The 72,089-nt window shown below is 45.6% G+C and overlaps 1 long non-coding RNA gene across 1 annotated transcript; it reads right to left on the bottom strand.

The window, feature by feature from the left end:
- Nucleotides 1-18,262: 18,262 nt before the first annotated feature.
- LOC141258099 (uncharacterized) lies at nt 18,263-32,182 on the bottom strand. The gene is made up of 3 exons (XR_012318199.1): nt 32,000-32,182; nt 29,956-30,069; nt 18,263-18,494 (listed from the first exon to the last, which is right to left on the bottom strand). It is a non-coding gene; the product is annotated as an uncharacterized lncRNA (long non-coding RNA).
- Between the last annotated feature and the right edge of the window lie 39,907 nt (nt 32,183-72,089).

Raw genomic sequence — 72,089 nt, 5'->3', positions numbered from 1 at the left:
TTCATGGGAAAAGAGATAGACCTCCCAAAAAAGACACTGTATTTGAGTTTATCTTACGCTACTATCATTCGGTGGTGCTGAGAAGCCTGGCCCATTCCAGCCCTTGTTCATTTTTATAAGAGTCAGCATGTCAGCATTTTCAGTTGACAGATGAATGAGCTTATCAGTTATAATTCCAGCAGCAGCACTAAAAACCCGCTCTGATAAAATGCTAACAGCAGGGCAGGCCAGGACCTCCAAGGTGTAGAGAGCCAGCTCATACCACGTGTCTAGCTTGTATACCCAATAATTATAAGGCACAGAGGAATCATGGAGGACGTTGGTATGGTCGGCAAGGTACTCCCTCAATATCTTCTCAAACTTTGCACTCCTTGTGAAAGTACCTGCGCCTCAGGGCCTGTAAGATGGGAGGGTCTGAGAAAACTGTCCCAGAACTTTGACACTGTTCCCCTGCCTCTGCTGGATTGAAGTTGTGTCTCTCTCGCCTGCACTCATTGGTTGTCCAACGAACTGTGACCTCTGCCGCCAGCGTTTTCAGATGGGAATTTTTTTAATAATTTTACAACAAGGGCCTTCTGGAACTGGCCCATTTTAGTAGACCTGTCCGCCTCAGGAATAAGAGATCGAAAGTTCTCCTTGTAATGTAGTCTAGAAGCGTCACCAACCAGTAATGACTGTCACACAAAATTTGGAGAAGGCGAGGGTCATGGGAAAGGCAGCATAACATAAACTCAGCCATGCGTTCCAGACTGTTAAAAGGCAAGACTTCCGTGTCCTCACCAAGAGGACGACTGACCATGCTCTCCTTCTCCTCCTCCCTGTCCTCAGGCCATCCATGCTGAACAGACAGTATGACAGTTGTGCAGGTATAGCGCATGAAACTAACTCCTCCTCCTCCTTCTCTTCCTCATTGTCACCCAATCCACATTTGGACGAGATGAGGCTGGGCTGTGTGTAATCACCCTGTTTGGTTTCTTGCTCCATCTCATTGTGCTCCACCTGCAATGCATCCTCTTTGATTGTGAGCAGAGAGCATTTCAGAAGACAGAGAAGTGGGATGGTGATGCTAATTATGGCATCATCTCCGCTCACCATCTTGGTGGAGTCCTCAAAGTTTTGGAGGATGGTACATATGTCTGACATCCATGTCCACTCCTGAGGTCTTATGTGTGGAATCTGAACTGAATACCGACAGTCTTGTTGATGCAGGTAGTCAATAACTGCCCTCTTCTACTCACAAATCCTTCCCAACATCTGTAGTTCCAACGTGTGGGGACATCAAACACCAGTCGGTGAGCTGGAAGCTGCAAACGCTGCTGAAACACAGCAAGGGCGGCAGAAGCTGTAGGTGACTTTCTAAAATGGGCACACAGGCAGCGTAATTTGACAAGCAGATCTGGCAGTTAAGGGTAGATTTTGAAAAACCACTGAACCACGAGGTTAAGCACATGGGCCAAGCATGGTACGTGTGTGAGCTCACCTCGCCTCAGAGCCGCCACCAGTTTCCGGCCATTGTCACACCCGACCATGCCAGGCTGTAGGTTCAGCGGTGTCAGACACAGATCTCCCTGCTCTTTCAGAGCTGTCCACAACTCTTCAGCGTTGTGTGGTTTGTCACCTAAGCATATTAGCTTCAACAAAGCCTGATGCTGCTTGGCCGAGGCAGTGCTGCAGTGCTTCCAGATTGCGACTGATGTGGTCATTTTGGAGATGGATGCTGAAGAGGAGGAGGAGTTTCAGGAACTGTAGAATGTGGTGGCAACCCTGACTGACCCAGGGCCCATAATCCTTGGCATCGGGAGGACGTGTTCCGTCCCAAGGTTCGACTAGATCCCGGCTTCCACTATGTTAACCAAGTGTGCCATCAGCGAGATGTACCGTCCCTGCCCACAAGCACTTGTCCATGTGTCCATGGTTAGGTGGACTTTCCCGGTAACTGCATTGTTGAGGGCACGGCTAATGTTGTGGGACACATGCTCGTGTAATGCGGGGAGGCACACCGGGAGAAGTAGTGGCGGCTGCGGACCGAGTACCAAGGGATGGCTGCCGCCATCAGGTTGTGAAAAGCTTCCGCCTCTACGAGCCTAAAAAGCAACATTTCAAGAGCGCAAGCAGTCGCGAAATGTGTAAATTTAGTAGTGTGGCATTGGCTGCCTATTTGCGCTTGCGTTCCAAGCCTGGGAAAGGGACAACTGAACCCTGCGCTGGGATAAGGACATGGACGTGCTCGCTGATGGTGCTAGTTGAGAGTGTGAAAAGACAGGTGCAGGACAGAAGGCATCTTCGCATGCACCATGGACAGAGGATTGGCTTGCATGCACAGCAGCAGAACAAGCAGTGGGGTCACCCGCAGACACTGTTGCTGGACTCTGGGGTTCGGCCCACTTAGTCGTGTGCTTTGCTGCCATGTGCCTGATCATGCTCATAGTGGTCAGGCTGGTAGTTTTGTTACCCCTTCTGATGCTGGCCTGGCAGGTGGTGCAAATGACCTTTTTGGGGTTATCGGCAGAGTCTTTAATAAAAACAACCAGACTCAAGAAGACCTAACAATTGTACTGGCAACTTCCGCTGTGTTGATTTTACGGGGAACGGTTGTCAACCTTCTGTCTGCTGCCACCGCACTGCTTCTTCCTGCCTGTTGTGGTGCTACGCCTTCCTCCCCCTGTGTGCTGCTGTCCTCCCTTGCTCTGTATGGCCCCCTGCCAGGTTGGGTCAGTTACTATATCAACCGCTACCTCGTCTTCCACTTCCGCACCCTGGTTCTCCTCCTGACTATCTGACAATTATGTCTCATCATCGCCCACCTCTTGTGACAGTTTCCCACCATCGCCTTTGTGTGACCGTGGCTGCTGAAATATTTGGGCATCGCTACATGCGATCTCCTCTTCCCCGCTTCAAGTGGATCGGGCTAGATACCTGAATCTATAAATTGAAAAGTGAACAGCTCTTCGGAGTGTCCAAGTGTGTGATCAGTTGTCTCTGGGCACTCGGCACTCGGCATGGTGGGAGGAAGGAGGATCAGGTTGAGGAATATGCAGTCCAGACTCACGGCTACTGAGACTTCACCGTGTGGAAGACAGTGTAGTGGTAGTGGTGGCTAAGTGACTGGAAGCATTATCTGCTATCCAACCAATAACTTTCACACTGCTCTGTGCTCAATAGTGGTGTTCTGCCGTCCCCTAATAATTGGGACAGGAAGGTTGAGCAAGAAGATATGGGTTTTTGTTGTGGCATAGTTTCAGCTAGCCCACGGCCTTGGTCTCGTCCTCTGCATGTGTGGCGCCCCAGCGGGTTCAGTCGCCACAGAGGTACTGCATCTCACCCAGAGGTGTGGTACCCCACTCTCAGGTAAGGACAGAGTACTGCCCGGGACCCACCCACCGGCATCCAACACTACACCATTCCAGACCAGCAGGCGGGGCAAGATGCACTTGCTTATGCTGAGCCCTGTCCCTGGTTGGAAGTGGGGGGAACCGAGAGAGGGGGAACCATGTAGTTGGTGTGGGTGGAGGAAGTAGTTCAGGGGAGCACTTGAGAAGGAGTATAAAAAGGGGAACCATATTGGGAGAGAGAGATGAGTCAGAGAGTCCAGTCAGACAGAGTAGTTCAGTCTGAGAGGAGCAGGAGCTCTGTAGGAGCTCTGCTCAGAGGAGAGGGCCTAGATTGAGAGGCCCAGGAGGACAGGCTGGAAGAGGACGGGAGCAGAGGGAAGTCTCAAGGAACAGAGGGGATCCCAGGGGCACGGCGAGTGAGGAAGCCACCCGTGCGCCTGAATCTACAAAGGATCAGGCCGCAAAGTGGACTGGCCCCTAACTAGTGGAGAACTACAAGGCTCAGCTAGAAACCGGAGGCTACTGTAGTTTCAGGGTGCAGCTGCTCACAACCGCAACTAAATCGCTAAAAAGGTAGCCGCATAGGATTCAGGGGACTGCACGTTGCCCGCCAAATTCCATGGTTACCAGCTTGGGACACTGGTTGTGAGGCGCAGGGCAGGAGGGTGAGAGCCATCGCAGGAAGACGACCGAGGAAGGCACACAGAATGGGGTCCTGTTATGTACTCCTGAAACACCTGGGAGATTGCTGAACCCCTGCCTTGGTAAGCACAGGACGGCGTGGGAGGTTACCCTGGTACTGGGAACCTGGAATCTGACAACTGTGAGTAAATCTGAAGACTGCACCCCACTGTGTCCTAGAATTATTGCTGCGCCATCACCAGCCCTGCACTACAGAGCACCAGCAACATCTACTTTGTAAAGTCATTGCTACACTGCCCTGGAGCTAAGCTCTGCCTGTGGAGAGCTGAATCAACTCTGCTGTGTCACGACCAGCTACAGAGGATCTGCACGGCAGCGGCAGTCCCCTATAGCCGCATACCACAGGTGGCGTCACAAACATTAAATATAAAAACTTTATTTCTTTTACTTTTTCCCCTTTTTATTGACCGCCCTGGGTCACGGACTGGGTCACCGCCACTGTGACATCTCCCAGCATCGACCGGCCCGGCTACCGAGTACCCCACGGCCCAGGGAGCGCTTTCCATGCACCATCATCACCATCACGTCCACTTCCCCGTCCCTTGCCACACGCCTTGCCCATTTTAAATGGAGGACAATATTTTCCACGCTCACTACAAATGGCTGGACTTGAACCACAGTGATATGTGATACGTGTGACGTAAAACCACAGTTTTAAATAGCTGGCCTGTAGGTAACTATTATTAACAGCGACCTTGTGTCAATAACTTCACTGACACACTGCAACAAAATTTCAATGCAGGTCAGAAATGGCAGAATTTTCAGTGCACTTATATGTGATCCGTGTGACGGACAAACCACAGTTTTAAATAGCTGGCCTGTAGGTAACTATTTTTAACGGCGAACTGGTGTCAATCAGTTCACTGACACACTGCAACAAAATGTCAATGGAGGCCAGAAATGGCAGAATTTTGAGCGCAATTATATGTGATCTGTGTGACGGACAAACCACAGTTTTAAATAGATGGATTTTTAGCGCTGTAATATGGAAAGGATCTGGCTGCATTCTGCAGTGCCAACAAGCAAATGGAGCAGAGAAACGGTGTTCTCTTGATTGCTTTTAAAGCAAATAATCTGGATTAAGATCCAATAAAAAAAATATTCCTGGCCCCTGAAACCTGGTTTGGGGTGAGCTGGACCGCAGAGTGAAGGCAAAAGGGCCAACAAGTGCTAAACATCTCTGGGAACTCCTTCAAGATTGTTGGAAGACCATTTCCGGTGACTACCTCTTGAAGCTCATCAAGAGAATGCCAAGAGTGTGCAAAGCAGTCATCAGAGCAAAAGGTGGCTACTTTGAAGAACCTAGAATATAAGACATATTTTCAGTTGTTTCACACTTTTTGTTAAGTATATAATTCCACATGTGTTAATTCATAGTTTTGATGCCTTCAGTGTGAATGTACAATTTTCATAGTCATAAAAATACAGAAAAATCTTTAACTGAGAAGGTGTGTCCAAACTTTTGGTCTGTACTGTATGTGTATTTCTGTAGCTGGTCAAGAAGGACACACAATTATGTGTATAAAACTGAATGTTGAATTCTCTTCGTTTGGAAACAATGATGTTGGTAATATGCTAATGACATATTATACTAAGCTAGCTAGATGTTTAATTACAAGAGCCTCCTACTATACTAACTATGTAAATAGATTAGCTCAAACAATGATACCTGAGCCCTATGAGTAATGCCCTCCCTAACCCCTTACCTGTGAATTTGTACTTGAATGGACTACTGTAACTATTTTAAAGGACATGTGCTTCTGTAGAGGTCAGACTTTAAATAGAGATTAGAGAATGACTTTGCAAGAAGAATGAGAGAAATCCTTAAGGACACTAGATGGATAACAAGGCGGATCCATCCAACGAGACACAGATTTGGATTCTATATGATTCTGGCCTAAGGGTATATGGCCCTGACTGGAAAGATACGGATCTACTCCATTGACCATCAGAGAGCCATGGATACATTTGGGGAGACCAGGTTGGGATGATGAAGTCACCTGGCCCCATGGATATGTAGTTTGGGGTTGCCAGGTGGGACCCTCCAGTCACTTGGAACCCATGGAGACATTCGGAGAAGCCAGATTGGGACCAGCCAGTCATCTGACCCCATAAAACTCTCAGAGGGTGGGACCCTCGGGTCTCCTGGCTCTGTAGTTTGATGGACTGCTAGCTTCCTAAGCTTGCCGCTATCTCCTCTCTGTGGAGGCCCGCGGGGGGACCACTTGTTGAGGTAGTTGGCCCTGCAAGTCCCAAAGTCGCAGCGGTTCTATCCTAGGCGGGTGAAGCGGATATGTGAGACTGTGTAATGTGGTACCATCTTGGGTATTTGCTGGGACTCTTCTATCTGTCTATTGCCTGTTTTGTGGTTCAATAAAGTATTGTCACACTGTTTTACCCTCATCCTGTGTTGTCTGAGTAGTATTACGCACATGGAAGACCCCGTGTCTTCATATCAGCCCACACTCAGGCCTGTCATCTATTACTGGAAATATAGGGATTCTAACGTTACTGGTAGAACAAAGACTTGAAAAGCGGCATGGCCTCCACCCACTCAAATAAATTCCAGTGAAATCTGCTCTCCAAATCCAAATGCATTCTTCCTTCTGAGCCCCCAATGTGCCTAAACCACAGTAAGCAGCCACATGTTTGTCATTATTGTAGCGGGGAGAGCACTTAACAATTTATATGTCTCCAGAAGCACAAGCTGGGCACAATGTATGGGGGCTCTACACTGTATGGGGGCACAATGCATGGGCACTAAACTGTATAAGGGGGCACAATGGATGGGAACTAAACTAGCAGATTTACAATTCTTCAGAAAACCAACACAACATGGATGTTATAAAATAATTACTGCAGCCATAGATTAATTCATTGAGAGGTGCAATTTCTACAATGGGGTCACTTTTGGGCATTTTCTGCAGTTCTGGCACCTTAGAAGCTCCTCAAATGTTGCCCAAAAACTATTCTAGCAAAATCTGTGCTCCAAAAGCCAAATAGCGCTCCTTTCTTCTTATCCCTGATGTGTGGCCTAACAGTAGTTTCAGACAACATAAAGGGCATCAACGCGTTTGGGAGAAATTATGCAATAAATTGTGGGGTCCAATTTCACCTATTAAACTTTGTGTAACTGACATATTTACAGCAAATAAAAAAATTACATTTTTACCAGTAAAATGTTATATTTCCATGTCCAAACCTCTGGGTTCAAAATACTCAATACACTCTTAGATGAATTCCTTAAGCAGTGAAGTTTACAATATGGGGTCACCTGGGGGGGTTTCTACTATTCTGACACCTCAGGGGTTCGATTTATGGTGGCTAAAATCTATTCGAACGCAATCTACGTTCCGAAAGCCAAGTAACACTCCTTCCCATCCAATTCCTGCCGTGTGCTCTAACAGTAGTGTACAACCATATATGGGGTGCTGACACATTCGGTAAAAATTGCATAAAAAATTATGGGGTTCATTTTCTCCTATTACCCCTTGTGTTAATTATAAAATTGCTGTTAAAAAGGGATTTTAGTGGAAAAAAAAATGTTTTTTCACATCTAAATGTTATAAAGTTTTGTGAATCATCTGGGGATTAAAAATGTTCAGTACACCAATAGATAAATTCTTTGACGCTTCTAGCTTCCAAAATGGGGTTTCTGATCTTTTCATATGTCAGGGGCTCTGCAAATGCAACATGGCATTCACAATCTATTTCAGAGAAATTGGCTCTCCAAAAATCAAATAGTGCTCTTGCCTTTCTGAGCCCTGCTATGTGTTCTAAAGAAAAACAGTTTTTGGCCCCATATGGGGTATCATCACATTCAGGAGAAATTGCGTAACAAATTTTCCTCTATTATCCATTCTAAAAATTAAAAATTTGGGGCTAAAACAACATTTTACAGCAGAATACAGACAGATGAAGTCAGCTCACTCATTAATGAGTCCGAAGCCCTGAATCAGCTGTGTGGCAGATTTCCAAGTAGAAAAATACTAGTATTCCAGCAACTAAAAACTCTAAATTTGATCTCTTTGACTTATCATTAGGAGGCATCACCACCTCCACCTCATGAACAAATGTCTTGCTGTAATATCTCTAAAAAGTTGTGCCTCTTGTCTTATGAATTAATTTGTAATATTGCCTGAAGAAGTAGCCTCTGTGCTCTAAAAGCTTGCATATATATATTTTTTTTAGTTAGCTAATAAAGGTATCACTCAGAGAATACTTTTGTCATTTTTGGGCATAAAAGTATTTACATCTATTTTTCTGACTAACAGTACCACAATATAACAATATATACAATATAATATGTATTGTACATCATGATTGATATATTCAGTGTTACTGGCCCTCTTGCCGCACATGCAATATGTCCACTCCTAATGTCGAGTATATGAACAATTTTTATATAACATTGGGAAGGTCTGTGTGTCAACATAAATCACAGTTACTATGAGTAGTGTTGATCGAATTTGTTCAGCATTTCAAATTCGAGTTCGGGGTTACGGCTTGTTCGCACCAAAAAAAAAATCGGCTCTGCCCATGAACATCCCTGATTTGCCACGCAGATGTTCTTGGCGCGAACAAGCCGGAACCCCGAACACGAATCCGAATTTGAAATGCCGAAGAAATTCGCTCCACACTAACTATGAGTCCCAAAATTAATGTCTAAATTTGAAGATCTCATGATCCTGTTACATCTGGATGATCCTGGTTCCTACAGAAGTATCACAAGTGGTGGTCTATTATGCAAGGGGACAATTTTCATTCAATTAAGGGCAAAACATGTAAAAGTAATATATGAATTTACAAAGGAGGAAGTAAAGTGTGGATCCATATTGTCATTTCGTTCAGTACATTATGTCTCAGGCAGCATGGGTCCATGAGATCATTTAAATTGTATGAATTGCTCTATTACACTATGTGTGTGTATATACTACATGGTTAAATGCTAAACATTTTCTTTGGAGTGCTTCTTTAAGAAAAAAAGTAGCTCTATTCCAAATTTATTGGGGTTTTATTTTGTGTTACATGGTTTTAGTGCTTTGTATCATTTTCCATACAGTGGGTAGACCATGCTTTATCCAAAAGCCACGTACTGGCCACTGATGTACTAGAATGAGTAAACTTTTACCCACGTGTAAGCAATTTACTGGTCCATTTTCCTGTGTCGCCTCACTGTCACTATTATACTGAAATGACGGTGCTCCCTATTAATGCATTTCAACGTCATAGTTATGCACTGATTTACTTAGCTGGTCTTAGAAATGCTGATGATCACTAGGTGTTTATGAGAGATTCATTGACCTGACATACATACAGCTTTGGGGAAGTTTACACAATTACAGTGGAAGACAGTGGAAGACAGATGAACAAAGCAGCGTGAAAAGGAATTCAGGAACACGGCCCAGAGAGAGAAATATGCTGCTCTGTTCTGAGCTGTCTGTGCTTATTGCAGGCAGCAGCTGACACCGTATGATAGCCTTATGTTGATTATATTGCCATGCCTTCACTTCTCTACTTAGTCATTCTGTGTCTAATGACTGTGGAAATGTATTCTGTGGCTGTCTAGAGACTCCAGGGATTAAGTATTCCTGTCTAATAGTAACAGATAGGCTTCCCAATGGGATGCCTGGGTACTTATAGGAATAAGTACAAGTTAAAGCGGATCAAATACGTCACAGTGTGATTACTGAAAAGATAAAAAATGCGAAGTTTGCTCCATTCATCAGCATGCATGGAAAGGCTAGCTAATGATAGCTGAATATTTATGCAAGTGTTCACACTATAACAGTAATATTTCTGTCAATTAACTAATAGCTCTCTTTTCAGACAGTCAATGTATGTTAGAGGAAATTCAATGCTTCTTACATGCCAAATCAATGTTTTATGGGTTAACAAATGCTGCGATCGTCAGATACCATGTATGAAATTCAAAATCTGGGCTATATATGAATGTATATAGATATAGCAGACATTTGTAAAATAACATTGCCAACCTATAATGATGTTCTGAAAACATATACAGTACATAGATATGTACATAGAAAACATGCATAAGCTACAAGTCTTACTAATGTCCAGCAGATTGATTGACCAACGGGATCATAAATATATTCAGTTATATGGGATAAGACAACATATCACTGTTCAACGTCTATAGCGAGGTGCATCAAAAAAAGGAAAAAAACGTATAACGAACACTATCTGAAAAAACTCAAACTTTAATAATATAAATTCATTAAAACCATACAAACATAGAGAATGGCATAAGTATGTTAATGGCGAGCAAGAAATGAGGCGCCATAGATAAACAGACACATGGAGAGGAGGTTTGGTAAAGTGAGTTATGGTACTAGCAATAGGGAGGGAAATACCCAGATACCCTCTCCTAGAGTTAGAGCACATATGTAACTCTAAACATTGATCAAAAGCTAAAGTGCAAAGTGCAAAAATTAATTTACCATTGCTGTAAATCCATCTCACAACAAAGTACAAAATAGGAATCCCATCACTACTTACATGTGTCTAAGTTAGTGAAGGTGCCGTTGCCTCTACGCGCGTTTCAGCGCTGTGCCTTCTTCCGGGGGTGTGTCATAATTAAAATCGGTATCCCTTAAATACAGCATACTGCCCAATAGAAAAAATCCAGACAAAATCCATCACATGATTCTTTTCAACCGCTCCCACTGATAGGTGCCGAGCATGTGCCTCTGTATCCTGACACTCCCATCCGTGCCACAGCCTAATACAACTTTTATAATTTAATTAGGTTTATATATTTCTCACATTTCTTCAATGTAATATTGGTGGTCTTTGATAGATATTAAACCATACTGGCAGGAGCAGGAATTCAAGGCCGGCAGCTGGTGTTATTGCATTACAGAAGATGTTACTATACAGAAACAAAACAAAAGAAATGGGCCAGCACACCTGTTGGTATAAGAGCAATGTGTAGGTGCACTGTGACACTGTGTCACTACTCACAGGCAAGCCTTGAGACAGGGTAGTCAGGAGGTCCAAGGTTAAATACCAGGAGGTCTCATAGTACAGAGAGGTAAGACAATGGCGTGGTCAGGAAACAGTCCGCGGTCAAATGCCAGGATGGTACGTTGAGACCAGGGAGTACAACAAATGGATAGTCAGGGGCAAAGTCCAGGGTCAGATACCTGAAGTCAGAGAGTGTCAAAAGCAGAAGGGATAATCCACACGAAAAGTCACAACAAATCCAATGTCAGCCAAAAGATCAAGATGTCAGACACAGAGCAAGCACAGCTACAACTGAAACTGGACTTCAGACAGCAATCCAACTAAATAGTTTGCAAATAAAATGGAAGGCACCTGGAGAAAGCCCACAGGGTAGGCCAGATTTAGCAGCAGGGCTGTTTTGAAACACTACTGGTGCATTGGTTATCCCAAAAGGCATGACAAGATTTTCGAATAGACCCTCCTACGTTAAAACCGCCATTTTCCACTCATCACCCTTACGGATGTGTATGAAATTGTAAACCTCTCTAAGGTCAAGTTTAGAAAACCATTTAGCCCCAGTAAGCTGATTATAAAGGTCGGGGATGAGTGAAAGTGGGTATGCATTCTTAACCCTACTTAACAATTTCCTTCTGACACCAATCAATAACAGGATTGTGAATGAACAACCATGGAAGCCCCAATACCACTCCAGCAGGTAACTTATCCAAGACAGAACAGAAAATAGATTCCAAGTGAAGTGTTTCTATTTGAAGTGTGAATTCCACCATTACAAATTTGAAGTAGCAGTGTTCTGTCAATCGCAAAAATTTGAATGGGTTGTCAGACTGTCCCTAATTTTAATTTCCCAACCAGTTCAGAATCAATAAAGTTAGCTGCAGAGCCACAGTGAATATGCAGGTTCTTGAGAGACAAAACCGTTTTGAGCAGCAGTTTATTTGAGGAGAAAAAGGTTACCTGCAAGTCTGGGTTACCTCCTCGACTGTCACGCAGACTTAGACGTTTTCTCAACGGCTTACTTGCCTGAGGGGGAGTTGAACAGTCCTCAAAAACTGCCACGAAAACTGGCAGCTCCAACCTCCATTAGCTTTACCGCTGGTAAACGGGCATGCTCCAGTTAAGTATGCAATGCATTCTGCAGCCCACCATGCCTCTAACAAATTCTGTGGATTATCTGTATGGCCTGGGTTATGGCTTCCATCAAAGAAAAAGGAGGCTCATGCAGAACCAGAGTGTCCTTCAGGCATTCAGACAGACCTATATGAAATTGACACCAAATAAGGGTCGCATCTTTCCACTGAACCTCAGTGGACCACTGAAAGAATTCAGTACAGTAGTCCTCAGTGGTGTGGCTCTCATGTGTCCGGTTCATGATCCTAGCCTCAGTGACAAGGATTCTGTCTGGTTCATCATAGAGAACCTCTAAGGCATCAAAAAAGTGTCATCTGAAGACCATTCTGGGGCTTATGGGGACAAGGAAAATGCCCAACTCTGAGGGTCCCTCACAATAGGGACATAATTATTCCCACCTGCTGGGACTCATCCCCACAGGCTAGACCAGATTGAGCAGCGGGCTGTCAATCAAAATTCTGACAGCACTGCATGCCTCAGATCCCATAGGGTGACTGAGCTATCACTTAAGGCGTCTCTAGGCCTCAATCAGATACGAAACCATGACATAGACATTCACACTGTGGCCATTTAACAGACAGAATCTGGCATGAAAAACTATATAGCAAATACCCTGCAGCTAGCAAATAGTAACAGTACATGTAAATTACATAGGGCACTAGGTTGACACTATTTTGATTAAAAAAAGTGTAAAGCCATCCCACTGTGACAAGGTGTATTTAATCAGGATGGTCTTATCTCTAGTATTTCATCTCTCTATGTGCCAGCAGACTTTTTGGGCTGTGCATTTGTCTATATAGCTTTCCATGGTCAGGTGCAAAACAGTCAGGCCTGGGTCCTGTTTTGCCCCCGTCTATTGAGGCCTGCTGGCACATAGACAGGTGAAATACTAGATATAAGACCATCCTGATTGGGTACACCTTCTCCCTATGGGATGGCTTTTTATTATGGACATCTGACAGTGACGATCTATCAAGTTTAAGTTGGATAAATGTGTAAAGGGGGCTTCCCTGGACAGCTCAAACATTGCTTTCAAACAAAAGTCTTTATTTAAACAGTGGCCATGACCTTTCTAAGTGGTCTTTAGATCAAGATCAGGACCTCAACCTCTGCTTCCAACAAGCTGCCTAAAAGCCTCTCTTGTCAACTAAGAGCCCAACTTATTGTCCCTTTATTGGTCTCTGAGAGGGTACTCTTTGCCACAGCATGCCCTTGTCTAACTCGCAATGTTATGTCAGTAACTTATTATGAGAATTGCCATTTGTTTGTTTCTGTGGATCCTCATGAGTGCACATGCATGTCACACAACACTCTGTACAACATAAATTTAGTCGCCCCTCAAGCTCAGGTCAGCAAATACTGATCTAGTTCAAATTGTTTTGAAAGGCGAGTCATCTCTTTAAAGGACAGCACAATATAAACTGCAGCAACTACAGTAACTTCTGAAACAGGATGCTTGATACTTGCAGAACACAGGATAAAAGGAATGTATCAACAGAAAGTGATCTAAGGTTTAAGTCAGGCTTTTGTATTAGGCTAAGTGCCCACGATGCAGAAATGCTCCGGATTTTTCCTGAGCGTTTCTGCATCTCCCTGGCAAAAAAAACGCATGCGGATTTTACATGCATTTTTTCCTGCCAGGGACATGCGGAAGTGAAGTGTTTTTGCACATGTGATTTCGCATGCGGGTTGTCAAGCGCTTTCCAAGCGATTTTAGCATCACTTGGAAGGTGCTTGACAACTTGGTCACACTATATAAATCCATGCAACCGGCATGGATTTATATAGTGTGACCAAGTTAATAGTTGAAAAAAAGATTAAAAATGGTAAAAAATAAAAAAAGACCATTATACTTACCTTCTAATGGCCCCCGGTCTTTTCTCCGCTGCGTTTGGTCTCTTCTACGGGTCGCGGTGGTCTGAAAGGACCTGCCATGACGTCATTTAGTCATGTGACAGGTCACGTGACCGCGAGCCATAGAAGGGACCGGACGCAGCGGAGAAAAGACCGGGGGCCATGAGAAGGTGAGTATAATGTATTTTTTTATTTTAATTCTTTTTTTTTACAGTTACCATGGTACCCGGGTCTGGATGAGAGTCTCCTCTTCTCCTGAGCCGGGTACCATCCGCACATTGAATCGCTTAATATCCGCATGTGCACATGTAGTCATGCGGATATTAAGCGATTCAATGCAAGTCAATGGCGGCAAAAACGCCACGTTTACGCAAAATAATTGGTAGTGCTGCGGATTTTTCCACAATGATAATCCGCAGCGGAAATTTCCGCAGCATGTGCACAGCACATGTGGATTACCATTGGGGAACATTGCAGACCTTCTACCAAGCATTTTTTTAAGCGTTTCTGCAGCAGAATTGCCACTGCAGAAATGCTTAAAAAACGCATAGTGGCCACACAGCCTTAAATAAATTTAAAAAAATGTCAAGATATAGTCTATATTAATAAAAAATAGTAATTAGCAATTTTCCTACTGGCTACTGGGGATATTTTAGACCTGTATTTTTTTCCCAGAAGATTTTTCAGCAGCCTTATTATCATTGGTGGGTTTATAATGACAGGCAATACCTATTTATTGATGATACAGGGTCTAATATTCACAATATTGCTCCCTCTTTCTTTACAATGACCTTTGCAAATCAATTACTCCTTAAAGAGAACCTGTCATGTTGAAAATGTTTACTGATCTGCGCGCTGGATGTTATAGAGCAAGAGGAGCTGATCAGCATGATATATATATATATTGTAGGGATTTGTACTCACCGAGCCGTGTTAGAGGTAGGCACAGGTTCACACAGTGATGCAGTCCACGGGTTCAAACAAACTGGTGGTTTATTTAGTGTCCATACACCAGTGAGGAAACAAAAGTAACAGCCTTTTCCTGGCTCAAAAAAGGAATAACAGAACAAATCTCAAAATAACAAGTCAATGCAGCACGGCCTCAGCCATTTAAACATAGTGCCTTCCTCTGCCTCCTGCAGAGTCTGAGCAGCACATGCAAGGTCTGCTCACCTAGCCCAACACACACAGATAGGCTGAGACAGGCGCAGCTGTCTTAAATCAGCCTACCAAGACCTGGACTGCTCGTAAAACCCGGCCCTGTAATCCGCGCCCATTAAATTCCTCTCAGCACTATGTGTGCTGGAGCCTGCTTTTCTGGGTCCTACATCACCAAAGCTTGGTACTTCGGGGACAAATACCTCCCATCCACGACCTGTCCGGCAGCCACCTTACAATATATATATATATACAGTACAGACCAAAAGTTTGGACACACCTTCTCATTTAAAGATTTTTCTGTATTTTCATAACTATGAAAATTGTACATTCACACTGAAGGCATCAAAACTATGAATTAACACATGTGGAATTATATACTTTACAACAAAGTGTGAAACAACTGAAAATATGTCTTATATTTTAGGTTCTTCAAAGTAGCCACCTTTTGCTTTGATGACTGCTTTGCACACTCTTGGCATTCTCTTGATGAACTTCAAGAGGTAGTCACCGGAAATGGTTTGTTGAGCGGAGGCATGATGCTACAACTCAGCAAGCCATCTAGAACACACTGAGACAGGAGGGTGATTACGCTCCTGCAGTGTGTAGCGCTGATGTGAGAAAGGTCACCGGAGTTCATAGCCGATGAACCTCGGTCACCTCATTTACGGCACCGCTCGTTGTGTCCGAATTTTTCCACAATGTGAGCAGTGACGTCAGTGAGGTGATCGGGGTTTATCTATGGACTCCGGTGACCTTTCTCACATCAGTGCTACACACTGCAGAAGCATAATAAGGCTCCTGCCTCAGTGTGTTCCAGCTGGCGTGGAGAGCTGTCACATCACTAATGTGACCACTCTCCAAATCATCTGGATCGTCGTGGGACATGGCCATTAATAGATTATCGGACAGGTGAGGAATATGGTGTTTTGTTATTTTTTGCCTTTTACAGTGGGACATAGGCATCAATGGATTATCAGCGGAAAGGTGAGTATAACTTTTGCTATTTTATTTTTATTTTTTGTGAATAAATGAGTAAAAGGGGGTGGGGAGTTTTATTTCAAATAAAGGAGTCTGTGTGTTTATTTCAATTAAAGGACTTTACTCTGTCTCTGTCTTTATTCCATTTCACTTTTATGGTTAATAATAGGGGCGTCTTGTAGATGCTTGTCCATTACTAACTTGTTGGCTTGATGTCAGACATTGCAAAGCTGACATCAACCCCACAACTATTACCCCAGTTGCCACCGCACCAGGATAAGTGCAAAGAGCTGGGCTAAGTGCCAGAATTCTGGCCTTTTCTGGGGCGGCTGTGGGCTACTATTTTTAGGCTTGGGAGGGCCAATATGCATGGCCCCTTTCCCAGTCTAAGAATACCAGCTGACTGCTTTAGCTTTGCTGGTTGTCAAAAATACAGTTATTTATTATTTTAAATGATTAAAAAATATGGTGTTGGGGCTCCACTATTTTTGATAACCAGCCAATTTAAAGCTGACAGCTGAGTTTTTCAGCCCACAGCTGTCAGCTTTACCTGTGTTGGTTATCAAAAATAGAGGGGAACCTATGCTATTTCTTTATTTATTTATTGTAGAGGCGCCGGCAGATGAATACTCTGGTCAGTTTTGCCTGCTTTCACTGCTATCAGCGAGAGCAGGTGTAGGATGATGAGAGTAGTACTCTCATCAGCTGATGTCTATGACCGACAGTAACCTTTTTACCACCGGTCACAGCTGCTGGCTCACATGCTGTCATCTGACAGCGTGGGAACCGTAGCGCTCTGACCAGCAGTAATGATCTTACTGCCAATCAGAGCCCGTGTTTTCCACACTGGCACCCAGATGACAGCGTTGGAAACAACGGATGTTTGGGCCCCCCATTCATCTGAATGGGTTCCGAGTTTGGGTTCCAGTTTGCGTACAATTCTGGTACCCGAGCCAAACTTTTTTTAAATGTTCAGTCAAATCCGCCGGACCTGAACATCCATGGGTTCATCCATCACTACTCCTTACCATCACCCATCCAACAGCTTCTTTTCTCTGTTGTTTTTATTAGTGACATGAGTGGAGACAAAACTTTTATAATTTTGTTGCAGATTTCTCTCAACATGCCCAATTCAAGACTTCTCATCAAGTTCCTCTTGGTCTAATGCCACCACTGCTCATTCCACATGAACCTTTGGATTCTTATTTTCCTGCAGCCCATTTAGGTTGTGTTGGTCCGTCTTTCCAAGATGGATGTGATTTGAAAGTTTATTTGACCTTCCCATTGCCCAATATTTTTCAAAGAAAAATGTTTAAAGAGGTTTTCCTGCAGATATAGTCTCAGACCATGTAATACAATTTGTTTTCAAATTCTGGAGGGCTCTATGTAAGATTCTCAAGATTTCTCTGGGCTTCTTTTCGACTTACCATCCTCAAAGTAATGGACGATTCAAGAGAATTAATTCAACCGAGGAACAATTTCTTCATATATTTTCTAACGCCCTTCAGAATAATTGTCCAGTTCTGCTTTTCTGAGCTTTCCCTGGGTAATTTCCCTTCATTATTTTTGGTCCAGAGCCATGACTCTCTTTGCCTATTATATATCAGTCACAACCCCCAGTTGTAGAAAAGGTTTGTGAAGACATTTGGTACTTTTAGATTGAGGTTCATTCAATTGTTGGCTGCCACAGCAAAAGTTGAACAAGAAAGGACATAAAACAGATGAGTATCTCCTAACATCTCTCTTAGGGATAAATTTTGTCTCTTCACTAAGAACATTTGCCTTAAAACAGTCTGTAAGAAGGTTATATCAAGATTGTTTACAGTGACTGAGCAATCAATTCTGTCATTTTCTATCTAAAACTACCTTCTGTCATTAAGATTCTCAATATTCTCAATAGCTTCCATGGTTCTTTACTTCACCCGTTGGCCCTTGACATACTGTTTTTTTCTGCTACATGGAATTATAAATGCTATCATAACCAATTAAATACATCGTATAACAAAAATCTGACACAAAATTAGTTGGATAAAATAGGCTGCAATGCTTTATTAAAGGGTTAATAAACAAACCATTAATTCAATACATAAATAAATAAATAATCAATACAAAAATGGCTCCGTTCTTAGCTGACTCAAGACGCAATTAATCCACTTCAATTAACCTAACCATCCGGGGAACTTTCGGCAGACTTGGTGAATAATGCACTGACTCTGGAACTCCAGGATGTTAAATAAGAACTTCCCTCACGCCTTCCCATTGGTCCACCAATCCAGGGTGTCCATAATTATTTTCTGGAATGCATCAACGAAGATTCCTTTCAGCCTGGCAATGAACTGTTCCCGCCAAATTCTGCAGCAAAAGTTAATTCTTCATAAACTCAGAAAGAGAAATATGATTAGCAAAGGCAAAAGGTCATCCTTTAATACAGAGGGCATTATAATCCCACGAGCCCCCTTAACTTAACACAGAGGATCTTAGCAATCAAGTTTTCTTCTGTTTGTATCTAATATTGAAGTATGGAAAATGAAAACACTTAAATCTTGGATTGCAAGTGTACACCTGGGGATTCTTTACTTAATCGATTGATATGAATTCAGTACTGAAGAGAGCATCTGAATTCCAACAAAGGACATTAATGACCCAACTTTGCATTAAAAGTTCAATTCAAAGTATCCTTTCTCCTCTGTTACATTTATCTGGGAGGAAACCTGAATTACTGTTATTTACCTGGCTACAGTGCAAGGCTCTTTGTCTTTGCGGCATTTTCTCCCATTTTCATCAGTGTGTCAGGTTTCTATGGTAACTCATAGATCTCCAGTGATGTGTCGCTTCCTCGCCTAATAGGCCTTTTCAGGCAATTGGATGCCACTTGAGTATTCAGGTAGTTGCTATCCACGCCTCTATTTTGCATGCCTGCTATGCTGTATACTAATTGAGTGTCTCCTGACCAGCCCAACTCTGCTTCACACAATGGTTTCATTTACATCCTTATTTTGAGTTATCTTTTTCAATTCAGCTCAACTCTGCCAGACGGACTCTGCTACATCCTCATTGTGAATCTCCTGAACAATTCAGCTCTACTCTGCAAATCTACAGTAGCTTTGCTACATCCTCATTTTAGCCTCCTGACCAAGTCAGCTTTTTTCTGCATGCTGGGCGCTGCTGCATACCCTTTGTGAGTTTCCTGGATGATTCAGCTCTACTGTACATGCTGTGCTCACCTACATTATAATTATTAGTATCCTGGTTGACTAGCCTCTGCTGCATTGATGGGCTATGCTGCATCATTCTTTTCTGCTGATCTTCTTTCCATTGGGGCTCCAGTCTTGCCTAACTCAACAACACTGCTGTTGTGCTGCTATCTCGACTCTGCCTCATCAGTCTCCCTGTGCTGATTCTCTGGCTTCCTAGGGAACAACTAGTCCTACTCAACACCTCCAATTGCCATTCAGTCTCTTCAACTTCCGTTGTTCCAATAGGACAATCCAGCAGCACCAATGTCACCTATCCATGCTGCAAACAACAACTCATTCAGACTGAGGTCTTCCAGGTTGCACCTCACAATGTGAAAAGTAATGCATATTAAATGCTGGTCTTAATTTACTCCACCAATAGTCTTTAACCAAAGATAACATTTCATTTCTTGGCTAAATGAAGTATAATATAAATGACCAAAGTATTCATTCAACAATAATTTATGTCTTAAAAAAATCATTGTTTATATATTGTATTGGTTGACTGAAAATGGATGTACATGGATAAAGTCATGCAAATAACGTTCTCATGCAATTTCAGACTATGCTAATTAAGTTCATTGTATGAGCTTGTAGTTATGAGTGTGTGATGAAGGTCTTATTTCGCTGCCTGAAGGTGTTTAGCTAAGTGTTCTGGATAATGCTTATCATAATGATCCTCACAGCTTCCATCCTCCATTCAGATCAGCTTAATGCCATTTAGATAGAGCTGAGAAAGCCATTTTACAAGCCTTTGTTGATCATTCATGGTTCATGCATCTATGTGGCGAAATGGGCTTTTAACAGAAAGAAAAACAATCCTGTTTATTAACCACTTAGTGGTTTCAATACAATGGTTGATCACATAAGCATAGCTAGAGCTTAAGCACAGTGGAGGTATGGGTAGAAAACATCTCAGTGAGCCCCCAACCTGGGTAACCATATCACAACCTGTTTCAAACTGGGGTAAATAGGAACCACTGGTAGAATTGACTATAGAGACCTACACTACAGCTATATGCAAATACCTATTAGGAATAATCTCTATAAGGCCATGGCCCCAATATTCAGTCAGTATTTTTTCTCAGGAATGGGAGCCAAAACCAGGAGTGGGTGATAAATGTAGAATTGGTGACTTGTTTCTATTATACCTTTTCTCTGATTGTTCCTCACCTTGTTTTGGCTCCCACTCCTGAGGTAAAATACTGACCGAATACTGACCAAATACTGATAGTGGGGCCATGGCCTTAGAGTAGGTGTGTTTACTGTAAGATACAAATGTCTCCTGCACATCGACTGTGCCCACATTGTGATGTATAATAGCCGTGGCTTGCATTGAGAAAGCCGATTGGGATCAGTGTTCTATGTTTTAATCTATCTCAATAAAGAAAGAATTTTATTACATTTAGGTGCTGGAACAGCATTTTCTATAATACTATTTTTACAGGCTTGAATTGCAAGTGTTCCTCATAGCACTCTACTAATGCAGTGCTGATGGAAACTACAATGAAAATTTGAAGCAACTATAACTTTATCAACGGTGAGCAATCTGCCTACATTTATATTCAAAACATGTACACTGTTTGTGTCTGTTATATAAAAGACTTTTGTAAAATAATGAACCAAAGCTACATTCAAAAAAGAACGGGACTAGAAAAGCTTAAAAGCTTGTTATTTTCGTGTCACAAAAGCAAGCAACAGGCCATTGTATTCAAATTGATGTGTACAGGTCTAATACTTGACTACTGCAACAACAAAAAGTGAGCAAAATAAAAAAGTGACATGCCCCCTAATGAAGATAGGGTGAAACGCGCGTAGGGGCGCCTGGACTACATGGCAATTGGATTTTCTCATCATCACATGATGTAAGTGCTTTTAATTGTATACTTAATTTTTGTACTCTCCACTGTGATATATACTGCAGGCACTGGGAAGCAACATACAAGTTTTACTATATATTTGCATATGTGGTCCTTCATTGTGTTACTCTGCTTTTTATCGATTTTTTCATTATTTATCCATTGACTTACTTTAATAAGGGAACTAGTTTTTTGAGCCCTCAGTATACTATTTTGTTGCTTTTTGTTGGTATAATTAGTATTTGGGTGCGTCTCAGCTACGATATTTTGTTACAAATGTGCTCAGATTTTTGTTGATTCTAATGTATACTGTATGTGTCTGTTATATAAAAGACACATACAGTATACACAAGCAACAAGCTTGGGACAAGCGAAGCTTAAAAGCTTGTTATTTTCGTGTACCAAAAGCAAGCAACAGGACATTGTATTTAAATAGTGTGTACAGGTTTGATAATTGACTACTACAACAAAGAAGTGTGCAAAACAAAAAAGTGAAAATTTGTAACACATACACTTTGGAAAGTAGTGTCACGCAAGGTGTGGGAAAAACTAAGGGAAAGGGGGGGTGGAGACCCCAAGGCAGATCTAATAACACCCTGCCTACCCTACGGCCCCTAAATTGGTTCCACACCAGTCGCCAAGCAAGACTCTAAACCCTGTATATCCCTAGAGCTTGATCCTAAATAGGGAGGGGTGAGAACTGGTCAGGCCCCAGTACAAACTAAAGACAATGAGGTAGACAAACAAAGGGGATGAACTTAGCTTGAGCAGACACCAGAGGAGAAACGCCAACTGTCCTCCTAGGGCACCAGAGAAGAAGCCAGCCAACAGCTAATTCTCCAAGCATGCACAATGGTACATAGAAGTATCACCGGCGCTTTCCTGCAGCATACTGAGGGTTTTTAACTTCCATGCAAGGGTGTGTCAATTAACAGCAGGAGGGAAATAGCCACTGGGTCCTAAAGGAAGAAGGATTAAGAAGGCGTCTGCAATGTTAAACGCAGAGACCTTCTACAGCCTGACCCAGAGCGACGGTCTATAACACCTGACAAACCCATGATAGTACCCCAGCTTCTGGACACTCAGGACCAGGTTTCCCAGGATAATAGGTGTGGAATGCACAAACCAACCTGGAGACATTCACCTCTGATGCTGAAACCCACATCCTTTCTTCTGGACCATAACCCTTCCAGTGCACCAAGTACTGTAGGGAACGACTCAAATCTACAATCCTCGAAATTTGAAACTCCAAATTACCATCAACCATGATTGGGGGTGATGGTAGGGGAGAGGACTCAAGAGGTTCTACATATTTCTTGAGCAGAGACCTGTGAAAGATATTGTGGATCTTAAGGGCCTGATGTATCTCAAGACGAAACGCTGCTGGGTTAATGACGGTGTTTTTTTAATAGGGACCAATGAATCTAGGTCCCAGCTTCCAGGAAGGAGCCTTCAACTTTATATTCCTGGTAGACAACCATACAAAGTCATTCACACTCAGCTCCGGACCTGGTGAGCGTTTCCTGTCAGCCATACGTTTGTACCTGTATCCCATGATCTTAAAATTACTCAGAACCCCCCGCCACACAGAGGAGGGAGACGAAGCAAAAAGTTCCTTCTCAGGAACCTCCGAAGACCCTCCCCCACTAAAAGTACCAAATTGTGGATGGAAACCGTATGCACCAAAGAACGGTGACCTGCTGGTAGATTCTTGGCGATGATTATTAATAGCAAATTCTACCAGCGGTAAGTAAGATGCCCAATCCTCCTGGTTTTCGGAGACAAAACATGTGAGGCAAGTCTCCAAATTCTGATTAATGTGCTCGGTCTGCCAATTCAACTGAGAATGGAAAGCAGAGGAAATGGACAGCTGCACCCCAGTCGAGTACAGAATGCTCTCCAGATCTTGGAAACAAACTGGGTCCCTCGATCTGACACCACATCGGAGGGAACCCCGTGAAGCTTCACAATCTCATTTATAAACACCTGAGCAAGAGTCTTGGCATTCGGAAGTGCCGGTAATGCCACAAAGTGAACCATTTTACTGAACCTATCTACAACCACCAAAACCACAGTTTTGCCTGCAGATACCAGTAGGTCAGAAATTAAAATCCATGGACAACTGTGTCCGTGACCTGCTAGGAATAGGTAGCGAAAGAAGAGTACCGGTTATGCGATACTTTAGAACATGCACAAATACTACATGTGGACACGTGTTCAACCACATCCCAATGCAACCCCGGCCACCAAAATCGACGAGAGAGGAGGTTCGCAGTTGCCTTACCACCTGGATGACCTGCGAGCACAGAGTTATATTAATAATAATAATCTTTATTTATATAACGCCAACATATTCTGCAGCGCTTTACAATTCAGAGGTTCATATACAACAGTCATAAGTAACATAGCTAAAGATAATACAATAATTAAAGGAAAAATAATGACGACCCTGCTCTTAAGAACTTACAATCTACAATGAGGTGGGGGTGACACAAAGTACAGGGGCTTATTTACAATGATGGTTCAGCCATCTTGAGTGGATGAGGGATAGATAAAGGCTGCATGAGCTCATCACCAGCCAGTATTTGCAGTGCTTTTGGGTGCGGTGGAGTTCGGTGAAGATTTATGTTTGGAGAAATAATGAATGGGCTATAAATATTTAAAATGACTGTGATAGGCCGCCCTAAACAGATGTGTTTTTAGGGAGCGCCTAAAACTGTGTAAGTTAAGGTTCAGGGGTGGAAGGGGTCTAATCTTTCTAAATGGTCGGATGCCGCCCTGCAGGCTTTTTCATCCCTAAAGAGTTGTTTTGCCACTGCACCTATACTCAGTCAACCCGATACTTCCCAATCCTTTATTGTGGAAATTAAATGCTTCGGAGGTGGTGGTTGGGTCTGTGTTGTCTCAGGGTCCGTTCCCTGGTAAATGGCATTCATGCCCTTTCTTTTCTAAGAAATTATCTTAGGCTGAGAGAAATTATGACATGGGTAATAGGGAGCTTTTGGCGATTAAATTGGCTTTCGAAGAATGGCGACATTGGTTGGAGGGGTCTGTCCATCCTATTACTGTTAACACAGACCATAAGAACCTGTCATATCTTCAATTGGCTAAACGTCTCTACTCTAGGCAAGCTAGATGGTCCCTGTTTTTTGCTCGGTTCAATTTTGTTGTCACTTTCCGTCCAGGGGTCAAAAACGTCAAGGCTGATGCTTTTGTCCCGGAGCTTCCCTGGTGATGGTGACCATGAGAACCCTACCCCGATTTTGATAAGGGGGTAGTCATTTTGGGATTGTACCCTGAACTGGAGGGCGAGGTGTTGGAAGCTCAGGGGGACGCTCCTGCCTCATACCCCTCAGGAAGCTTATTTGTACCATCTAATCTGTGCCGCAAAGTAATTAGGGAACATCATAACTCTGTTCATAACTTTATCTGATGGCGAAAGGTGTTATACTATGTCAGGCATAGTGTGTTAGGCCTGTGTCTCTGATCAGCTATTCACCCCCTGGTGTATTGACCAGCTGTTTATTTATCCACAAGCAGGTCCCACAATCCCTCTCACCTGATGCTATAGTCCTCCCTATAAATTTAGATGCATCATAAGGTGTGCACACGTGTGGGGAGCATGCACGTGTCCTCTTCAGCAAAGTGTTCTATTCAACAAGTGTCTCTGACAGTCATTTCAATGGCGGTCATTCAGAGCAGGAGTCATGAACCCACACTTTGTACTCTCTTCTAACTATGTACTTTATTTCTGCGTCCATATTCCTGTGTTTTTTCATCCACATTCACCACCCCATCCCCCCTCCATCACCACTCATTCACATCTGCCCCTCCCTCCTTCCCTCTTACATGTACAGCTCCCATGCTCTTTTTCATTTTCTGAAAAATCTCACTCCATCTTATCCAAAGATATTGCAAAAGAAACCAAGTCACAAATCCAAAACTATTTGCTCTTGCTCTTTTTACTGCTACTACTTATTTTAGGGGATATCTCTCCTAACCCTGGTCCACCCTCCGCCAACCTCAACCCCTCCCCCACCTCACATCAAAACCCTGCTAACCTTATTAACATCAGTTGTACTCCATCTCTCTCTTATAATTGTGCACTGTGGAATCTATGGTCTGTATGCAACAACCTTCCTTTTCTGCACAACTTTCTTTCCTTTTCTGACCTACTCTCTTAATCTGCTGGCCCTCACTGAAACTTGTATTCAGGATCCTGACACTGTCTCCCCTGCCGCTATTTCTCATGGCGGCTTGCATTTTTCCCATTCCCCGAGACCTGAGAACAGAGTTGGTGATGGAGTCGGCTTACTCCTGTTCCCACAATGCTCTTTCCAGATCAGCCCCCCAGTTCCATCACTCTCATTCCCTTCTTTCATGGTCCACACCATCAGGCTCTTCCATCCCCTCTCCCTCATAGTAGCAGTCGCATACCATCCCCCAGGCTCACCCACCCAGTTCATTGACCATTTTTCAACCTGGCTGCCTCACTTCATGTCCTCAGATTTACCAACCCTTATCCTGGGAGACTTCAACATCTCCATAAACAGCCCCAATTGCATCCCAGCTTCTATCTTTAACCACTTCTGTTGGCCTCTCACAGCTTTCAACCTCTGAGACACACAAAGACAGAAACACCCACAATCATGGGGAAGACTGCTGACTTGACATTGACAGTCATTGACACACTCCACAAGGTCCCAGAGTTCCAATTTTCATTTGGAAATCAAGGTCCCAGAGTCTGGAGAAAGAGTGGAGAGGCACAAAATCCAAGCTACTTGAGGTCTAGTGTGAAATTTCCACAATCAGTGATGGTTTGGGGAGCCATGTCTTCTGCTGGTGTAGGTCCACTGTGTTTTAAAGTCAGCGCAGCCGTCTACCAGGAAATTTTAGAGCGCTTCATGCTTTCCTCTGCTGACAAGCTTTTTGGAGATGGAAATTTCATTCTCCAGCAGGACATGGCACCTGTCCACACTGCCAAAAGTACCAATACCTGGTTTAACAACAACAGTACCACTGTGCTTGAATGGCCAGCAAACTCACCTGACCTTAACCCCATAGAGAATCTATTGGGTCTTGTCAAGAGCAAGACTGCTATCAAAGCAACCTGGGCTTCCATAACACCTCAGCAGTGCCACAGGCTGATTGCCTCCATGCCACGCCGCATTGATGCAGTAATTGATGCAAAAGGAGCCCCGACCAAGCATTGAGTGCATTTACTGAACATACATTTCAGTAAGCCAACATTTCGTATTTTAAAAACATTTTTCAACCTGTTGTTATAAAGTATTCTAATTTACTGAGATAATGACTTTTGTGTTTTCATTGGCTGTAAGCCATAATCATCAACATTAACAGAAATAAACCCTTAAAATAGATCACTCTGTTTGTAATGACTCTATATAATATGAGTTTCACTTTTTGTATTGATGAACTGAAATAAATAAACTTTTTGATGCTATTCTAATTTAGTGAGAGGCAACTGTAGCTACAGCAGGTCCCTATCTTACTTGAATCTTTGGATCATTATTCACAGGCTAACTACCACTCCACTGGTGGATACAGACAGAAAAGGGCCCCATTGGCAAGAACAATACATGGGCCCTTTGCAGTTCAACAGCTCATCATAATACACAATTCCACATGTTTTTGATGTAGTAATAGGCCCCCTTACCTCGTGGGCCCCTGTGTGGTTGCACAGATTGCACCAATGGTATGTCCACCCTGTATCACTACCATTTGCAATGTACTTTAAGGCTGAGTTCACACGATGCGTTTTTCATGCGTTTCCGCAGCGTTTTTGCAGTTGCGTAAACGCCGCAGAAACGCATGAAAAACGCATGGTAGAAGGGCAGCAATGTTCCCCAATTGAAATCCGCATGTGCTGTGCCCATGATGCGGATCCGCAGCATGTCAATTAATTTTGCGGAAACGCTGCTCTTTTGCCGCCATTGACTTGCATTAGACCGCATGGAATCCGCATCACTGTATATGTTGATGCGCTTTTCATGCGGTCTAATGTGCGGATGGTACCCGGGTGTGGATGAGAGGACTCTCATCCAGACCCAGGTACCATTAAAAAAAAAAAGAATAAAATAAAAAATATATATATTCTCATCTTCTGACGGCCCGCGCAGCGCTCCTGCTTGATTCCCCGCACTTTGCGGTTGAATGAAGAAGGACCTTCGCTGACGTCAGAGTCATGTGAGGGGTCACGTGACGCTGACGTCGGAAGGTCCTAAAGTCTTCACTGCCGGCAGCCGGGACCGAGCGAAGCAGGACACCGGGGGCCATCAGAGGGTAAAGTATATATTTATTTTTTATTTTTTGACATTCACACACTATATAAATTCATGCCAGTTGCATGGATTTATATAGTGTGAAGTTGACAAGCACTTTCCAAGTGATGCTAAAATCGCTTGGGAAGCACTTATCAACCCGCATGCGGAAATGAAAGTGAAGACCGCTCCATTTCCGCATGTCCCTGGCAGGAAACCGCATGTACAATCCGCATGCGTTTTTTTCCTGCCAGAGAGATGCAGAAACGCTCAGGAAAAAATCCTGAGCATTTCTGCATCGTGTGCACATACCCTTAGGCTGTGTGCCCACGTAGCATTTTTCAAGCGTATATGCTGCGGAATTTCCGCAGCGTAAACGCTTGAAAAATGCATGTATATCCGCACCCCATGGTCCCCAATGGGATTCCGCAAGTTCTATGCACATGCTGCGGATTTTTCCGCAGCGTTTATGCCGCGTTCAAAAATCCGCAGCATGTCATTTAATTTTGCGTTTCCGCAAGCGGAATTGCCTTTGTCCAATGCATAAAAAACGCAAGGCAATTCCGCATGTGGAAAACGCGTGATAAACGCGCGAAAAATGCGCGATAAATGCGTGCGGAATTCCGCATGCGTTTTTCCGGGAGAGGACTTGCATTTATGCAGCAGAAATTTTCTGCTTCATAAATGCAACGTGGGCACATAGCCTCAGGCTATGTGCCCGATGCAGAAATGCTGCATATTTTTTACGCTTCTTCCTGGCAGGAAAAACGCATGCGGATTTTACATGCGTTTTTCCCACCAGGTAGAAGCGTTTGTCAAGCGTTTTTGCATGCATTTCTGCATGCAGGTTATCAAGCGCTTTTCCAAGCGATTTTAGCATCACTTGGAAAAGTGCTTGACAACTTGGTCACACTATATAAATCCATGCAAACGGCATGGATTTATATAGTGTGACCAAGAAATAGTTAAAAAAAAAGAATAAGAATGGTAAAAAATAAAGATTATACTTACCTTCTGATGGCCCCCGGTCTCCTTCTCCGCTCCGTCCGGTCTCCCTGGTGTCTCGCGGAGGTGTGAAGGACCAGCGACGACGTCATTGAGTCATGTGACAGGTCACGCGACCGCCGACGTCATGTCAGGTCATCACACCACCGCGAGCCGCCCAACACATCGCACGCATCGCTGAGGAGGCCGGGGGACATTGGAAGATAAGTATAATCTTTATTTTTTATTTTAAATTCTTTTTTTTACAGGTACCATGGTACCCAGGTCTGGATGAGAGTCTCCTCTTCTCCAGGCCTGGGTACCATCCGCACATTGAACCGTGTGATATCCACATGTACAAATGTAGTGCGGATGTCACGCGGTCCAATGCAAGTCAATGGCGGCGATTACGCTGCGTGTCCGCAAAATTAATGGACTTGCTGCGTATTGTTCCGCAATGATAATCCACAGCGGAAATTTCCCCAGCATGTGCACAGCACATGCGGATTATCATTGGGGACCATGGGGCACGTTTTTTAAGCGTTTTCGCTGCGGAAATTCCGCGGCAGAAACACTTGAAAAAGGCATAGTGGGCATGCAGCCTAACACTAGTGCACTAGTGTAACCCAATGCGATTTTGGTCTTTTACTATTTCTATGTGCAATGAACTGTATGCTCTGATGTACTTTTTCTACATTTCTACATTATAAAAGTATAAAATGTCGCTGCTTGGCCAGCCCTCATCTTTTATACTGGCTGTGGTAATCTCCCTTAAATGGCTGCACTAGCCATGTGATATGATAGCTGCAGGACATTATTGGGAAGCTCTCCTAGCTGCACCTGACCTTATTAGTCCTTTCTGTGGCTTTTCAATGGTGTGTGAGATGTCACTGAGCATTTTTTTGGATGTTTTGCGCTTTTCGAATCACAAAATGTTCAATTTTACAGGGACTTGCGTACTTCTAGAAATTCGACTAGAATTCAGTTCTGCTCTGATCGATTCATATATCGTGCCATTTAATATAATATTTCTAAGTAAGTCAGATATTATGGGATTTTTTTTTACCATATCTATGTCCCTAATATGATATTTATATTTAATTATCTAATATTCATGTTAGATACTTAGCTCTAGTTATAATACAAAGCTGAATCATTCACATATCTTCTGAAATAATTTTTTTTTCCGCAACATATGATTAACCCCTTTTTTTATCTCTTCGTTATTACCACTTTGTTGAGTTAATTGAAATGTTACTTAATAACTCTATCTTTCCAAACCACTAATTAAAAAACCCTTTATAGTTCTGTGACAGTTCTGACTGCTTGGTTTGTCTTTTCTTGCATCAGCTGGCACAATATTGAGCTGTAATTATGATGTCACTTTGTCTAAATCATTTAATTGCAGACTGTCAGCTAACACAATTCTGATCACATTTTATACTGTACTTACCTGCTTTTATATTGAGGCGAGAATCTTCATTGTTTGCCTCTAAGGCTGTAGATTGAAATCCAATTTTCTATTGTCATTGTCAATGCTACTTGATTAATTAATATGACTATCCAGCTGGAAAAAAAAGTAGGATCATAGAACAATGTGATTGTGGATGTGCATAAAAGGGATATGTGATTTTACTTTCTGATGTTTAGTAGTTGATATGAATGATATGTAAAACATTAGATTTTGAAGTCATATATGAAGCTAAAGAACATTAAATCACTTTTTATGCATATACTTTCTGTATAAGTATAGATTGACATCAACAAAAATGTATGAATGCAGCTAACCGAAAGCATAGGTACAATACCAAAGATTAAGTCTGTGCAGCTATTTTGGGGCCCATGGAGAGACAGCCCAGACTTGTTTCCGTGCAATTTTTTGGGTGGTAAATAACTTCCTTTGAAGAAATACTCTTGTAAACAGGCAGCTGGACAAGTCCGGAACAAGTGTTAATATCACTGAGGTGTCAGGTCTCAAAGTTATGAAAGCTAGAAAAAAGGCTCCAGCATTGATAGGGTGTTGAGAGGTTTGGTAAATGGAAAAGCTTGGGTCTATGTTTCAGGAATGGCTTGTAAGATATGGGCGGGACCAGCCATTCCCATTCTCCAATCTGTCATGTACAGCTGGATTAAAAGGACAGCTGACTTACTCATAGATGGCTGTGTATAGAGGTGGTAACACCTCTTGTGTTTGGGTCTGTTAGATAGGCTGGAGTCACACTATTGTATAAAAATTGCTCCCGTGTTGATTCAGAAAAGTAGGACAAGTGTCATGCGAGTGTCATGCGAGTGTCATGCAAGTACAATGCAATTTTTCTCACCTAGCATCCATATGCCATCCGTATCACATGCATATGCAATCCATTTGCAATGCATTTTTAACACTAGGACTACCAGACAGGTCACCCCCACTAGAACTACCGAATGGAGTCATTTTGACTCCTGGCTAGTGTTGAGCATTCCGATACTGAAATATCGGGTATCGGCCGATATTCGCGGTATCGGAATTCCGATACTTAATTCCAATACTTTTAGAATATCGTATACCGGAATCGGAAGTTCCCATAATGCAATGAGCCAGTTTCATTTTATTCAGCCAATGAGGATCCTAAGAAGTGTGGGCACATCCTGTTAGGCATGTAGGCATGTTAACTAATGGCATGGCTGTGATTGGCTGCTGAAATGATGTCATGATGCACTATAAAAGCCGCCGCCGCCATTTTGAGCTCACTCTGCTGTGAATTCAGTTAGGGATAGGACGCTGTTGTTCTGAGGGACAGTTTTAGCTACCTATTTGCTCTATTCTGCTTTACCCAAGCTACTTTATAAATCGCTGTGCCTTGCAGCGCTAGTGTACAGTTCTCTGTGCTGTTCACCGCTGTCTGCAAGGTCTCTGTGTGTGAGTGCAGCTCACACTGTAGTGTGTGCTTCAGCCAAGTCTGGTTGTAGTGCGCTCAGCGTGCGTCACTGCCTCATACATTGTCCTTTTTTGCTAATTGATCATTTTTCCTGATTTCTCCTATTAGTGTGGTGGTTCCATCCGTATTCAGCTAAATTTATTCCAAACACACTATATAGGAGTAGATAGAGAATTTTTTTTTTGTCTTGCAGCGCTAGTGCACAGTGTTCTGCATCTGCACTGTTCACGGCTGTCTGCAAGGTCTCTGTGTGTGAGTGCAGCTCACGCTGTAGTGTGTGCTTCAGCCATGTCTGGTTGTAGTGCGCTCAGCGTGCATCACTATCTGGCTGGGACTGCAGGGCACAATGCTGCAGAAAGGCTCCTCTGTCTACTCCTATATAGTGTGTTTGGAACCAATGTAGCTGAATACGGATGGAACCACCACACTAATAGGAGAAATAAGGAAAAATGATCAATTAGCAAAAAAGGACAATGTATGAGGCAGTAAAACAAAGAAAGGGTGGGGGGGGGAAGCGCTGTGCCTGTGTGAACCTGATAGATAATGAACTGGCTGTGCAAATAATGGTAGGCTGCTCACCTTAGGGGGGTTGTGCAAAGTGGTTAGTTTTCTTTTAAATATCCTTCCAGTCGTCTTTATCCAGTTCCTGGCGCCCGAATTTGACCACAATCTATCTATACTATTTCTGCATTCCCCGAGGGGATTTGTGGCTCGGAGCTGCAGGGAATTGTATGTGCTTGCTGGAACCAGGACCTTGATGATGTCACCATCATGTGATTCATACCCAGTACCACGTGACTGGCAGCAGACAGCGGTCATCAGAGGCCACGCACCATAAGCGGCAGCTACCACCTTGTATACCAGAGGCTTTCACACCTGGGTTGTGCGGTTTGCACAACCCCCCTAAGGTGAGCAGCCTACCATTATTTGCACAGCCAGTTCATTATCTATCAGGTTCACACAGGCACAGCGCTTCTCCCCCCCACCCTTTCTTTGTTTTACTGCCTCATACATTGTCCTTTTTTGTTAATTGATCATTTTTCCTTATTTCTCCTATTAGTGTGGTGGTTCCATCCGTATTCAGCTACATTGGTTCCAAACACACTATATAGGAGTAGACAGAGGAGCCTTTCTGCAGCATTGTGCCCTGCAGTCCCAGCCAGATAGTATTAGCCTATTTTTTGTAGCCTCATCTATTGCATTGTAGGTTACCTTCCTGCATTGCAATAGCTACATAAAGTTTGTGATACTATCCGTATTACGTCTTTGGGCACATCCAGTGTCTTTTTGTGACCAAAATAAACTAAATAAAGTTCACCAAACACTCCAATTTACAGTTGTGTAGGCCACATTAGCTCATATTAAAGTCTAGTCCACACTTTATAAAATTAGTGTTTCTTATACCTGTTAGCAGCTGTTCAGGAATAAGCACACTAAGCCCTTAGTACTTTTCTGCCTATATTTATCAGTCTACCAAGATGAAGAAGGCAGGGAGTAAGGCATGTGGTCGTGGTCGTGGTCGTGGGCATGGAGTTTCTGCAGGGAGAGGACGTGAGGATTCTGTGCCTGCAGGGAGAGGACGTGGGGATTCTGTGCCTGCTGCGGGCACCAGTGACTCAGCATCCCCCAGTTTTACCAGGGAACAGTCCTTTATGCGCAGCTTTGTAGAAGCTAGCCGTACCCCACTGCTGCGGGAGGACCACATTGAAGCTGTTGTCGGATGGATGGCAGCTAACGCATCGACTTCAATTAGTTCCAGATCCTCTCAGGTCCTGAGCACTGAAGAGCACCCATCTGTCTCTTCACCACCTGCCAAATTGCCCTGGCAGTCAGAGAGCCCTGGACAGGAGCCATCTCTACTTCTCCTCTCTGAATCTCTTGGCTTGGAAAGAGGGGGCCAGCCAAGCAGAATTCGAGAATTTGAAGAAGAGGTAGTATGCAGTGATGCACAACCGTTTTATCTCTCTGAATCTGAAGAGGCGGGTGGGCCAGTGCCTATGGTCAGCAGCACACCTCAGTACACATCTGATGATGAGACTCAGGTGCCACTTTCTGGTGCGTACTGTGCTGTCGAGACTACCCAGGAGAAGCAGTTGTTTGAAGAGGGTGGTGTAGATGATGAGGTCCTTGACCCATCATGGCGAGAGGGACAGGAAGGTGGTGGGAGCAGCTCTGAGGAAGAGATTCCCCGAATGGCCCAAAAAGGAGGGAGAGGGAGGGGGCAGACTTGGTTGCCTGTAGCCTCCACTTCGGCACCCATTAGGAGCATGGCTCTTCCAAAATCCAAAGCGGGCGCTCCCAAGACTTGCAGTGCCTGGTCCTTTTTTGACACAGTTGCAGATGACATTTGCTTTGTCAAATGCAAGCTGTGTAATCAGAAGGTGAAAAGAGGGAAAAATGTCAGCAACCTCAATACCACAAATATGTGGAAACATGTGTGGACCAAGCACGTGATGGAGTTACAAAAACACACTGAAGACCTAGGTCAACCTACAGCGTCACCTACCACCTCTTCAGCTCATGTTGTAGCCTCTTCCTCCAGCTAACACACAGCTGGTTCGGCTTCCTTACAGGATCGCCATGGAAGAACCTCTGGCACTGTTGTACAGAGACACAGTGTAATTCCACCCACAGCACCACTTTCCCTGTCATCCTCACACTCCCAGGCCAGTCTACAGCCATCGTTAGCACAGGCATGGGAGAAAAGGCGCCCATACTCGGCAAACCACCCCCGAGCACAGGCTCTGAATGCTGGCATTGCAAAACTACTGGCCCTTGAAATGCTAACATTCAGGCTGGTGGAGACTGACACCTTCCGTAACTTTATGGCATTGGCAGTCTCACAATACAACGTGCCCAGCCGCTTTTATTTCAGCAGGCAAGCCATCCCTGCCCTGCAACAGCATGTGGAGGGAAAAATTAAACATGCACTACAAAACGCCGTCAGTAGCAAGGTCCACCTGACCACTGATGCGTGGACCAGTAAGCATGGACAGGGACGATACCTTTCCCTCACTGCCCATTGGGTAAATGTTGTGGAGCCGGGTAGAGATCTTGAGAGTGGCGCTGTACATGTTCTGCCAACTCCAAGGATTGCAGGAATCCAGTCTGTACACATTGACTCCTCCTCATACTCCAGTTCCTCTGAATCAGCGCTGCAGGAGCCGTCACGCTCTACCTCTACATCGACCCGTGAACGGTTACCTGTTATGATGACCGATATGAGCACAGCCGTGGCCAAACATCAACAGGCCATATTAAAATTAATTTCTTTGGGGAATCGAAGCCACACAGCGCAGGAGCTCTGGAATGCCATCAAGCAGCAGAGCGATGTGTGGTTTGTGCCAGCGAATCTCCAGCCAGGCATGGCAATGTGTGACAATGGCCAAAATCTGGTGGCAGCTCTGGGCCTAGGCAACCTCACTCACATCCCATGTCTGGCACATGTGCTCAACTTGGTCGTGCAGAGTTTTTTGAGGGACTATCCGGATCTTGATGCACTGCTGCACATGGTCCGCATAGAGTGCGCTCACTTGCGGCGTTCCAGCAACGCAAGATCGCGCATTACAGCTCTGCAGCGCCGATTACGTCTTCCGGAACATCGCATCATATGTGACCTACCCACCAGGTGGAATTCAACGTTACTTATGTTGGAGAGGTTGTGTGAGCAGCAGGCAGCAGTAATGGAGTACCAGCTGCAGCAGGCGCAAACAAGTCGCAGTGCGCGCCGTTCACACTTCACCACCACTGAGTGGGCCTCTATGAAGGACATTTGCCACGTTTTGCATGCCTTCAATTATTCCACATGGATGGCGAGTGCAGATGAGGCACTAGTCAGCATGACTATCCCCCTTATCTGCCTGCTTGAAAAAACACTGCAAGCACTAAGGGACAAGGTTTTGGAAGAGGAGGAGGATGAGGAGTCACAAATGCCATCTGCTTCTGTACAGTCTGCGCAACGTGGTTCCTCACAAAGGCCTAGGCAGGGGACACTTTGTGAGGAGGATGAGGAGGAGTCAATGGAGGAGGAAGACATCTGTCCAGAGGAGAGAGGTACACAATGCTCTAGTAGTCAGTATCTAGAGCGAGGGTGGTGTGATGCAGAGCAGGCAGAGATCACGCCTCAAGCAGGGGACAGCGTTTCTTGGCCAGTTGGCAGTCTGCAGCGCATGGTTGATTTCATGCTGCAGTGCCTGAGAAGCTACCGCCGCATCGCCCACATTCTCAACACGGCTGATTATTGGGTGTCCATCCTCCTAGATCCTCGCTACCGGGAAAACTTACAAAGCCTCATAACACCGTTGAACCAGGAGTACCAAGTTGCACTGGTGCATTCCATCATGTTCTCCATTCCAACCAAGAGCAGTGCTGGTAGTGCTTTACAAAGCAGCTCAGTGCGTCGAGGCAGTGGAGGAAGCTCTGCACAAAGAGGGAGCAGAAGCAGCGCCTCAGCACAAGGCAAGAGCAGTATGGCCCAAATGTGGCAAAGTTTTGTGTCCCCGCCGCCACAAAAGTCTACACCATCACAGACGGCTCCAGTCAGCAGGAGGCAACGTTTCTGTCAGATGGTGACAGACTACATGTCTTGCCCTCTCAGTGTACTCCCAGGCGGCTCTTTCCCCTTCATGTTTTGGGTCTCTAAGCTGGATACATGGCCAGAGCTTAGCCAGTATGCATTGGAGGTGCTGGCTTGCCCTGCTGCTAGTGTATTATCGGAACGCGTCTTTAGTGCTGCAGGTGGTGTACTAACAGACAGTCGCATGCGCCTATCCTCCGAAAACGTTGACCGGCTCACTTTTCAGAAAATGAACTAGGCCTGGATCTCGCATGAATTTACCAGTCCTCTTCCAGAATAAATAATTGGTTGGCAACAGTATCCAGGTCTCCTGTTGTGTTCATGTTTCTACCACCTGAATTGTAATCCCTGAGCTCCAACACTGCCAGTTGCTGCTCAGAAGTGCCGTCTGCACAGCCAGCACATGCTCCAGTGTTATTGGGGTTCAGTAACATCAGCTGATCCCCAGCTGTGTGTCCGGCAAATTCTCTTGCTCTGTCCACATCCACTGTACTACAAATTTAAAACTTGCTCCAATTACACCTCTGGCTCCTCTGTTTTTAGTATTTATCCTAGGCTCCAACACCGCTAGTTGCTGCTCAGAAGTGCCGCCTGCACAGTCAACGCTTGCTCCAGTGTTATTGGGGTTCAGTAACGTCAGCTGATCCCCAGCTGTGTGTCCGGCAAATTCTCCTGCTCTGTCCACATCCACTGTACTACTAATTTAAAACTTGCTCCAATTACACCTCTGGCTCCTCTGTTTTTAGTATTTATCCTGGGCTCCAACACCGCTAGTTGCTGCTCAGAAGTGCCGTCTGCACTGTCAATGCTTGCTCCAGTGTTATTGGGGTTCAGTAACGTCAGCTGATCCCCAACTGTGTGTCCGGCAAATTCTCCTGCTCTGTCCACATCCATTGTACTGCTAATTTAAAACTTGCTCCAATAACACCTCTGGCTCCTCTGTTTTTAGTATTTATCCTGGGCTCCAACACCGCTAGCTGCTGCTCAGAAGTGCCGTCTGCACAGTCAACGCTTGCTCCAGTGTTATTGGGGTTCAGTAACGTCAGCTGATCCCCAGCTGTGTGTCCGGCAAATTCTCCTGTTCTGTCCACATCCACTGTACTACTAATTTAAAACTTGCTCCAATTACACCTCTGGCTCCCCTGTTTTAAGTATTTATCCTGGGCTCCAACACCGCTAGTTGCTGCTCAGAAGTGCCGTCTGCACTAGTGTTGAGCCACCCCCGTAGTGTTCGAGTTCGGTTCGGTTCGTCGAACATCCGTGTGTTCGCCGAACTGTTCGTCGAACTGTTCGTCGAACACCTTCGAACACCGTTAAAACCATTGGCAGGCAAACAAAAACACATAGAAACACATAGAAAACACCTTCAAAGGTGTCCAAAAGCTGACAAACTGCTCAGAAGACATAACTAACACATGGAAAAGTGACAAGTACATATAGTCATGCGAAAATAAAAGAGGTGGAGGAGTAAAAGGAGGGGGAGACACAGATATAGGCATGTCATGCCCTTCTAAAATCCAAAAAGTGAGAAGCCGACACGGCCAGTCCGCTCCTGCCCGTGCCACCTCCGTGTCGCCGGGTTTGTGCCAGAGCCGCGGTGAACCCTGATGGCCAGCCCCCCTCTCCCAATACTGGTGCCTGTCCGCTGGTGGGTCGAGCGAGCCCCCCTGTGGTGGAGGCAGCTCTAAGCTTTTTAATTTAAATTGTCTCTCTAATTTGAATGAATACACTTTAAATCCATTTACAAGGATCTATTGGAGGGCAAGTCTCATGCCAGCAGCCGCGTAATTCCAGCTCCAGTAGCGTCCACTAAAGCTGCTGCAGTTAAAAAGCTTTTATAAGGATCGAGCTCGGCTGTCCACCGCAAGGCATCCTACTGCCAGTCCCAGCCCCTATGCCTTGGGGTGCCTCCTGATGCTCTTCACTGAGTATCACGTGGTCCCGAAGCATTTCCTTTGAAAAAATGAAGTGTCCAAACTACAGGTGGTGTAGCTTGCTTAACAGACGGGATAATCCGCTGACTAGCAGACCCTGCTACTAGGCACAAAGTATTTCCTGGGCTAGATGCAGTTAAAAATTTGTAATTAGATACTCTCGTTGGATGCTGAGAAAGCATTCCATAGAGTCTCCTGGCACGCCATATATGATTCTCTTAAAAAGCTTGGGGTAGGGGTCTAGGGGACCCTTTTATAGCCAAAATCACGGCCCTGTATCGCAATACGTCACCTAGGCTGAAGATAAATGGAACTGTAGCACCCTGAGGGCTCGGTTGCTACAGAGGTATTGCACCTCACCCAGAGGTGTGATATCTCACTCTCAGGTAAGGATGTAGTGTGGATCAGGACCCGACACCTGCATGTATTACACCACGTTGCCGTGGGGCAGGGCGACCAATATGCCCCTGAGATGGGCACGACAGTCCCTGTCCCTGGCTGGAGTGGGGGGAGGGAACACTGAGGAAGGGGAACCCTGTAGTGCAGGAGCAGGGAGGAAGCAGTTCCTGGGTGCATTGAGAAGGGAGTATAAAAGGTGGGCACCATCTTAGTTCAGTGTAGAGAAGTCTGAGCAGAAGTGGCAGGGAGCAGGGGCTCTGCATGAGCTCTGCTCCAGAGGCGGGCCTAGTAACAGAGGCCCAGGCCTGGAAGAGGGAGAAGGAAGGAAGAGGAGCGGAGAAGGCTCCAGGAACGAGGAACGAAGGGATCTCAGGGGTGCGGACGGGCGACTCGCCACCGCACGCCAGAATCCACCTGCGTGGAAGGGTCAGGCCAAAGGGGGAGACCGGTCCCCGAAACTAGTGGAGGCAGGAAACAACCCTCAGCTAGAAACAGGAGGCTGTGACATTTTATGTGGCGCAGCCCCTCGCTACACCCGCTAGGAAGGCACCACATAGGGTCAGGGAAACTGGCGCCAAGTTTACCAAGAGGAGGCCCGAGGCAGCCGGACAGAAGGGTTGGTAAGAAAGGCCAGACAAAGGACACACAAAGGGGGTCCTGTGAAGCGCTCCAAAGTTATCTGGGAGTTGTCTGAGCCCCTCACCTGGTGAGCACAGTACGACGTGGGCAGCCGTTACCTGCAGACGTGGTCTGGATAATAAGAACTGTGAGTAAAGGCCCTGGACTGCATCACTGACTCCGTGTCATTACTGCTGCTGCCCTGCACCATCACCCCCATCCTCCGCATACACTGCCCTGAGGCTATACTCCTCCCGTGGGGAGTTATGCTACGCTCTGCTGCACCCACAACACCAGCCTCAGAGGTCTGCCCTGGAGCGGCGGTTCACTCTGACCGCAATCCACGGGTGGCGTAGTCGGACATTTAAACATCAAAACCACATAAATAGTTCCGCCACTGGTTTGACCGCCCTGAGCCACGGAACCGGGTTGCCGCCACGGAGACTACAACCACCAGCATCCACCAAAAAGGGTCCGGCTCCGGGTGTCCCAAGGCCCAGGGGGGGCGTCAGAACATTTTCATCACCTTTCACAATCACCAATGGGACAAGGCAGGGATGTTCTCTGTCCCCTCTCTTATACATCCTAGTGACGGAGCACCTGCTCTCATCAATTCGCCATAACCCCAATATTAGGTGGATTGAGGTGGGAGGCACCGAGTACAAGTGCTCTCTATTTGCTGATGATGTCCTAGTATATATCACTCAATCACATATATCCATCCATGCTGTTATGGCTGAAATAGATCACTTTGTTACATGGTCAAATTTTAAAATCAATGCAGCGAAGTCTGAGGCCCTCGATGTCTCCCTCCCCAAATCCATATAGGATTCCATCCAGTCCAACTTTCCCTTTGCCTGGCCCTCACAGGGTATCAAATACTTAGGAATTCCTATTCATAGAGACCTCTCCCATCTATGTTATCTTAATTTTGGGCCCTTTATTGAACAACTCCATACAGACCACGGTTGGCAAGTTAGAACTGTAAGATTCACTACGTGAACCACTGGTGTTTTGTGGAAAAGCACATGTACACTGTGTTCCAAATTATTATGCAAAAAGTGTTTAGGAGTGATAAGGGAAGAATTTGTTTGTTTGTCAGTTAAACTCATTGATGGTGATGTGTGTCAGGGCTCTTTATATCACTGTAAGCAATTGCAGACACCAGTGCTAATTAGTTTGTCAGGTGTGTCCAATGAAAGGCAAGACTACTTAAGAAGGCTCTCTCACATTATTCAGCAGCCTACATTTTCTGCCAAAATGGGAAAGAAAAAGGATGTGTCGGCTGCTGAGAAGCAACAAATTGTGGAGTGTTTAGGTCAAGGCATGACTACAATCAACATTGTGCGATGATCAGGATGAAGTGTCTTGGCAATCAAGAAGTATGTAGCTGATTCACAGTACACACGTGTGCGTGCTGATAAGGGCAAATTGAGGACTCTTTCCTACAGGCAATTACGTCAGGTTGAAAGAGCAGCGGAAAAAAAGCCTTGTCATAGCAGCAGACAAGTTTTTGAAGCTGCTTGTGCCTCCAACGTCCCCCGAACAACAAGATGCAGGGTCCTTCAGAGGTTTGCAGCTGTGCATACGCCATCCTGTCGACCTCCTCTATCCACTTCACACAAGCAGAAACGGCTCCAGTGGGCCAAACATTACATGAAGACTGATTTCAAAACTGTTTTGTTCACGGATGAGTGCCGTGCAGCGCTCGATGGTCCAGATGGATGGAGTGGAGGATGGCTGGTTGATGGACACCCCACGCAAACACGGCTACAGCGCCAACAAGGAGGAGGTGGAGTAATGTTTTTGGCTGGAATCATGGGGAGAGAGATTGTCGGCCCCTTTAGGATCCCTGAAGGCGCTAAAGATGAACTCCATACCATAATGTATGTGGATTTTCTAAAACAGCACTTCCTGCCATGGTTCAAGAAGAAGAACCGTGTATTTCACAGCAAGATCATTTTTCTGCATGATAATGCACCGTCTCATGCTGCACATAAAACATCTGCATCTCTGGCTGATATGGGCATAAAAGGGGACAAACTTATGGTGTGACCCCCATGCTCCCCTGACCTCTACCCCATTCAGAACCTTTGGAGCATCATTAAAAGGAGTGTCTATGATGGCGGGAGGCAGTTCACATCTAAGCAACAGCTCTGGGAGGGTATTCTGTCCTCATGCAAAACAATTGAAGCAGAAACCATCCAAAACCTGACAAATTCAATGGACGAGAGAGTTCAGAAGCTCCTTTCGAACAAGGGGTCCTATGTGAAAATGTAACATCACCTAGAATAAAGTTTTGAGTTGAAAACTGTTTGATTTCAGTTTCTAACAACCTGCTAATGCTTATAATTTGAAAAATGACGATTTTTTTGGTCTTTATTAAAATGAAAAGGTTGATCGAAAAGTTTGGGGGATCTAAAAGTGTGGCAACCCAGTAGTCATGATTACTTCGAATTCTGACAATATGAGGGTCATGCTGCAGGTAGTGCAGCAAGAAGGCACTTATGTGTCTTGCGCATCTCGGAGCCCCAAAATAATTTTCCGGGCTAGATGCAGCTAAAAATTATTATTAATTTTAAATCTGGTGAAGCTTTAGTATAGATGGCCTAATAGGATCAGTGCTGCACACTGCTACAAAGCCCAAATTATTTTCCAGTCAAGATACAGATAAACATGATTAGTAATTTTAAATCTGGTGGAGCTTATTATAGATGGCCTAATAGAATCAGTGCTGCACACTGCTACAAAGCCCAAATTATTTTCCAGCCAAGATACAGATAAACATGATTAGTAATTTGAAAGCTTAAAACGGTTGGTAGGGTGATTTTAACCAATCATCAAGCTTTTACTCTCCCCAGGATGACACAGGGGTAGAAAAGTCGTTTCGGATCCATGATTTGTTCATGTTTATGAACGTGAGTCTGTCTACATTATCAGTGGAGAGCCGCGTGCGCTTATCTGTCAGCACACCACCAGCAGCGCTGAACACACGTTCAGACAGAACGCTGGCTGCGGGGCATGACAAGATCTCCAAGGCATAAGTGGCTAGCTCCGGCCATTTATCCAGATTGGAAGCCCAAAAAGAGCAAGGGTCCAGTGACACAGTCATGGCTTCAATGTTTACTTGGAGATACTCCTGTACCATCGTCTCTAGGCGTTGACTATGTGTCAGACTTCTTGTCTCCTGTGGCCTTGCAAAGGATGGGCTAAAAAAGTGGTGAAATGATTCCGCAAAATTGATGTTACCAGCAGATACTGTGGTTCTGTTACGGTTTGAGTGCTGAACACTTGACGGTCCCACGGTTGGCAAGTTGGAACTGTGAGATTCACTACGTGCACCACTGGTATTTTGTGGAAAAGCACATGTAAGATTCTGCAACAGTCTCTGCTGATACTCCTGCATGCGTGCATCCCTTTCTATGGCAGGAATAATTTCTGCAAATTTACTTTTGTACCGGGGATCTAACAGTGTGGCAACCCAGTAGTCAGGATTATTTCTAATTCTCACAATTCGAGGGTCATGTTGCAGGTAGTGCAGCAAGAAGGCACTCATGTGTGTTGCGCATCCAGGAGCACCAAGTCCCTGTTGTGTTGGTGGCGAGGTAACAATCATGCTTCCTTCCTCTGTCCTCTCCCCCCAACCTCGCACAACAGAAATGTGATCAAGGTCTCCCTCATCTGATGAGTCTTCCATCAGTTCGTCCTCCACTTCTTCCTGGGCTCCTGCACCTTCCTCACTAGTTTGGCTGCTACCATGCGCCCTGGTAAAACCATCTTCCCCACCCTCACATGCCTGCCGCCTTGGTGCTGCCGACCGTCTGGACCTTGCAGATGTTAGCCCTTCCGCATACAACTCCTCCTCCTCTACTTCCTCCACCTCCTCTTGTGCCACCACCTGACTCCGAATTCTGTTTAACATGTGCTCCAGCATGTAAATCACCGGAATAGTCATGCTGATAATGGCATCGTCAGCACTAAACATCTTCGTCGCCATTTCAAAACTGTGCAGAAGGGTGCATAGGTCCCTGATCTGAGACCACTCCTCCAGCGTGATTTGCCCCACCTCTGGATCTCGTTGGCCCAGGCTATACGTCAGAACGTATTGCACCAGGGCTTGTCGGTGCTGCCACAGTCGCTGCAACATGTGCAGAGTTGAATTCCACCGGGTAGGCACATCGCATTTTAGCCGGTGAAGTGGCAGGCCCAACGACTTCTGTAGAGATGTAAGTCGCTGAGCTGCGGGATGCGATCGGCGAAAGTGAGCACACATCGACCGTGCCCTCTGCAGAAGGGCATCTAGTCTGGGATAGTGGGCTAAAAATTGCTGGACAACCAGGTTCAACACGTGAGCCATACAAGGCACGTGTGTGACATTGCCCCGGCGAAGGGCCGCACCCAGGTTTGCAGCATTGTCGCACACGGCCTTCCCTGGTTTCAGGTCCAGTGGAGACAACCATTCATGAAATTGGTTCTCCAGAGCTGACCACAACTCCTCAGCTGTGTGACTCAGATTTCCCAGACATTTCAAAGTAAAAACCGCCTGATGACGTTGAGCCCTACTGCCAGCATAGTAAGGAGGTGTGCAGGATCCCTTCTGCGCAGTTAGAAAGCTTGTGGCATGACCAGACAGGCTTTGGGTGCAGGTGGAAGACCGAGAGGAGGTTGAGGAGGCAGAAGCAGTGGAGGAACTTTGACATAAAGAGGATTGACGCACAATTCGTGGGGACGGCAAGACTTGGACAGCAGCCCCTTGTCCTGCTATCACCATAGTTACCCAGTGCCCAGTCAGCGACATGTAACGCCCCTGTCCATGCCTACTCGTCCAAGTGTCTGTGGTGAAATGCACCCTGTCACACACAGAGTTTCTCAAAGAAGCGGTGATGTTGTGTGCGACATGCTGGTGGAGCGCAGGCACACCTTTCTTTGAGAAGTAGTGCCGACTGGGCATCTGGTACTGGGGCACTGCGACGGACATAAGGTCTCGAAAATCCTCTGTGTCCACCAGGCGGAAAGGCAGCATTTCTGTAGCCAAGAACTTGCAGATGGTGAAATTCAACCTCTTAGCTTTCTCATGGCTAGGAGGAAATGGTCTTTTACTTGTCCACATCTGAGGGACCGAGGGCTGGCTATTGTGCTTAGACTGGGTTGATAAGGGTGTCCCCGGCAAACTGCCGGTCTGTGAGGAAGATGCAGGCGAACATGTTAGGTTGCCTTGATCCTAAGGTGGTGCTATCGATGTCGGACAGCGCTCAACACCAGCTGGTGTTACCACCTCCAAAGAAAATGATGACCTGCCAATCACGCTGGCTGTTGCGGGTAAAGAGGTGGCAGGTCTGCACCCCAAAACAGGTGTGACTGCTGTCCCCCCAGTCACAGAGGATGAAGAGGCCGCGGATGCACAAGATATGGCAGACGGTGGTTGGCCCGGCCGGCTAGGCCGCATTGTAGCACACTGAGCTTCCCACTGCAACTTATGCTTCATGTCCATGTGCCGGTTCATGCATGAAGTACTCAAACTATGTATTTTTTGGCCTCTACTTAGCTTTTGCTGACAAATGTTACAGATAACACGAGTTGGGTCATCTTTATCGATCTGAAAAAATGCCCAGGCTATGCAAGGCTTAGCACCCATGCGACCTGAAGAGCCACCACGACTTGTGGTGAGAGGCAGAGTTGTGTTTGAGGATGCAGTTGTTGACGTGCTTCCAGTACTACATCTCTGTCCAGGAAGGCGCAACCTGACCTCGTCGTCACTAGCATCTTCCTCCACCTCCTCTGCTGACCTCATCTCTTGGCTGACTGTGGGTTGACAGTAAGTGGGATCTCCAACCTCATCATCATCACCCTGTGCGTTATCACACCCGTCGTCCTCAGAGCCAACCTGTTCCTGCCCTGACAAAAAACTAAAGTTGTCGCTCCAATCAGATATTTGAGTCTTATCATCGTCTTCCTCATTGTCTCCACCAACAGGAGTTACAGTTTGGGAATGAGGGTCTACATTATGGTCAGAACCTTCTGCGTCTGGTCCTGGATCCGACTCATAAAGATTCTGGGCATCAGTGCAGATCATTTCCTCGTCTGGATTCACAGAAGCGCTGGAGTCGACCTCTGATTCCCAGGCTATAGTATGAGTAAACAGCTCTGCAGACTCAACCATCTGTTCTACCTCATACTCAGACGTGCAGCTGGAGATTTGGGAGCTGTGAGGAAGCAAGTGCGATTGGGGTGACATCTTTGAGGACTGGAGTATTTGTGATGTTGAAGTTGATGTGGAGGAGAGCCCACTTAAAGGAGCACTTGATATCCGTTGAAGCACCTGCTGTTTTTGTGCCTCATCTGGAATTTGTAGCGATTGGCGTGGCCGTAAGAAAGGGATCTTATCACATTGTCCGCTAAAAGAAGTAGACATTTTAGTTTGGCTGGAAGATGGTCTTTCTTCTGCAGATGTTACTGTTGCTTTAACACCTACCCCACGGACACAACCTTTTTTCCCCTTCCCAACACGCCTATTCCCCTTTCCACCAGCAGCAGGCCTTTTTCCACTCATTTTGGTGGTTAACTAATTAACAACTCTGGAGTTGTTTGCACAAAAAAACAATGGATGGGAACCGAGCAGAGCTGAGTGGCCAAACTGTGGTATTAGGCCAAAACTATTGGCTGGGTTAGATGCAGAAAAAAATTATATTCAATTTGCAACCTGATGGAGGTCAGTATAGATGGACTAATAGAGAAAGTCCCACACACTGCTAGAAGGCCAAATATTTTTTCAGAGCTAGATGCAGAAAAAAATATATTCAGTTTGCAACCTGATGGAGGTCTGTATAGATGGATTAATAGAACAAGACCCACACACAGCTAGAAGCCCAATATTTTTTCAGAGGTAGATGCAGAAAAAAATATATTCAGTTTGCAACCTGATGGAGGTCAGTATAGATGGACTAATACAACAAGTCCCACACACAGCTAGAAGCCCAAATATTTTTTCAGAGGTACTGTAGATGCAGATAAAAATTATTTTTAATTTGCAACCTGATGGAGGTCAGTATAGATGGACTAATACAACAAGTCCCACACACAGCTAGAAGCCCAAATATTTTTTCAGAGGTACTGTAGATGCAGATACAAATTATTTTTAATTTGCAACCTGATGGAGGTCAGTATACATGGACTAATACAACAAGTCCCACACACAGCTAGAAGCCCAAATATTTTTTCAGAGGTAGATGCAGAAAAAAATATATTCAGTTTGCAACCTGATGGAGGTCAGTATAGATGGACTAATACAACAAGTCCCAGACACAGCTAGAAGCCCAAATATTTTTTCAGAGGTACTGTAGATGCAGATACAAATTATTTTTAATTTGCAACCTGATGGAGGTCAGTATAGATGGACTAATACAACAAGTCCCACACACAGCTAGAAGCCCAAATATTTTTTCAGAGGTACTGTAGATGCAGATAAAAATTATTTTTAATTTGCAACCTGATGGAGGTCAGTATAGATGGACTAATAGAGAAAGTCCGACACACTGCTAGAAGGCCAAATATTTTTTCAGAGCTAGATGCAGAAAAAAATTATATTCAGTTTGCAACCTGATGGAGGTCAGTATAGATGGATTAATAGAACAAGACCCACACACAGCTAGAAGCCCAATATTTTTTCAGAGGTAGATGCAGAAAAAAATATATTCAATTTGCAACCTGATGGAGGTCAGTATAGATGGACTAATACAACAAGTCCCACACACAGCTAGAAGCCCAAATATTTTTTCAGAGGTAGATGCAGAAAAAAATATATTCAGTTTGCAACCTGATGGAAGTCAGTATAGATGGACTAATACAACAAGTCCCACACACAGCTAGAAGCCCAAATATTTTTTCAGAGGTACTGTAGATGCAGATAAAAATTATTTTTAATTTGCAACCTGATGGAGGTCAGTATAGATGGACTAATACAACAAGTCCCACACACAGCTAGAAGCCCAAATATTTTTTCAGAGGTACTGTAGATGCAGATACAAATTATTTTTAATTTGCAACCTGATGGAGGTCAGTATAGATGGACTAATAGAGAAAGTCCGACACACTGCTAGAAGGCCAAATATTTTTTCAGAGCTAGATGCAGAAAAAAATTATATTCAGTTTGCAACCTGATGGAGGTCAGTATAGATGGATTAATAGAACAAGACCCACACACAGCTAGAAGCCCAAATATTTTTTCAGAGGTAGATGCAGAAAAAAATATATTCAGTTTGCAACCTCATGGAGGTCAGTATAGATGGACTAATACAACAAGTCCCACACACAGCTAGAAGCCCAAATATTTTTTCAGAGGTATTGTAGATGCAGATAAAAATTAGTTTTAATTTGCAACCTGATGGAGGTCAGTATAGATGGACTAATAGAATGATGCTATGCCCAAAAGATTTTACTTCACTAGGTGCAGTAAAAAAATTGGTATTCTATACACAGGTGGTATATCTTGCAGCACAGATAGGCTACTCCACTGACTAACACACTCTGCAATAGGCCAAAAAGGATTAGCTTTGCTAGATTCAGCCAAATGCTGTGAAAAAAACTTGCACAGCACTGGCACAGACCTGCCTGGCAAAAACTGATAGGAACTGATGTAACCTAGTCCTGAAAAGGACTCCAATTACAATTAGTCTTTACTCCCACAACCTATCTATTTAAGAGCACAGACCTCCCTGATAAAAGTCGTAGGAAATGCTGTAACCTAGTCCTTAAAAGGACTGCAATCACAACTATTCCCTACTCCCAAGCTATCTGTATATTTGTGCGAAAATTGGCTTGAAATTAACAAGGTATAGCGCACACAGCAACAGCGGTGCCGTCTAACACGCAGCTGCAGCAGTGAGAAAATGGTGGCGACGGGGAAAATGGCTTGGTCTTATAGGGCAAGGACATGTGACATACACTGCCAATGACACATGCCCTTGTTTGTGTGAAAAAAAGCACTTCGCTCCGTGTGTGCACTGCTGATAGGCTGACAGATTGCACCTCCCCACTGCAAATGCGGGAAAGAGAAAAAAAAATGGAGATCTTCATTGTTCCTGCAGAGATCCATCCCCTGCCCCTCCCCCCACACCACTGTACACTCAAACTGCGTATTAACATTAATTTTCATCATTACTGAGAAAAAATCCAGTTATGATTTTGGTGCACGAACAGTTATCGAACATAACCTCGAACAGCCGAATTTTTCTCAAATTGTTCGTGTTCGCCGAACGGCTCGAACACCGCCCAAAACAGCTCGAATTTGAGATTGGCGAACAGTTCGAGTAGAACAACGCTCATCTCTAGTCTGCACAGTCAATGCTTGCTCCAGTGTCATTGGGGCTCAGTAACGTCAGCTGATCCCCAGCTGTGTGTCCGGCAAATTCTCCTGCTCTGTCCACATACTTACTACTACAGATTTTAAAGTTGCTCGAATTACACCTCTGGCTCCTCTGTTTTCAGTATTATCCCTGGGCTCCAACACCGCTAGTTGCTGCTCAGAAGTGCCGTCTGCACAGTCAACACTTGCTGCCGTGTTATTGGGGTCCAGTAACGTCAGCTGTTCCCCTGCTGTGTGTCCCGCAATTTCTCCTGCTCTGTCCACATTCTCACTACTACAGATTTTAAAGTTGTTCCAATTACACCTCTGGCTCCTCTGTTTTCAGTATTATCCCTGGGCTCCAACACCACCAGTTGGCGCTCAGAAGTACCGTCTGCACAGTCAACACTTGCTGCCGTGTTATTGGGGTTCAGTAACGTCAGCTGTTCCCCTGCTGTGTGTCCGGCAATTTCTCCTGCTCTGTCCACATTCTCACTACTACAGATTTTAAAGTTGCTCCAATTACACCTCTGGCTCCTCTGTTTTCAGTATTATCCCTGGGCTCCAACACCGCCAGTTGGCGCTCAGAAGTGCCGTCTGCACAGTCAACACTTGCTGCCGTGTTATTGGGGTTCAGTAACGTCAGCGGTTCCCCTGCTGTGTGTATGGCAATTTCTCTAGCTCTGTTCACATTCACACTACTAGTCTACTACTGATTTTAAAGTTGCTCCAATTAGGCCTCTGGCTCCACTCTGTTTTTAGTATTTACCCTGGGTTCCAGCACCGCCAGCTGTTTCCCAGCAGTGTCTTTGGCACGGGTACTCCCTCCTGCCCAGCCAGGTTCCAGCACGCCAGCTGTTTCCGGGTAGTGTCAACGTCACTTTGCCTCCAATGCGTTGTCCTGTCGTGTTGCGGTCAGGTTAGCCGACTCTATGGTGCCTGCAGTTTAGGTGACTCCTATGTGGGCTGCGGGATCTGGCAATGAAGGCTGGTTCCATAGTGCCAATAGGACAAGCACCCCCTGTAGGACTGTGGGTTTCGGTAACTGCGGCCGGCTCGCGGCCTTGCAACTTTTTTTTTCATGGGTACCTTCTGCTACCCATCCGAGTTCCAGTACCTTCAGCTCGTTCTCGGCAGTGCCTTTGGCTTAGGTGCCTCCTTCGCGGTATCCAAGTTCCACCAACGTCTACTGGTCCTTGGTAGTGCTTTCTGGCACAGGTACCTCCTGCTTAGTAACCGAGTTCCAGTACCGTCAGCTGGTCCTCGGTAGTTCCATTGGCTCTTGTACCTTCTGCTACCCATCCTGGTTCCAGTACCGTCAGCTGGTTCTCGGCAGTTCCTCAGCCTTCTTGTACCTTCTGCTACATTTCCAAGTTCAAGCTTTTTGAAATGGCTCTTGGTAATCACTCTGGATCTCCCTGACGAGGACCCCGAAGACGAAGACCCTGAAGACCACCCCGAAGGAGATGAGGACCCCGAAGACGACGACCCTGAAGACGAGGACTCTGAAGACCACTCCGAAGAAGACGAGGACCCCGAAGACGAGGACCCTGAAGACCACCCCGAAGAAGACGAGGACCCCGAAAACGAGGACCCTGAAGACGAGGACCCTGAAGACCACCCCGAAGAAGACGAGGACCCTGAAGACGAGGATCCTGAAGACGAGGACCCTGAAGACCACCCCGAAGAAGACGAGGACCCCGAAGACGACGACCCTGAAGACGACAAACCTGAAGACCACCCCGAAGAAAACCAAGAAGATGACCCTGAAGAAGATGACCAAGAGGACAAAGAACAAGAAGACAACCACGTAGAGACAGAAAAAAAAGAAGCAGAAGTTCAAGAAGCTGCAGAACAAAAAGCGGAAGAACATTAAGCATAAGACTAAAAATCAGAGCAAAAGATATTATCTAAATTATAAGCAGAAGAAGACTAAGCAGTGTATGGGGGTGAGTCCGTTCCTCCTCGTGGTGCCCCTGGAAAAGACCTGCTGCTGCAGGCCAAACTGAACGCGGACAAATCCTGTTGTAAATCTTTTGTGACAGGCAGAACGAAAGGTGTAATCTTCAAACTTTTATAGATAACAACTAGAGATGAGCGTTGTTCGACTCGAACTGTTCGCCAATCTCAAATTCGAGCTGTTTTGGGCGGTGTTCAAGACGTTCGGCGAACACGAACGATTTGAAAAAAATTCGGCTGTTCGAGGTTATGTTCGATAACTGTTCGTGCACCAAAATCATAACTGGATTTTTTCTCAGTAATGATGAAAATTAATGTTAATACGCAGTTTGAGTGTACAGCGGGGCGGGGGGAGGGGCAGGGGATGGATCTCTGCAGGAATAATGAAAATCTCCATTTATTTTTTCTCTTTCCCGCATTTACAGTGGGGAGGTGCAATCTGTCGGCCTATCAACAGCGCACACACGGAGCGAAGTGCTTTTTTTCACACAAGCAAGGGCATGTGTCATTGGCAGTGTATGTCACATGTCCTTGCCTTATAAGACCCAGCCATTTTCCCCGTCGCCACCATTTTCTCACTGCTGCAGATGCGTGTTAGACGGCACCGCTGTTGCTGTGTGCGCTATACCTTGTTAATTTCAAGCCAATTTTCGCACAAATCTACAGATAGCTTGGGAGTAGGGAATAGTTGTGATTGCAGTCCTTTTAAGGACTAGGTTACAGCATTTCCTACGACTTTTATCAGGCAGGTCTGTTCTCTTAAATAGATAGCTTGAGGGAGTAAAGACTAGTGTTGAGCCACCCCCGTAGTGTTCGGGTTCGGTTCGGTTCGTCGAACACCGGGATGTTCGAGGAACTGTTCGTCGAACTGTTCGTCGAACACCTTAGAACACCGTCGAACACCGTTAAAACCAATGGCAGGCAAACAAAAACACATAGAAACACATAGAAAACACCTTCAAAGCTGACAAACTGCTCAGAAGACGCTTTCTTTAAAAAAGCCGGCCGGCAATTCAGCAGCGGCATACACCGGTACCCGTCACTGACAGCGTGGGAGAATTCTCCTGCACTCAGCACTTCAGCGTGAGAATTCTCCCACGCTGTCAGTGAAGTGCATGAGGTGAGCTCATTCATGTCCAATGAACTCAGATGACCTCATGTACGTCACTGACAGCGTGGGAGAATTCTCACGCTGAAGTGCTGAGTGCAGGAGAATTCTCCCACGCTGTCAGTGACGTGCATGAGGTGCGCCGAGTTCATTGGACATGAACTCGGCTCATCTGGATGCCGTCACAGCCAGACACTGCAGAGCGCAAGCATGCCTATATATATGTGACTGACATGTTTCTATCTATCTAATCTATGTGTGAAGCTCTATTCTGTCTGTTATAAATTGTCGGGTACAGATGCTGAATTGCCGGCCGGCTTTCTTAAAGAGACGGTGCATGAAAACACTATTATTTTTTTTAATAAATCCTTTACACTAAATGACAAGTACAGTAAGCAACACTGTCACTGTACTTCATATATATGTGACTGACATGTTTCTATCTATCTAATCTATGTGTGATTCTCTATTCCTTCTATTCTAAATTGTTGGGTACAGATGCTGAATTGCCGGCCGGCTTTTTTAAAGAGACGGTGCATGAAAACACTATCATTTTTTTTAATAAATCCTTTACACTAAATGACAAGTACAGTAAGCAACACTGTCACTGTACTTCATATATATGTGACTGACATGTTTCTATCTATCTAATCTATGTGTGATTCTCTATTCCTTCTATTCTAAATTGTCGGGTACCGCTGCTGAATTGCCGGCCGGCTTTTTTAAAGAGACGGTGCATGAAAACACTATTATTTTTTTTGATAAATCCTTTACGCTAAATGACAAGTACAGTAAGCAGCACTTTCACTGTACTTCGTATATATGTGGCTGACATGTTTATATCTATCTAATCTATGTGTGAAGCTCTATTCTTTCGGTTCTAAATTGTCGGGTACCGGTGTATGCCGCTGCTGAATTGCCGGCTTTTCATGTTTCACTGTTGGCACTATTCCCATCGATTTGGGCAATCACTGTAATGCCACAACCACCATGGCTGTGGCATTACAGTGAGTGGCAGACAATCCCTGCATGATTGGTGCTCTAAATAGCGCCAGACATGCAGGACACGCTTTTGGTGCACGAACAGTTATCAAACATAACCTCGAACAGCCGAATTTTTTGCAAATCGTTCGGGTTCGTCGAACAACTCGAACACCGCCCAAAACAGCTCGAATTTGAGATTGGCGAACAGTTCTAGTCGAACACCGCTCATCTCTAGTAAAGACTAATTGTAATTGCAGTCCTTTTCAGGACTAAGTTGCATCGTTCCTATCAGTTTTTGCCAGGCAGGTCTGTGCCAGTGCTATGCAAGTTTTTTTCACAGCATTTGGCTAAATCTAGCAAAGCTAATCCTTTTTGGCCTATTGCAGAGTGTGTTAGTCAGTGGAGTAGCCTATCTGTGTTGCAAGCTACACAACCTGTGTATAGAATACCAATTTTTTTACTGCACCTAGTGAAGTAAAACCTTTTGGGCATAGCATCATTCTATTAGTCCATCTATACTGACCTTCATCACGTTGCAAATTGAATATAATTTTTTTCTGCATCTAGCTCTGAAAAAATATTTGGCCTTCTAGCAGTGTAGGGGACTTGTTCTATTAGTCCATCTATACTGACCTCCATCAGGTTGCAAATTGAATATAATTTTTTTCTGCATCTAGCTCTGAAAAAATATTTGGGCTTCAAGCAGTGTGTGGGACTTGTTCTATTAGTCCATCTATACTGACCTCCATCAGGTTGCAAACTGAATATAATTTTTTTCTGCATCTAGCTCTGAAAAAATATTTGGCCTTCTAGCAGTACGTGGGACTTGTTCTATTAGTCCATCAATACTGACCTCCATCAGGTTGCAAACTGAATATAATTTTTTTCTGCATCTACCTCTGAAAAAATATTTGGCCTTCTAGCTGTGTGTGGGACTTGTTCTATTAGTCCATCTATACTGACCTCCATCAGGTTGCAAATTGAATATAATATTTTTCTGCATCTAGCTCTGAAAAAATATTTGGCCTTCTAGCAGTGTGTGGGACTTGTTCTATTAGTCCATCTATACTGACCTCCATCAGGGTGCAAATTGAATATAATATTTTTCTGCATCTAGCTCTGAAAAAATATTTGGCCTTCTAGCAGTGTGTGGGACTTGTTCTATTAGTCCATCTATACAGACCTCCATCAGGTTGCAAATTGAATATAATTTTTTTCTGCATCTAGCTCTGAAAAAATATTTGGCCTGCTAGCAGTGTGTGGGACTTGTTCTATTAGTCCATCTATACTGACCTCCATCAGGTTGCAAATTGAATATAATATTTTTCTGCATCTAACTCTGAAAAAATATTTGGCCTTCTAGCAGTGTGTGGGACTTGTTCTATTAGTCCATCTATACTGACCTCCATCAGGTTGCAAACTGAATATAATTTTTTTCTGAATCTACCTCTGAAAAAATATTTGGGCTTCTAGCAGTGTGTGGGACTTGTTCTATTAGTCCATCTATACTGACCTCCATCAGGTTGCAAACTGAATATAACTTTTTTCTGCATGTAGCTCTGAAAAAATATTTGGCCTTCTAGCAGTGTGTGGGACTTGTTCTATTAGTCCATCTATACTGACCTCCATCAGGGTGCAAATTGAATATAATATTTTTCTGCATCTAGCTCTGAAAAAATATTTGGCCTTCTAGCAGTGTGTGGGACTGGTTCGATTAGTCCATCTATACTGACCTCCATCAGGTTGCAAATTGAATATAATTTTTTTCTGCATCTAGCTCAGAAAAAATATTTGGCCTTCTAGCAGTGTGTGGGACTTGTTCTATTAGTCCATCTATACTAACCTCCATCAGGTTGCAAATTGAATATAATTTTTTTCTGCATCTAGCTCTGAAAAAATATTTGGCCTTCTAGCAGTGTGTGGGACTTGTTCTATTAGTCCATCTATACTGACCTCCATCAGTTTGCAAATTGAATATAATTTTTTTCTTCATCTAGCTCTGAAAAAATATTTGGCCTTCTAGCAGTGTGTGGGACTTGTTCTATTAGTCCATCTATACTGACCTCCATCAGGTTGCAAATTGAACACAATTTTTTTCTGCATCTAGCTCTGAAAAAATATTTGGCCTTCTAGCAGTGTGTGGGACTTGTTCTATTAGTCCATCTATATTGACCTCCATCAGGTTGCAAATTGAATATAATTTTTTTCTGCATCTATCTCTGAAAAAATATTTGGCCTTCTAGCAGTGTGTGGGAATTGTTCTATTAGTCCATCTATACTGACCTCCATCAGGTTGCAGATTGAGTATAATTTTTTTCTGCATCTAGCTCTGAAAAAATATTTGGCCTTCTAGCAGTGTGTGGGACTTGTTCTATTAGTCCATCAAAACTGACCTCCATCAGGTTGCAAATTGAATATAATTTTTTTCTGCATCTAGCTCTGAAAAAATATTTGGCCTTCTAGCAGTGTGCTGGACTTATTCTATTAGTCCATCTATACTGACCTCCATCAGGTTGCAAATTGAATATAATTTTTTTCTGCATCTAGCTCTGAAAAAATATTTGGCCTTCTAGCAGTGTGTGGGACTTGTTCGATTAGTCCATCTATACTGACCTCCATCAGGTTGCAAATTGAATATAATTTTTTTCTGCATCTAGCTCAGAAAAAATATTTGGCCTACTAGCAGTGTGTGGGACTTGTTCTATTAGTCCATCTATACTGACCTCCATCAGGTTGCAAATTGAATATAATTTTTTTCTGCATCTAGCTCTGAAAAAATATTTGGCCTTCTAGCAGTGTGTGGGACTTGTTCTATTTGTCCATCTATACTGACCTCCATCAGGTTGCAAATTGAATATTATTTTTTTCTGCATCTAGCTCTGAAAAAATATTTGGCCTTCTAGCAGTGTGTGGGACTTGTTCTATTAGTCCATCTATACTGACCTCCATCAGGTTGCAAATTGAATATAATTTTTTTCTGCATCTAGCTCTGAAAAAATATTTGGCCTTCTAGCAGTGTGTGGGACTTGTTCTATTAGTCCATCTATACTGACCTCCATCAGGTTGCAAATTGAATATAATTTTTTTCTGCATCTAGCTCTGAAAAAATATTTGGCCTTCTAGCAGTGTGTGGGACTTGTTCTATTAGTCCATCTATACTGACCTCCATCAGGTTGCAAATTGAGTATAATTTTTTTCTGCATCTAGCTCTGAAAAAATATTTGGCCTTCTAGCAGTGTGTGGGACTTGTTCTATTAGTCCATCTATACTGACCTCCATCAGGTTGCAAACTGAATATAATTTTTTTCTGCATCTAGCTCTGAAAAAATATTTGGCCTTCTAGCAGTAGGTGGGACTTGTTCTATTAGTCCATCAATACTGACCTCCATCAGGTTGCAAACTGAATATAATTTTTTTCTGCATCTACCTCTGAAAAAATATTTGGCCTTCTAGCTGTGTGTGGGACTTGTTCTATTAGTCCATCTATACTGACCTCCATCAGGTTGCAAATTGAATATAATATTTTTCTGCATCTAGCTCTGAAAAAATATTTGGCCTTCTAGCAGTGTGTGGGACTTGTTCTATTAGTCCATCTATACTGACCTCCATCAGGGTGCAAATTGAATATAATATTTTTCTGCATCTAGCTCTGAAAAAATATTTGGCCTTCTAGCAGTGTGTGGGACTTGTTCTATTAGTCCATCTATACAGACCTCCATCAGGTTGCAAATTGAATATAATTTTTTTCTGCATCTAGCTCTGAAAAAATATTTGGCCTTCTAGCACCCTATGTGCTGCCCTCCTAGCGGGTGTAGCGAGGGGCTGCGCCACATAAAATGTCACAGCCTCCGGTTTCTAGCTGAGGGTCGTTTCCCGCCCCCACTAGTTTCGGGGACCTGTCTCCCCCTTTGGCCTGACCCCTCCACGCAGGTGGATTCGGGCGTGCGGTGGCGACTCGCCCGTCCACACCCCTGGGATCCCTTCGTTCCTCGTTCCTGGAGCCTTCTCCGCTCCTCTTCCTTCCTTCTCCCTCTTCCAGGCCTGAGCCTCTGTTACTAGGCCCGCCTCTGGAGCAGAGCTCATGCAGAGCCCCTGCTCCCTGTCACTTCTGCTCAGACTTCTCAGCACTGAACTAAGATGGTGCCCACCTTTTATACTCCCTTCTCAATGCACCCAGGAACTGCTTCCTCCCTGCTCCTGCACTACAGAGTTCCCCTTCCTCAGTGTTCCCTCCCCCCTCTCCAGCCAGGGACAGGGACTGTCGTGCCCATCTCAGGGGCATATTGGTCGCCCTGCCCCACGGCAATGTGGTGTAATGCATGCAGGTGTCGGGGTCCTGATCCACACTCCATCCTTACCTGAGAGTGAGATATCACACCTCTGGGTGAGGTGCAATACCTCTGCAGCAACCAAGCCCTCGGGGTGCAACAATACCATTTATCTTCAGCCTAGGTGACGCATTGCGATACAGGGCCGTGATTTTGGCTATAAAAGGGTCCCCTAGACCCATACCCGTATCTTTTTAAGAGAATAATATATGGCGTGCCAGGAGACTCTATGGAATGCTTTCTCAGCATCCAACAAGAGTATCTAATTACAAATTTTTAACTGCATCTAGCCCAGGAAATACTTTGTGCCTAGTAGCAGTGTCTGCTAGTCAGCGGATTATCCCGGCTGTTAAGCAAGCTACACCACCTGTAGTTTGGACACTTAATTTTTTTAAAAGAAATGCTTAGGGACCACGGGATACTCAGTGAAGAGCATTAGGAGGCACCCCAAGGCATAGGGGCTGGGACTGGCGGTAGGACGCCTTGCGGTGGACAGCCGAGCTCGATCCTTATAAAAGCTTTTTAACTGCAGCAGCTTTAGTGGACGCTACTGAAGCTGGATTTATGCGGCTGCTGGCATGAGACTTGCCCTTCAATAGATCCTTGTAAAAGGATTTAAAGTGTATTCATTCAAATTAGAGAGACAATTTAAATTAAAAAGCTTAGAGCTGCCTCCACCACATGGGGCTCGCTCGACCCACCAGCGGACAGGCACCAGTATTGGGAGAGGGGGGCTGGCCGTCAGGGTCCACCGCGGCTCTGGCACAAACCCGGCGACACGGAGGTGGCACGGGCAGGAACGGACTGGCCGTGTCGGCTTCTCACTTTTTGGATTTTAGAAGGGCATGACATGCCTATATCTGTGTCTCCCCCTCCTTTTACTCCTCCACCTCTTTTCTTTTCGCATGGCTATATGTACTTGTCACTTTTTCATGTGTTAGTTATGTCTTCTGAGCAGTTTGTCAGCTTTTGGACACCTTTGAAGGTGTTTTCTATGTGTTTCTATGTGTTTTTGTTTGCCTGCCATTGGTTTTAATGGTGTTCGAAGGTGTTCGACGAACAGTTCGACGAACAGTTCGGCGAACACAAGGGTGTTCGACGAACCGAACCGAACTCGAACACTACGGGGGTGGCTCAACACTAATAACGACTACAGGAATGCCTGTCACAAATAAGTATATGATGAAGAAGAAGAATATGAAGAAGATGAAGAAGTAGAATATGAAGAAGAATAATAGTTGAATAAGAAGAATATGAAGAATGTAAAAAAAAAGAATAATACGAAAAAGGTGAAGAAGAAGAAGATGAAGAAGGTGAAGAAGAAGTTGATGAAAAAGATGCTGATGCTGAGGATGATGAAGGAGAAAGTGTGGGAGAAGTAAAAAAGAAGGTGAAGAGCATGGAAGTAGTGAAACATAAATATCTGACAAAATATAAAAAAACTTAACATAGTCAATATTTCAGTAACTCAGAACATCTTAAAAAAAATATTTATTCCTGCTATTCCATTTGATTGGGCTAAACCTCTATGCCTTTATTGTCTCCCCCACCTCCCCCAATACATTCTACATTATTCTTAGTTGTTTTCCTTCATGTAGAATTAACCTACAAGGAAAGAAAGGGTTTATTTTCATTCCGATATTTGTGTCCCATTGACTTGCATTGGTTTCCGGTATCGGAATCGGCGATATCCAATATTTTTTGGGTATCGGTCGAATACAATCCGTTCCGATATTTCTCGATATCGGAAGTTATTGCTCAACACTACCCCTGGCTTGTTTTCGTTTATTTTTAGAGTGTCATTTGTGGTTTTTAATAATAGTTATATTTTTTCTTATGTGTTTTTATTGTGAGATCCAACAGTAGTGCTTTGGAATGTTTTTATCTGATTTTCAGATTTTTCTACAGGAAATAACAGAAGTAAACTAAGTAAAACAATAATAATAGACGTTTTACAATCATTTATTAATAATTTTGTAAGATCACATGTTGAAAATTAAACTACACATAAGAGAAGATGGAATACATTGTTAGTTTTTGCTTTGAATTGACTTTTGAATTGCAGCTTGGCTGACAAAAGCAATCATCGTGATAAATGCAATTGTATTTGCTTGAAACAATCTGATTTCAAACTGAGAATTGACTTATTTTGTAAGTTTCGAAAGTACACACATAGAAACAAAAACAAACTTTTGAAGATGAGTTGACATAAAATGCGGTAAGTACAAACATGTAAATTCAAAAGAGACAGTAAAATTCTTACTAAAAAGTACATAAGAATTGACATACTAAACATTTGTCTAAGTTGTTTCACAGTTCAGGCATCGTCGTTCATTTACAGCGGTACATTGCCCACACAAGGATTTACGGCAAGTCATACAACTTCCAACTGATCTATTCTTTTTGCATTTTTGTTTTATCTGGCAAAATTTTGTTTGCAGCATCCCATCAGAAGAATTTGCGACTTCGGACACGCCACGCTTTCGACTAAATCTAAAGTAAGGACCACCCAACTCTGTAACGAGCTTTTGCAAAAACGCCTTGCGTGAAATGTTTTCGGAGGTCATCTCCTTGTACACTATCCAAGCATTTATACCTGCTAAGTCGAGGGTATTTTCAAATGAGTGAACAGGCCATCACCGAGTACATGTTCTTGTGGTTGTTCTTTGCAAGCCTACCAGGTAAGTGTCCTCCAATCTCGAGAGGTTTCCATCGAATTCCATCAGCTGTAACAAGTATTCCTGGAGATTCATCATTGCCTTCTGTGGTCTTGGTTGCAGCATCGGCTTCGCCGCCGCAGTTATCTGTTGAGGATACATTTTTGCGACGTTTTGCAGATTGTTTCTGTCCACGACCTGGAGGATGGTCGCGAGGCAACAATGCCGCACGAGCGTGATCCCCAGTTGATGAGCTTGCAACATCTGGAAAAATGTTGTTAAATATTTTGTATTTTTGTTTTGTAACTTAGTGTATGGAAGAACAAATAAATATACATAACTACTTACCTTCCAGATTTGTTCCTTCTGAATCTTCAGATTCACTAGAAACGTTTTGAGGATCGAAATCTTCGTCAGTGTCAGCATCAATTTGATTTTCCTCAGATTCGCATTCCGATTCATCCTCCGGTATAGAATGGAAAATAGCAAGAATATCGTCAGGCTTTAGCGCATGTCTTCTAGCCATATTAGCAATTAGCAAAACTGCAGGCCGTATTCTTCAGAAATTATGTAGTCCACTCGAAAGTTCACTGATGGAAAATGAAATTGAAATGAAAACTAAAAGAAATAATAACATTTAGCGACAAAGACTAGCAAAATAGAGTAGGGAGTCATAATGACTCCCTGTGGTAATTAAAGGTAAATTTAGAAAAAAAGGTACTCTTTTTTTTCCAAAATTATTTATTGTCCCAAAATCTTTTTTCGCATCCTAAATGAGTAAAAGTCACCGAGTCTCAAGCCGGAATTCGGAAAAATGTAGCCACAGGAGAGACATAAAAATTGCCAGGAGTCAAAATGACTCCGTCGGTAGTTCTAGTGTTAAAATTAGTGTTGAGCCACCCCCGTAGTGTTCGAGTTCGGTTCGGTTCATCGAACACCCGTATGCTCGCCGAACTGTTCGTAGAACTGTTCGTTAGACACCTTCAAACACCGTTAAAACCAATGGCAGGCAAACAAAAACACATAGAAAACACTTCAAAGGTGTCCAAAAGCTGACAAACTGCTCAGAAGATACAACTAACACATGGAAAAGTGACAAGTACATATAGTCATGCGAAAAGAAAAGAGGTGGAGGAGTAAAAGGAGGGGGAGACACAGATATAGGCATGTCATGCCCTTCTAAAACCAAAAAAGTGCGAAGCCGACACGGCCAGTCCGTTCCTGCCCGTGCGACCTCCGTGTCACCGGGTTTGTGCCAGAGCCGTGGTGGACCCTGACGGCCAGCCCCCCTCTCCCAATACTGGTGCCTGTCCGCTGGTGGGTCGAGCGAGCCCCCCTGCGGTGGAGGCAGGTCTAATGTTTTTAATTTAAATTGTCTCTCTAATTTGAATGAGTACACTTTAAATCCTTTTACAAGGATCTATTGGAGGGCAAGTCTCATGCCAGCAGCCGCGGGACTTCCTGTTTGGTCAGTGGGAGGATTGCTGCTGAGGAATAAGGACGTGTTCCTGTGGAGCTCCCAGGCCGAGGGCCTTTTGCTTACTCAGAGGGCCCCCTCTTTTTGACCCAGGAGAGGGAGGTTTTTTTTGGACTACAGTAGGGGCTTGTCCCCGTCTCCCACCCCTCGGTTGATACCAGGGGTGGGAGTCCTGCTTTGGTTTTTTTTTTGTGTGTACTTTACAGCGAACTCTATTGAACTTTTATTTAACTAAGTCCTGGCCATGAAGGGCAGCTCCCTCAGGGCCAAGTGGGCTAAAGAGGCCAAGGCTAAGCAAGCCAGGCAGGCACAGAAGGCCAAGGCCGGGCCACAAGCGGATGAGATCTCTCCTCCCGGAAAGGAGCCCGGTGCTTGCCGGGGCCCAGCAGCCGTCCATAAGGACTGGGGAGTCCAGGCTGAGGGGGAGCCAATTTCCACCTACAGCTCCCGCCTGGGCCTCTACCTCGGTGAACACGGGGAGGCAATGAAGTCCCTGAAACGGCTCCGGGAGGAGCTGCGGTGCGCCCAGCTGTCAGTGAAAAATGCTCCCCGTGGCCCAAGGATGGGCCTGTCAGCGAGGGTGAAGGAGCTGAAAAGCTCGATAAAGATCCTGGAGGACCGGAAAAGCCAAATTGTCGCCAATGCGGGGCCCTTCCAAGAAAAACTGAGAAATGATGAACGTTTCATGGGCTTGACCACCACCACCGCCGCCGCCGCCAGAGGGGCGCCAGAGGGGTCTGGCTGCCCAACCCAGGCAGAGGAGGAAGAGGAGGCTGAGGAGTCTGGTGTGGTGGAGGAGGAGGAGGCGAACTTGGACAGCCTGCCTGGGGACCTGGTAAGTGCACAACAGCACCAGGTCACACACAGTGGGGAGTTAGAACCTCACCAAATTGCGCTCCCATCGGACACCAGTAGTGGGGAGGAGGAGGTGGATGATGGGAGTAGTGATAGCAGTGACGGGGGGGGGGTGCCTCATGCGCCAGATCCGGCAGTTCGAATCCCCGGGAGTGGATTTCTCCCTGTTTTCATTTGGGGATGAGGGCTGTCCGGATGAGGCATCAAGGAAGAAGAAAAAAAAGGGGAAGAACAAGATTTTGGCAGAGGAAAAGTACGTGTATCTCCCCCTTCCTGGGTCCCCCCGGTCCCACTGTGTGCCCGCTTCCTACCCCGGTCTGGGTTCTAAGGTCGGCCCAGTGCATGGGGGCGGGAAGAGTAATGTCATCAGGGTAAAGGCAATCGCCCATGCTGAGGGTAGCATGGGGGAGGGCAAAGTACCAAACAGAAGGATGGTGCCGGAGGTCCGGTTGACCCGAGCCCCCACCTCAGTGGGAGGGGGTGTGCCTTTGGGGCCCCCGGTGTATGTATTATCTGCTGGGTCTGCGGGGGCCCTTGGGCCACCCTGCAAGAGTGACGGGTCAGCTGTGATAGCTGTCGCCATCCTACCCCCGCCCACACCATCGGCGGGGGGGGCGGCCAGCTGGGGCCCCCTGCGAGCCTGCTTCCTGGGGCTATGGGGGCCTTGGCGCCGGTATCGGCGAAGGGCGGAAGGAATGCCGCGGCTGGGATGCAGCTGGCCGTATCCCGGACCGTGCCACCGGCGGTGGGGGCAGTGACGTCGGGGTCCCCTGTGTGCCTGCCACCATCGGGGGCTATAGGGGCCTCGGCGCCGGCAGTGAGTGAGGGCGGGTGTGTGGGGGCGGCAACTGCGGCTATACAGCCGGCCGTGTCCCAGTCTACCACCTTAACAGGGGGCACAGTGCCGCCGGGGTCTGCAGGGGTTCCGGTGCCAGTTGTCATACCCAAAAAAGCAATAAAAGCAATAAAAACATCTAAAGTAACCACATCTAAAGCAACAACAGCAAAAACATCTGAAGCCCCGCCCCCAGCCGGGGGGGGGTGTCGCGCCGTCGGGGGCTCCTGCTGGCAGTGTCTCACCTGGGTCAGTGGGGTCCTTGGCGGTGGCTGGTCCCCCCAGGGGAAGCTTTCAGCGGGCAGAGATGGAGGAGCAATGCTCTTCAGCAGCTCCCATTGTTGCTGCAAGCCAGGCTAAGGGAGGGGGCGTGTCCGGCTTGAGTGGCAGCAGTGAGGGCTGTGGAAACACAGCACACATCCCGCCTACACCAAAGCCCAAGCTCCGTAGAGGAACTGCAGCTGGCCTCAATCAGGTCAGTGGAAGTAAAGGGAACCTGAATAGCAAAGGAGGGGGCAATGGAAAGGGGTCTGGAGTGAGTGCTACAGGGTCAGTGATAGGGAAAAAACTGGATGTGATGGGGGGGAGGGGAAAATCGCAGGGCCAGGGTGTGAATGGTGCCAATGGTGAGAATGGTGTAAATGGAGCAAGTAGTGAGAATGGTGATTGTGTGTAAATGGAGGAATGGCCACCTCTGGGAGGTGGCAGTGTGAGTGGTGAGGCTGGCTGTGTGGGTGGATAGTCTGGTGGGGCCAATGGTGTGAATGGTGGTGTGGGGCCCTGTCCATTGCCCCACGCAGGTGGTGCCGGCGTTGGTAACGCTGGCATGAATTATTCTGGTGCAGTGTCGGGGCCCTCCTCACCCCCAGGCTCAGATGGCGGAGATTTCCACCGCCATTTCGTACAGGCCCTGAGGCATGGGGAACGGTCGATCAATGTAGAGGGGAGAAATGTGGACCTGTCCTTTTGGCTGGATAAGCACGGACAGGCCGTCTTCCAAGAGAAAAGGGGGGGGTGAGACCGTATGGTCTCTCCCTACAGCTGGGCGAAGGGTGTCCAGAAGGAATGTGGTCCGTCTTCGGTGGAGGGGCGATGAAGCGTGCCCCACAAGATCTAGGGTGGTGAAGCTCCTTCTGGAGATGGGTTTCAGGGCGGGTGACATCTTTGCCCTGATACATCCTTTTGGTGCCCCTTTTTTCTATGTCAGTTTCGTTCGGCCGGAGGGCATGGAGCTGTTCTGGTCGAATTACGAGCTGGCAAAGGAAAAGCCTGACTGGCGGGGTCTCGTCGCGGAGGCGATATCCCTCCAGAATGGGCCAAAGAGAGTAACTGTGCTGACATGCAATGAGTCACTTTCTGGGGTCGACATAATGACCTGGCTCAGCCGGCACGGTGAGATCACAGAGCTGCCCAAGAAAATCATGGACGAGGGCATCTGGTCAGGGGGCTGGACCTTCATGGTGCGATTGAAGAGGTCTGGCGGCACTGTCACCCACATCCCTTCCTCGGCTTTCCTTGGGAGGGATAAGATCCTGGTCTTCTACCAGGGCCGGCTGAAGGTGTGCCACAGGTGCGGTGACCCCACGCACTTTAGTGCAGCATGCAGGGTGCAGAAATGCACTTTGTGTGGTGGGGTGGGCCATCTCGCTGCCTCCTGTGGTACAGTTAGGTGTCACCTGTGTGATGCCGTCGGGTATCCGTTCAGCCGCTGTGCTCGTTCTTTCGCCGATGCCGTCTTTGGTCAGGCGGAGGGTGGCCATGTCGGGGTAAGTCCTGTCAGTGCGCCCTCTGCTGAGCCGGAGGCTGGTGAAAGCGGAGGGGCTGAGGGGCCAGTGAAGAACAGTAAGATCCAGGGCCCCTCTTGCCAGCGGAGGCAGGTGGGGCACCTGGTGGGTAAAGGGCAGGGGGATCCTCAGGCAACTGGGGTGATGACTGTCCCCCCTCCGGGTGCCTCAGCAGGGGCCACTGAGGCCCTGGGGGAGGAAGCACTGAATGAGGACACCAGGAGGATGGAGAGGGAGGAGGCTGCTGTGCTTTCGGATTCCTCCCAATATGAAAGTTTTGGTGAGGACGAGGAAGTGCAGCCTACAGCAAAGGGTGACATTAAAACCCAGGTAAAGTGGAGTAAGAGGAAAAAGAACAAAGGGAAGGGGGTTATGAAATCTGCCCCCCCCCTGACCAGGGTGGTGCTGACGGAGGGCTCTGCGATCTCCCCTCTGGTCCCCCTCTCCAACCGGTTCACAGCCCTTGAGGACCCTGATGTTGCGGCGGTCAAGGGCAAAGAGCCAGGGGTGCCACCTGAGGGGTCTGTGGGGGGTGGCTAAGTTCCTCCCTCAGGGGGAATACCGTCTTCCTCTGGGGGAGGGGCTGCCCCTGTACTTGGGGGTGAGGAGGGCCGAGGGGGCTCTATGGATGTATCGGTGTGCCTCAAGCGCCGGTAGCGGGAGGATAGGGGTTTTTCCTCAGAGGGTGAGGGGGGTGGTGGTGGGAAAAAGAAGGCCATCTAATTCGATCACCCAATGGCTGCACCCGCCCCATTGACGCTGGCGTCCATTAATGTCGTCAGCATAAAATCAGATGCGGCTAGATTCACGGCCTTTGATTTTCTCACTCGATTTGAGGCTGAAATTTTATTTTTGCAGGAGACCAGACTAACGGACATGGGGGCCATTCACAAGGCAAGGAGTGAGTGGAGGTGTGGGCCCTCATACTGGTCTCTTGAGGCAAACTCGTATAGTGGGGTGGCGGTCCTTTTTAAGACCGCAGCGGTAGAATGCCGGAGGGTTATTGAAGTAGAAATGGGGAGGTGCTTGGTCCTAGACGTCTTCATGGGGAGACAGGAGCTTCGGCTCATAAACATCTATGGTCCCCAATCAAAGTGGGACCGTAAGTGTCTCCTCCTGAAGGTCAAGCCCTATCTATTTACGAGTCGGCAGGTGGTATTTGGAGGGGACTTCAACACTGTCACAAGATTACGTGACTGGGGAGGCTCCAATGGCCGGCTGGCTTACGATAGCGTGACCCTGAATAGTATAGCTAGTGACGCTCGCCTGGTGGATGTCCACATCCGGTACACCCCGGGTCACAGTGGTATCACCTATTAAAGGGGAAGTTGCAGGTCTAGAATAGACAGGTTTTTTTTGAAGGAGGAAGCCGTCTCCTCAGCAGTGTCCGCTGTCGAGGTGGAATTCTCCGACCACTGTTTAATTTTCTTTTCCTTGAATGTTTAAAAACCCCCCGGATGGGGAAAGGACTGTGGAAGCTGAATTCATCCCTGCTGGAGGAGGTGGAGGTGAGACAATCTTTTGAGGATTTTCTTCAGAGCCAGGTACTATTAGTGGATCTGTGTAGCGCTAAGTCTGAGTGGTGGGAGATGTTCAAAGATCGGGTTGCGAGTTTCTTCCGCCAGCTCACCAGCCTCAGGAGCCTGAACAGGTACCGCCTGTACCAGAGCCTGAGGAAGAAACTCGAGCAGCTCGTCTCGACTGGAGGTGACTGCGAGGAGATCTCCAGAGTGAAGTCTTTGCTCAAGAGGAGTCAGTATGATAGGCACACATCTTTGGTTTTTGAGAGGGATTTCGGGAAGTACCGCTCGCCTGACCCCTACAGTAACTGTAAGATGTCAGTGAATCGAAAAGTAGTGACTGGCCTGATTGATGGTACAGGTTCCCTGAACAGATCCAAATCAGGGATCCTGGAAGTCGTCAGGTCCTTCTACTCACGCCTCTTGGGAAAGAGGGAGCTAGATCGAGACGTGGCGTCGGCTTTCCTGGCTGAAACCGTTCCTGAGCCAGGGGATGACCCCTCTCTCAGTGTTTTGACTGAGGCAATCAGGGAAGAGGAAGTGAGACTGGCCATTGATGGGCTTCGGCTCAAGAAATCGCCAGGTCCAGATGGCTTAACGTCTGAATTTCATAAGACTTATAGGGACTCTTTGGTCCCCCTCTTAGCGGAGGTGTTTAATGAGTGCCTTTCCTCGGGTACTCTTCCCCGTTCAATGAGGATGTCGGCCCTGATTATCCTGTCAGAGGGTAAGGACTCGTCCCGTATTGAGAACTGGCGTCCCATAGCGCTTCTAAATACGGACCGGAAGGTGCTGGCAAAAGTGCTTTTCAATCGGTTGGTGAAATTTGCACCCGGGCTCCTTTCGGGGTCTCAGCATTGCTCTGTTCCAGGCCGCAGCACATTTAATGCTGTACTCGGTGTCCGGGAGGCAGTGGAGCAGGGTAGGGCTGGCCTCTGGAAGGGGTTCTTGCTGTCCCTGGATCAGGCGAAGGCATTTGACCGGGTGAACCACGACTACCTCTGGTCCGTCCTTTTGAGGTACGGTCTGCCTGGGGGGTTCGTAAATTGGTTAAAGGCATTATACACAGGGGCTGAGACGTTCCCACTGGTGAATGGTTGGTCTGGCCGACCTTTTGAGGTGGGATCTGGGGTTCGCCAGGGCTGTCTGTTGAGCCCGCTGTTATACGTGTTTGCCATCGACCCCTTCTTAAGGAGGATCGAGGGTGGACCGTTGGGGGGAGTCCGGATGGACCGGGCGGCCCCGGAGGCCACCTTGAGGGCAGTGGCGTACGCCGATGATGTTTCCCAGTTTGTATCCTTGAGAGAGGAGGCGGACTGGGTGATGTCTGAAGTGGTCTGTTACTCAGAAGCATCTGGGTCAATGATCAACCAGAAAAAGTGTGAGAGTCTCTGGCTGGGAGGGGGAGACCCTGGTTTTGGTCTCCCGGACACCCTCCCAGAACCCCAAGCCACAGCAAGGATCTTAGGCATCGAGTTCGGCCCAGGGGATTACCCCCTAAAAAATTGGGAGGGCAGGCTGAATATTGCCGCCCAAAAGGTGGACCAGTGGAAGGGTTGGAGCTTGACCCTCAGGGAGCGGGTGAACCTGATCAAGGTTTACCTTTTGCCTTTACTGAGCTATTTGGGCAGCATTTGCATTTTGCCAGAATCTCTTTGGTCAAAGGTCTACGTCCTGTTTTTCCAGATGTTATGGGGAAACAGGCTCAACCTAATCAAGAGGGAGGTCACGTACCGTACGAGGAGACTAGGTGGGTTGGATATGGTCAACCCGGTGGTATTCCTAGTGAATGCCTTCCTTAAGACCAACATTGCCAACCTCTGGACGGAGGGGGCTCCTCAGTGGGTATTCTCCTGCAAGGGATGGCTTCAGCCCTTCTTCCAGCAATGGGACGCAGGGGGGCGAGTGAAGGATCTGCGCACGCCGCACTGGCACCTCCCCGCTTATGCTTTCCTGGTTTTGAAGGTGATCCGCCAGTGGGGTCTGGGAATGTGGGAGATCAGAGCCATGCCGAGGAAATTCCTTGACAGGAGGGTTCTGTTGACCCATTTCCAGAAGCCTCTGGTCCTCAAAGATTGCCCAGGTCGGGATCTGGAGGGAGGGCTAAGGTTGCTGAATTCTACCCGGATCCCCTTGAAGTTTTGGGACTTGGCCTGGCGCTGCTTTCACGGGAGGCTGTATGTAAGGGGCAGCCTGAAGTACAGGAATTCCGATGATCGGGGTTGCCCCCGTGAGGAATGCTGCGACGTGTTGGAAAGCATGGAGCACTTCCTCCTCCAGTGCCCCTTTAATACAGGGGTCTACAAAGGGGTGGGTGCATCCATTGGCTGGCCTAAGCTGGCGCACCTCTCCTATCCTGAGTGGGTGTATGGTGCATTTGGGTCCCCTGGTGGCCGAGATCGGTGCACGTTATTCTTAGTCAGCATAGTGGTTAGGTTTTATACGTGGAATGCATGCTGTCTAGTGTCTACCCAGCAGAAAACCCTCCCCATGGATGAGGTGGTTAGGAACATTCTGGGTGACCTTGGAAAAGTGCGCTCGCTGGAGTTCGACAGGCTGGGCGCGAGGAAGGCCTCCCCCCTCTGGAGGGGTCTCTCTTTCGATGTGCCCTGATGGTCAGGTAACTTTTTCTTTTATGGTTTTCTAGATGAAGGGGCAGGCATGAAGAAAGTAGGGAGAGATAACTATAGGGACAGTTAGGGACAGAGGAGGGATAGGTAATTTAGGCACGTGGTGAGGCAGATAGGGCGATAGGGGCAGGGAGGGACAGATAGGGACAGGTTTTTTTGTTTAGGGACAGTTTTCAGATAGCAAGGGCAGGATAGGTTTGTCTTATGTGTCAGGGGAAGTGTCTGTCGCTAAGGCTCCTGGTGGTGGGCTGTCAACTTTCACCGGTAGATTTTTGTTTTCATGGGATATTGAGGTGTATGGGGCTTGCAAGCACCGAGCCATGGCTTAAGTAAATGCTTAACGTAAGTAGGTGGTCATGACATAGTACAGAGTTATAGTACAGAGTAAGTGCTGTATGGCATATAGTATCATGCTGTTATATTGTGTGGGGTTGGGTGGGGGGTTGTGGAAGGGTATGTTATTTTTGGGTGTTATATTTTGGCTTTTGGTTTTCAGTCAGCATTCCGTTTCAGTTAGTATTATTTTCTTTTTCGGTCAAATCATTTGTATTATGTTGGAGGGGGAAAAAGAAAAATAAGAAAAAAAAGAAAAAGGGAAAAAAAAAAAAAAGGGTTTCTTTCTCGAATGTATAACAAGACATAACTTTCAGTTAGGGTTTTTTTTTTTTGCCAGATAGCCATGGTATTTAAGCTAGGGGCGGTGGACTGGGAGTTATAAGTTGTCAATAGAATGAATGTGTATGTATTGTGTAATGGCCCCCTTTTTTTCTCTTGCTCTCTCCCTGTTCCTGCGCCGGAGCCTGGGGAGGAAGGGAAGGAGAGAAAAGGTACCGAAAGAAGAGGAGGAGAAGGAGAAGGAGGGGAAAGGTTGGCACATTCTGAGGAGAGAGGAGCAGAGCCAAGTTGAGGAAGGAAGATGGACTTTGATTTTCCACCATTGGGACTGGTAAAGGACTCAGAGACTCTATGGGACTCCTGTGCCTCTCCTTTTTAATGGACTCCTGGGACTCCTGTAGCTTCTGGACGCTGGTAGGGTTCCTACTTAATGTTTGGAATTAAGCAATATGGTTTCTGGACTATATGCGTGTGTTTTACTTTTCCTTTTAAGATAGACTTGGGTTCATTTTGGGCATGCTCCTTCTTTTTTTTTTCTATGTGGTAGTATGTATGTATTTATGGATAGGTTTTGATATGGAGGGGGTTTTGTGCTGGGAAAAAGAATGTAGGGGTTTCTTTTACTTTTATAATAAAAAAGAGTTCCAGCTCCAGTAGCGTCCACTAAAGCTGCTGCAGTTAAAAAGTTTTATAAGGATCGAGCTTGGCGGTCCACCGCAAGGCGTCCTACCGCCAGTCCCAGCCCCTGTGCCTTGGGGTGCCTAACCAATGCTCTTCACTGAGTGTCCCGGGGGCCCGAAGCATTTCCTTTGAAAAAATTAAGTGTCCAAACTACAGGTGGTGTATAAAGATGAGCGGTGTTTGACTCAAACTGTTCGCCAATCTCAAATTCGAGCTGTTTTGGGCGGTGTTCGAGCCGTTCGGCGAACACGAACGATTTGAAAAAAATTCGGCTATTCGAGGTTATGTTCGATAACTGTTCGTGCACCAAAATCATAACTGGATTTTTTCTCAGTAATGCTGAAAATTAATGTTAATACTAGAGATGAGCGGTGTTCGACTCGAACTGTTCGCCAATCTCAAATTCGAGCTGTTTTGGGCGGTGTTCAAGCCGTTCGGCGAACACGAACAATTTGAAAAAAATTTGGCTGTTCGAGGTTATATTCGATAACTGTTCGTGCACCAAAATCATAACTGGATTTTTTCTCAGTAATGCTGAAAATTAATGTTAATATGCAGTTTCAGTGTACAACGGGGAGGGGCAGGGGATGGATCTCTGCATAAATAATGAAGATCTCCATTTTTTTTTCTCTTTCTCGCATTTACAGTGAGGAGGTGCAATCTGTCAGCCTATCAGCAGCGCACACACGGAGCGAACTGCTTTTTTTCACACAAGCAAGGGCATGTGTCAGTGGCTGTGTATGTCACATGTCCTTGCCCTATAAGACCCAGCCATTTTCCACGTAGCCACCATTTTCTCACTGCTGCAGCTGCGTGTTAGACGGCACCGCTGTTGCTGTGTGCGCTATACTTTGAGTGTTAATTTCAAGCCAATTTTTGCACAAATCTACAGATAGCTTGGGAGTAGGGAATAGTTGTGATTGCAGTCCTTTTAAGGACTAGGTTATATCATTTCCTATGACTTTTATCAGGCAGGTCTGTGCTCTTAAATAGATAGGTTGTGAGTAAAGACTAATTGTAATTGCAGTCCTTTTCAGGGCTAGGTTACATCAGTTCCTATCACTTTTATCAGGCAGGTCTGTGCTCTTAAATAGATAGGTTGGGAGTAAAGACTAATTGTATTTGCAATCCTTTTGAGGGCTAGGTTACATCAGTTCCTATCACTTTTATCAGGCAAATCTGTGCTCTTAAATAGATAGGTTGGGAGTAAAGACTAATTGTAATTGCAGTCCTTTTGAGGGCTAGGTTACATCAGTTCCTATCACTTTTATCAGGCAGGTCTCTGCTCTTAAATAGATAGGTTGGGAGTAAAGACTAATTGTAATTGCAGTCCTTTTGAGGGCTAGGTTACATCAGCTCATATCACTTTTTGCCATGCAGGTCTGTGCCAGTGCTGTGCAAGTTTTTTTCACAGCATTTGGCTAAATCTAGCTACGCAAATCCTTTTTGGCCTCTTGCAGTGTGTGTTAGTCAGTGGAGTAGCCTATCTGTGTTGCAAGCTACACCACCTGTGTATAGAATACAATTTTTTTTACTGCACCTAGCCAAGTAAAACCTTTTGGGCATAGCATCATTCTATTAGTCCATCTATACTAACCTCAACTAGGTTTCAAATTCAAAATAATTTTTATCTGCATCTAGCTCTGAAAAAATATTTGGGCTTGTAGCAGTGTGTGGGACTTGTTCTATTAGTCCATCTATACTAACCTCCACCAGGTTGCAAATTCAAAATAATTTTTATCTGCATCTAGCTCTGAAAAAATATTTGGGCTTGTAGCAGTGTGTGGGACTTGTTCTATTAGTCCATCTAGACTAACCTCCACCAGGTTGCAAATTCAAAATAATTTTTATCTGCATCTAGCTCTGAAAAAAATATTTGGGCTTGCAGCAGTGTGTGGGACTTGTTCTATTAGTCCATCTATACTAACCTCCACCAGGTTTCAAATTCAAAATAATTTTTATCTGCATCTAGATCTGAAAAAATATTTGGGCTTGTAGCAGTGTGTGGGACTTGTTCTATTAGTCCATCTATACTAACCTACTCCAGGTTGCAAATTCAAAATAATTTTTATCTGCATATGGCTCTGAAAAAAATATTTGGGCTTGTAGCAGTGTGTGCGACTTGTTCTATTAGTCAATCTATACTAACCTCCACCAGGTTTCAAATTCAAAATAATTTTTATCTGCATCTAGCTCTGAAAAAATATTTGAATTGTAGCAGTGTGTGGGACTTGTTCTATTAGTCCAGCTATACTAACCTCCACCAGGTTGCAAATTCAAAATAATTTTTATCTGCATCTAGCTCTGAAAAAATATTTGGGCTTCTAGCAGTGTGTGGGACTTGTTCTATTAGTCCATCTATACTAACC

This window comes from Phyllobates terribilis, unplaced genomic scaffold (assembly GCF_046119375.1).
Source record: "Phyllobates terribilis strain yellow unplaced genomic scaffold, ASM4611937v1 Scaffold_3__8_contigs__length_932513732, whole genome shotgun sequence".
Lineage (NCBI taxonomy): Eukaryota > Metazoa > Chordata > Amphibia > Anura > Dendrobatidae > Phyllobates > Phyllobates terribilis.
Note: the sequence above shows the minus strand (reverse complement) of the source record. Positions and strands in the feature narration are given on the sequence as shown.